The 72,089-nt window shown below is 43.8% G+C and overlaps 1 long non-coding RNA gene across 1 annotated transcript; it reads left to right on the top strand.

The window, feature by feature from the left end:
- Positions 1-15,356: 15,356 nt before the first annotated feature.
- On the top strand, positions 15,357-67,681 carry LOC138246441 (uncharacterized). The gene is made up of 3 exons (XR_011194288.1): positions 15,357-15,417; positions 61,488-61,553; positions 67,592-67,681. It is a non-coding gene; the product is annotated as an uncharacterized lncRNA (long non-coding RNA).
- Positions 67,682-72,089: the final 4,408 nt, after the last annotated feature.

The raw sequence follows: 72,089 nt of genomic DNA, 5'->3' as shown, positions 1-72,089 counted from the left end.
CACTGCACGCATAGACAGAACAGGAAAAGAATGGCCAAGATCATCCCAATGACTATCAGAGTCTTCCATCCCCAGACGGATATTAGCTCCCAGAACCACCCCATCAATGACCAATCTCCTTTATCCACGTGAATAGATTCAGAGATCGTATGCAGTTTGGAAATGGCCTGGTAGACTGTCGGAGCGTTATCTGGGATGAAAACACAGCAACTCGATTGGATCAATGTACATACTCCACCCCGGTCTGCAAGTATGACATCTAATGCGACCCTGTTCTGAAGGGTCATAAGACGATCCGACTGGAGCTCAGCAGTCAAATTACTAAGGGCACCGGCGGTTTCAACTACTGTGGATTCAACCACCCTTGTCAATTGCCTTATGTTCCTGCTGTTAACCATAGGACCCCAAAACGGCAGAAAACCCTTTACGAAATCTCCAAATTCTTGTCCTGTAGTGTCTTCTTTACTTATGACACCTCTAACTATCCTTGTCTTGTGGTAATCTGCCGCTGCTGTGTAGGTAGGGGGCAACAGGAACGAAACGAAGCATGTGCCCGAAAAGTCAGGGGGCAACCATGTAAAGGCTCTATCATGGCAGATGAAATAGGTACCCTTAGCTGCCAAGAGCGGAGGGGAGGTCTGAGATGCGAAGACATATGTCTCAGTGCAGACGCTTTCCCCTAGCTGAGCTCTGGGATTCTTGCCAGTACCTTGCAGACACAGGTGACCCTGATGGGGTACAACCCAAATCGGGGAAGATATCTTAGCTTGCTGTTTCTCACTCATTGTGGCTTCATATCCGGTCATGTTCCATCCTATATATGCTATTGTCTCATCTCTGGGGATAGTCTCGTAGAAGATATTGTCCTTCATCATGTCTATGATACCTTTAACTAAAGCATTTTTCTTAGGGTTGTCTTCCGCAAAACGTAGGGGGTAGTGTGCATAGATGAATATCGTTCTGAATGCCCACACTGAACCATTGTGGCTGAAAGGCAGGATCAGATAAGGGATACCTTTATCTGCTGTGTGAGGCATAAGGCCACACACCCAACAGTTAGTTGTATTTACCACTAGTTGGTGTTGGTGCAAAAGCTGGATGAAGGAGTTATTAATGAACTCTAGTCTCCTAGCTGATTCATGTTTAGGGAGGAGTTGAAAAGAATGTGGGGAAACAGTGGAAGGAGGAGGTGTAGACGAGGTAGTGGGTGCCAATATCACGTTAAAACAGAATAAAACATATCCTATAAAAAACACAAGTATACTAAATAACATAAAAATGCACAGCAGCAAAAAACGTTTCCTGGTTATCGTTTCACATATTCTCTTCTTGAAACTCAGTCTTTCAACATGTTCTCCATTTTGGAAAGATTCCATCCTCTAACCGTTGCCGTTCGTGGCGGTTGGTTTACTTCACTTAGGAGTGTTCTGAATGTTCCAGGCCGCCCTAGAACAAACCAGACCTGTAGACCTTGTGTCCACAGGCTACCCCCCTAAGTCTTTTCAGCCACGATCCTACAGCTGAACCCGGATGGAGGTTCGAAAAACACAAAAAACAAAAACTCATTCAAAAATAATTTTCCATATTGGAGAACTTTGCTAAAGGGAAGACAAGTAAACTGTTTTATTTGTCCTTTATTCTTGGTCGTAGATTATAACGGTTAGTCCCAGGTATTGTGTGGTCCTGAAAAAGGAGTTCAGGTTCTGTAGTGTCCAATCGAACTGACGGTGATACTGCTGATTGCAAAATGTCATCACTTTCTTTCTCAGTGAGTGTTCCTTTTATTCGTGCATCGCTGAAAGGCAGAAAACGTGGCACGGTTTCAGTCTCTGAGTCGGCGACACCTTCCTGGACCCACCGGTCATATGGCAGAGGTAGGGGTACCCTTTTGCAATGGGTCCTATGGATCCAGTGTTTCTTCCCTTCCACTCGAACAGCTGATCTTGTGGAGAGAAGAACGAGGTGCGGTCCGGTCCACCTGGGTTGCTTGTTTTTGGTTCGCTGAAAGTTCTTTATTAAAACCCAGGATCCAGGCTCAATGGGATGACCTGGAGATTCAGAGACCGGAGGCAGGGTGTCGTGGACCCTTGGTATGTAAAACACGCAATTTAGCCATCAATTCATACAGATAGTCAAGCAAAACAGGATGCTCTATCTCGCTAAACTTCTTGGGCCTGGGCACTCCCCATATATTGGCCGGGCGGCCAAAGACTATTTCATAAGGACTAAGTTTCACTCGTGAATGCACAGTCATTCTGGTTGATAGGAGTGCTAAGGGTAGAGCGTCAGGCCATTTAAGACCAGAGCTCGCTTGTATCTTGGCCAATTTTAGCTTTAGAGTGCCATTATAGCACTCCAATAATCCAGCTGATTGGGGGTGATTTGCAGCGTGAAACTTTTGGTTTATGCCTAGCCCTTTGCATACTTTCTTCATCACTTGACCCACAAATTCACTTCCATTGTCACTCCAGATCATTCTCGGCATTCCGAATCTAGGGAAGAACTCTTTCACAAGGGCTTTGGCTGTGGATAGCGCAGTATTGTCTTTTAGGGGATAGGCTTCCACCCATCTTGAAAAGGCACAAACAACAACGAGTACGTATTTTAAGTTGTTGCACCTCTCCATGTGGATGAAATCTAGCTGCAAAACCTCAAACGGATACGTAGGAGGTGCAAAATGACCAGCTGGAGTTGGGGTTCCTCTACCAGGGTTGTGTTTCAGGCATACCATGCAATTTTTAACCACATTTTCTGCGCACTTGGGAATTCCTGCATTTTGCCATACTGGGGCCAACAACTTACAAATCCCTTTCACACTGATGTGAGCCATTCCATGAGCCATTGTAACCACTGCAAGCACATACGCATCGGGTAGCAACCATCTCTGATGTTCTGACAACTCGACCCAACAACCATTCGCATCCAATTTACCCGTACTTTCTCTCCACACACTCAATTCTCTCTCGGTGGCTTCAGCTTGAATCGATTTCACGCTTTCTATCGTGTCTTCACACATTCCAACATCACCAATCCATTTTGCAGGGCCCGCAACATACATTCGGCTCATCACATTCCTTGCCGTCTCTTTTGCAACCTCGTCAGCAAATGCATTCCCACGACCAACATCATCAGTCACCTTTTTATGTGCGCTACACTTCACAATCGCAACTTGCAACGGTAAAGTAAGTGAATCAAGGAGCTCATTTACCAACTGACCATGCTGTATTTTAGTTCCATGCGAGGTCAGGAACCCACGTTCCTTCCACAAACGCCCAAAACTATGGGCCACACCAAACGCATATTGGCTATCGGTATAGATAGTCACTTTCATTCCTTTTGATACTGTACATGCTCTTGTTAGGGCTATTAACTCAGCTGCTTGGGCTGAATTGTGTGGGATACGTGCAGCTTCAACAATCGTACACAAAGTTGTCACAGCATACGCCGCAGTCGTGTCACCATTCTGGAGCTTAAAGCATGAACCATCCACCCACAAAGTACCATCACTCTTTGCAAGGGGAGTGTCCAGAAGGTCTATTCTCCCTTTCGTTTCTTCTTCTGTTCTATGGAGACAATCATGTTGTTCAGAAGTATCTAACTCCGTCCAATTGGCAATAACGTAGCTGGGTTAAGTGTAGTGCATCTTTTTATATGTACATAGCTTGCTAACAATGTCAACTCGTAACCTGACAATCGAGCACTAGTTAAATGCTTTGTCTTGGTTCTGTTTAACAACGTGTCCACTGCATGTGGAACCATTACGATTAATGTGTTATTCATCACTAAACCAGCAGACTGTCGGATAGAAACAGCAGCTGCCGCTGCCGCTCTTAAGCCGCTCGGTAGTGCCTTAGCTACTGGGTCTAAGGTTGAAGAGAAATAGGCGCATGGACGCTCCCTGTCTCCAAACTGTTGTGTCAAAACTGCTAACGGACAACCTTCTTTCTCATGGACATACAATGTAAAAGGCTTGCTGTAGTTGGGGGTACCCAACACAGGAGCTGAACATAATGCATCACGTAATTCGACAAAACTTTTCTGACAATCTTCAGACCATGGGACGGGATTTGGTGTATCTTTACAAGTTAATGCCACCAAGGGTTTGGCTTTTAACGAAAAATTAGGTATCAATTGTCTGCAATATGCTGTAATACCCAAGAAAGCACGCACTTCTCTCTGTGTTCTTGGCACACTCATTGCTGCAACAGCCCTGATTCTTTCTGGGGTCAGTTGCCTTCCCTCCTTCGAAAAGAGATGACCTAAATAGGTCACTTCTTTTTGACAATACTGTAACTTTGAAAGGGACACTTTGTGGTGTAAATCAGACAAATGACGCAATAATGACAATGTTGCTTCTTTGCAGATCTCCTTAGTATCTGCAGCAACTAGCAAATCATCGACATATTGAATGAGAGTGGCGTCATCAGGTAACATAAGAGTGTCAAGCTGTGCTTTTAAAGCCTGACTATAGATAGATGGACTTTCACACTAGCCTTGAGGAGCTCTCTTAAATCTGAAGCTTCGTCCTCCCAAATTGAAGCCAAAAATGTCCCTGCTCTCTTTGGCAATAGGGATGCTGAAGAAAGCATTTTTCAGGTCTATCACTGAAAACCAAGTGGCTGAAGCTGGAATCATTGTCAACAATGCAGTGATATCGGGGACAACTGGAAACTGTGGCACAACTATATTGTTCACCTCTCTAAGATCAATTACAAACCTATAAACAGGTGGCTGAGTAGGGTCAGTATGCTTCAAGACAGGCAAAACAGGACTATTGCAAACGTTGCCTCTTGTCTCTTCAATTACATCCTTCTCAATCAGATCACAAATAATTGCGAACAACGCTTTTTCCCCTTCACTAGAGATCTTGTATTGGGGAATACGTGGCATTTTAACATTGGCTTTTAATGTTATCACATATGGCTGAATTTCCAAAAGACCTACATCATTAGGTCCAGTAGCCCAAAGAGTATTAAGAAGAGATGAAAATTCTGGTGGAAATCTGTCCTTTGACAAATACATTGGTGAAACCACTTTCTTACCCAATGTGAGTTGCACTCCAGAAGGAGAGCAATACAATGTCGCATACAATCTCTTTAACAGATCTAATCCTAACAAGTTCTCGCCACAACCTGTCGTCAAAATAAGGGGTGTTTCAAATTTACAAGGTCCAACAGAAAGAGATATAGGGTTAGAAATCGGATTTCTAACTGGGGCGCCGGAAAAACCTACTGATACATTTGTTTCGCCAGACAAAGGTGCGCCAGGGAGTTTTGAGTGCATAATAGAACTCTTGGTAGCACCAGTATCCAACAGAAAAGGTTCTGACACACCTGATGCAATCACCTTAACATAAGGCCCACTCTGATCTACTGGAACTGAAACAACTCCCTCTCTTTGTCTATGGCTGTCCTAGCAATCATTACTGTCCAAATGCTCATCCTCTGTATAGTAATCATCAGTATAGTACTGAGCCGTCCTACCAGATGCATTAACCTGCTCATCAAATCTGTTCATTGAGTTTTGAGGGGGGAATGGGCGCGCGCTCTGGGGCACATATCCACGTCCTCTTCCTCTAGGTGCTTGTGGAACACCTCGACCTCTTAAACCAGAAGTACCGTTTGCGCGCTGTAGCAAAGCAGGGCAACTATACTTGAAATGACCCTCTTCCTTGCAGTATGAACACTGATTGGGACCTACTGGGATACGTGGTTGAGCATACTCGGCTCTTTGCGAGTTTCTCTGAAACGGTTGGGGCTGATAGTTATTCTGATAGTTGTTCTGATAGTTACTCTGTGCACCACTATTTTGACCACCACGTGGCGGGTACGCTTGTTGTAACAGAACCTTCGTTTTCAATTCTTTAGTTTTCTTCTCTACTCTATCTCTCTCATCTTTATCTCTATTTTCGTAGTATTGTGCAGTAGCCAATATCTGCGCTGAAGAGGAAACTGCCCAAGAACTTTCTGAATCTTTTAACTTTTTACACAACTCAGGAAGCAGATTATGCACAAATTTATCGACGAACAAACGTTGACCACCTTCCGTGCTCATATCTTGACCACTGTGGTCCACAAACGTTTCTTCAAACCTGGTGAAGAAATCTTATACCGTCTCTTCTTTCTTTTGCTTACATGCAGACAATTTATCCCAGTTTACACGCATCGCAGGCATTATAGTTTTCATGTAATCAATAATCCTACCAGGAAGCTCTGTCACTAAAGGCTCAGGTTTAGCACCACCAATTTGTCGGGCATCTGCAGCAGCAATATTAGCCCATGTGTCACCTAACTCTTGAGCATGGTCTGTATGGCGAATCTTTCCCCATAAAGGCTGTGGAACAACATTCCCAAACAACATTTCTATGTCAGCTAAATTCATAATGCAAGACCCCGCAGTCTGTGACAATTCCTTGTAATACCCTGTAGGATTCTTACGGGGATCAGGCAATGTCTGTTTAAGGGCTAAAACTTCAGCTCGCTTCCATGGAACGTGTACCCATACACGCTGGAAATGAGGCAGGACAGGTGGATTAGCATTTGGGTCCCCTTCCCTCCATTGTGGGGGAACTTCTCTCATGGGGTACTGTTTCCCTTTTTTTTTAGCAGAAGAATCATATTTAAACAATAACCTGGAAACACCTTCAGTCCTAAACGACAATAACATCGCAACTGCTTTCTCGACATCTGAACCCACAATCAAACCTGTCGCAAAATCGAACCGTACACGACACAACTTAGGCGGATTGGGCTCCAAACCATTTTCATCTAAATCCTCAGAAAGAAAAGTACACATTTTCTCAAAAACGTATCTCTGTTTCGGTTCTTCCCACTGATGGAAGACATCCATAACAGACTCTAGTTCATATCTCGCTGGTTCAGTAACCCATTTATGCGCCAAATAATTCAGTGTCTCTTTCTCCCTACCATCAGGCAATTGGCTACGCAATTGTTTACGCTCTGAAACTGGGGTCGTAGCTAATGACCCAAAGAGAGGGGATAAAAGACTAGTCACAGTGTTTGTCATTCTCTGACGGACAGAGGGAGAGGTTGACAAATGAACAGGAGGAAAAACAGAATGAGACAAGGCAGAGACAGAAGCAGTGTCAGAAACAATACCAGGAGTGGTAGTCGCTATAGTAGTCAAAGTTGTAGGAAGTAAAGGCAGAGCAGATGTCAAAGCCGGTGGCCCTTGAGGAGGCTGCACCGGAGGAATAGGAACCAACTGAAGAATAGCTGGTGGGTGCTGTGGAGGAGCAGGAGGCAATGCACCCACTGGTTGTGCAACTAGAGGTTGCGGAGGTGCCGTGGCATTCTGCGCATAGGGTGGTGGCGAACTTAGCAAATGCGACATTAGGGGATCTTTTTCAGAGTCTTTTGCTGCATCTTGATGAAGAGGCGGCAAAACTGGATAGCATTTATCTACTGTCATTTTATGTCGCCTATGCAACTGCTCATTCAACTGTTCTACTTCGTTATCTTTAAACTGTATAGCAGCTTGCATAATCGAAATACCTTTTTCTCTCTTATTTTTCTTAGCTAATTTAATTTCCTTTTGCTTGGCTTCCTTACGCCATAAGCGGAAAGAATCAAACATTGCCGGCCGGGCTTTCTTTTTAAAAAGTCTAACTTCGAGGTTATCTAAGATTTCTGTGTCAAAACTACCATTTTGGGGCCATTTTAAAACACCATCTTTTCTGGTGTAACGGATCCATACTTCATTATATGTGATGGGGCCTACTCCGTGCTTCACATATAGTTCATAGGTTGGAGTTCCAATCGGAGGAACCGGACATGAGTCCTCCAACCGGGAGTCCCTTTTACAACCAAGACAAAACAAATTTCCAAGTCTGCTAAGACCAGGCATCTTTGCTCACTAGTCTAGCTTCAAACTTCAAAGGATTATCATTTACGATAGTCTCGTGAATACACGAGTCCTTCGGCTTTGGTACTTGCAAGTTCCAAATCAAAGTGATCCCGAAGGGATACCAAACCAAATGTCCAACTAAGGACCAAACCAAGTGTCCAACTAAGGACTGGGAGACGCTCCACTTATACTTAACTGAAAATATCGATGACGTCACCAGAAGACTCGTCTTATCGTTTCGCTCTACCAAACATCAAGGGTCCAAATCAGGGCGATAGCCAGGGCAGCAGTCCTTCGTAGCCGTCGGGAAGCGGGGAACCTCGCAGCAAAGACTTTCGGACCACGTCGACATGCAGGGGTCGATGAAGTGGCGGCCTTCCTCCAGAATTTTCACACGAAGCTCCTCACAGACCTCAGGCTTGGACCGGTACCGCTGGTATCGCCCCACGTTGGGCGCCAACTGAGGTACTGGGTTTTTCAGAACCGGTACTGATCCGGTAACCCAGCGGTGCCAGGGTACACCCAAAGACCTCGGGTACTTTCCTGATTCGGACCACAGAAACTCAGAGTCTTCTAGGTGAAGTCAAAGATCGAATTTATTGGCTGCAACCAAGTAACAAGCGTCCTAGAAGTACAACAGCACGGTTTGTATGTTCTCAGGAGACTGTTTCCCAATGCAAAGTCAGGTTTCCTTATATACAGTTTTTTAAGCTTCAGGCAAACATTCTTGACATTTTGGTTGGTCATTCACATGTTTTCACTACAAAGGAAAAAACAGTGTCATGATGAAACCTCATATTTCATGTCATCCAACCCATAATAAATTACCCGGCAAGGCCTAGTATTTTACATCAGATAAGTGTGGACCCCCAATAAAAACGGGCACCTCCCCCTCGTAAAGTAAGAAGAAGAAAAGAGCAGGTGCAGGTGTGAGCAAGATTAGGCAGGGTGTGTGAGCGATAATAAGGGTTTTATGGCATGGTGTGCCTTGATGCTATCTGATTCGGCCACTGGGAGAGGGACTGACCAAACAGGTTTGGCCTGAGGCAATGGTTCCAGCTTGCCCAGGTCAGAGAAAAGTCAATCAAGGTGTACATGTCCTTGGAATCAAATCTGACTGTATTATCAGCCTATGTGAGGGCAACTTTTAAAAATGGCTGCCGTGTATAAAATGGGAGCCACGAGTGCAGGACGAAAATGGCGATTTCGAGGTGAAAACGCTGCTGGAATTGAGCGAAAATGCTCATGCTTAGTGTACCGGTCATTATCGGTCTTTTGATACTAAAATCGTACTGCTGTGGCAAAGTAAATTACATGGGTCCAGATTTTTTAGAACCACACCAGCAGGAATACCACAATACTCCTGTGGTAAAACAAATAAAATAAATACAGAAATTATTTCTTGTCGGCAGCTTGGTTGGTCCCAGAGGACTGAGGAATGTTGTTGGGTGGCTGCAACATCAACAGAAATGATGCATCCTCCTACACAGGGCACGGAGACTCGGTCCTCATGTCCTAAAGTTTATAAAAAAAACATAACAGGGATGGATTGGGGTACATTGACTGATCCTTGTTGGGAGCGGGGGGCAGGGTCCCAATGGTCCAAATTTTAAACAAATGGTTTTCATGCAATATTCCTGTGGGATCACAAGCCCCCAGAGGGACTCTTACAGGAACCAGTGTGACTCTCCTGTGAGGCCACAAGGGAGAGTTGTGAAAGAAATGAGGTGAAGATGTCCGTGCGGGATGGCATGATGGTGGATGGAGGGGACGTACAGCAATGGGTCATTCGCTGCTTTTTGGAGTCGGCTACCCATGGGGAGTTGGGCACACTGCCTTGTACTCTCTACTTTGCACAAATGTTATGCATTTGGGTGGATATGATCACAAATCCCCACTTGATTCACGAAAAAAAACAAAGATTGCAAAAAGTAAATATGGTAAAAGGACCTAACTATACATTAAAAACCTTAGCAATTCACTGGATCGAAGTGCCATTATAGTTAGGTATGGAAAATATATGGAAGTTTATGAAAAAAAAAAGATTGAGGCAAGCCTTTCTAAAATGTACCATCAAAGCACACTTGAGAATAGACAGCACTGAGAATCAAATGGTCCACTTTTCCAAATGTGTGTCAGTGCTGTCAAGGGGTTGTATAATGTTACTGATGAGGTGATGCACTGGAGTATTCATACATATGATCTTTGACTTTTTTTTTGATACACTTGTTCAGGACGGGGACATGGATGGTATTATAATATTAATTCATGCTGTCCAGTTGTATCTTAACTTTCTTTAGAGGTAAGGGAATTTGCTTCATCTTGAGAGGGTCAGACCAGTGAAGAATGAAAGGGTCGATGAAGTGGCGGACTGAACATCTCATTGGTAATGATCAGCATGCTGATTGTGAAAAAAACATTGTGTGTAAAATATACATACACAATGTTTCTAATCCTGGGTTCAAATGTAGGGACTTCTAGTTTATTGGCTTGTTTTCACTATAAATGTAACTGCAATGTCTCATTAGTGCTATTGTTTTTACAGAGCAATAATCTGGGATGGCTATTTGCTCTCTATTGTGATTTTGACAAATTTGTAATATCATATCAAGTCTCAGCTATCCTGGAGAGTCGTCAAGGTTTTGGAGGTCCACTTTTCCAATCAAGCTCCCATTGTGTGATGAATCAAAGAATTGCACCTTTGATATTGCTACGGATTCTCCTCAATTTTAGAATCAAATATAAATTATGATTATTGTCCACTCCCTGTGTGCTAGCCTTTTATAATAATTCTCATCAGCCAGTAAAAGTTACGCTTCTGCCCCTAGATTGTCAACAGTTCCTTCTTCTTGACTGTCCACTTTAGGACAGTGTCAAAACTATTTTGCACATTGATTGCCCTGTCTTCATTGGCACAGTCAATCGAAATAATGTGGAAAGGAATAATTATTTTGGAAATGTTCAGATTGGTTTAAGGGCTTCTAGCCATCATTCCTTTATTGTTCGATAGGCTGCAAGTAGCTCGAAATGTTTTCATTGCGATTAGTGGCTGGTATGGAAACTTAGGACAAGATTTACTAAGGGCTTGCGGCGGCGTTGCGTGACTTTTTTTGTACATGTGCCCTTTTGTCCCTCTAGCCAACAAGCCTTTCATGTGCCACCAGAGTCTTAGAAAACCATTTCACATTTGCTTGCCTCACCTCTATAATACTTTCAGGCTAAGAGCTGCCATGATTTACCCCAAAGAAAGTTTAAGCGGTTTTGCAATAAAGAAGCCACCATTAGATCAATTAAGTTATCCACTGTTCATTGACATAACTAAACTTGAAGTGCCACCCCCACTAGCAAATTACCTGTGGGGGACCCCCTTCCACCTGGAACCATTCAAGGGTCTGCGGCCTGTGCACATTGTACTGTGGTGAGGAGGGGCCCCTAGAAGTCGCCCCTTCCCGCTACGTGGGCGCTGCAGGGGCATTTGTTACACCCCTGCCACTGTTTACAATCCTAATTGTTCCTTCATTTGGGCTGTGCAAAACAGAGGAGACATTTCCATGTGAAATCAACTTCCTCTTTACGAAAGAGAAAAACCTTTACCTGATTTCACAAAGAGCTAAACACACATCCTCTTTCAGTGACAACGATTGCTTCATTGTAATCGTTGCCGGTTTAAATATGTTTTTCCTTCCTCCCCTTTTCCACTTTATTCAGTGTTCCAAGAAATAATCAACTTGTGCCAAACTTAAATTAACCAAAGTGCTACTTGGGACCAAGTTATGACACCTTTTCTTGCAACAACAAAAAAGAAAAGTTGCAAAACTCCAAATGATACTGCAATACAAAAAGAACACATTGTCAAAGGCACTACACCTGTGCTAAGAGAGTCATTCTCAACCAATTTAACATGTTCCATCATGCACAAATGTGTTTTATCACATTAAAGCCTGCTGTGATAACTTTGTAAAAGCAGGGTAAAAGTATGAAAAGAGTTGTTTCTGTACAGAATGCATAAAGGCAGGAAAGAACTTCACCGTTTGATGATTGAGTGTTGAGTGTAGTTCTGAAATATAAAAAAGTTCTGTGCATTCTAAAGGAAGCACTTTGTAGGAGTCGGAATTATAGAACAAATAATTTAAAGTGTGAGGTGGAGAGTAAATCTACTTTGGGTGGGGTCAAAGCTCACTCTATGTATATGTTGTATATGTTCGACCTTTCCCTTTCTTCAGGGTCATCCCCAAATGTTTTGTCCCCCTCCCTCTCTTTTTTGACCTCATTTTTGTTGGCTTTAGGACTCTAGGCACTTTACCATTGCTGACCAGTGCAAATGTGCAAGTGTTCTCTGCTTAAAACATGCTAACATTGGCTTATCCACAATTGGCATATGTAATTTACTTTTAAATCTCTAGTTCACCATGTGTGCCCAAGGCCGTTAAATTAGATACTACTAGTGGGTCTCCAGCGCTAATTGTGCCACCCAGTTAATTAGCACTTCAACATGTCTCAGGCCTGCCATCGCAGAGCATTTGTGTGCAATTTTCAACTGCAATGTTGACCTGGCCTCTTGCCATGCCCACACCTTCCTTTTTAATACATAGAATTCACCGCTAAGATAAGCCCTACACAGGGTGCAGTGTATGGAAAACAAACAGGACAAGTACTTTTAAGTTTTACATGTGCTAACAGTGAAAACCTCTTTTCAATTCATTTTCACTACTGCAGGGCCTATCTCTCCCATAGGATAACATTGAGAATTCCTTACTACATTTCACAAATGCAATTTCTAATTAGGAGACGATGGGAAGGCCAAGTTTCGTGGTTCTGGAATTACAGTTTAAAATCAAAATTTATGGTGAAGTCAGAATTTAAGTTGTAATTCTGAAAATGTCACTTTTAGAAATTTGGCATTTTCTTTAACCATCTGGTGGGTTCTTGGGCATTCCCTCCAGACAGCCACACACAAAGGGAACTTAGGTGTGACTGAAGGGTCATCCTCAGCCTTATTGGAAATCTTGGGCAGGATGAAGGGAGGATACACTTGAATGGGCTGTGTCCTGATCCCACGTAAAGGGCTACATAACCCACTGTAGTGTGTATGGAGCCAGGGCAGGACAGACAGGGTCTCTGTGTACTTAAAAGGCTTCTCTTGGAAGTCTTCCCCACTTCAAAGACACAAGTGGGTATATGTTCTAGACCCCAGACACCATCAAGTCAGTATTCATCTGGGCTTTGGATACTCTGCCAGTAAGAAGGACTGCTGTGCTACTGAAAGGACTGTCACTCTGCTGGACTCCCGCTCCGCTGTCCTGCCCTGCTGCCTGCTGCCATTCTTGCTTGGTAGTGAAAAGGACTGGATCTGAATCTCTCTAACCCAGAACTAAAGTGACTCCAAGGGTTTGCTGGCTTGCCAACTGTTTTGTCAAGTCTCAGGAATGAAAAAGACTTCCAACTCACCTGCTACAGCTCCTAGGCCTGTCTTCAACCAGCTCCTGACCCCCAAGAGGCACCTTTCGTGACCTAGGCCCTTGGAAGTGGTGTTTGGCTCCTGAAATCAAGACACATTCGCACTGGTACCACACCGCTCACCAGAAGAATCAGCGTGGGCAGAGCAAATTTGTCTCTTCGCACAGCAAGCATTGACAGTCATCAATGTGAGGCTCCAGTCCCCCCATCTGCAACACCTATCTGACACATCGTGCCCACAGACCACCACCAGCGATGCTCTCCTTGCTCCCAGCAAACTTCTTCCCCACACACAGAATGTTAGACTAATTCTTGAGAAGGTAAAATCTAAGCATGACTTGTCTAGGACTTTGTCAAACCCATGCTTTATCGCTGTCAGCCTGAACTTTTGGATTTAACCTGGTCTAGCGCAACGAGATAACTCAGTTTGACACTTTATGGTTTTACGTGCTACATTTCAGTTTATTTTTTAAAAATTAATATATCTACTTCTACTGACTACACTTTTGTTGTTTTGGTCCTGTTTTGTTCATTAAACAAATTCTAATTTTCTAACCAGGTGTGGTGACGTTTTTGTGTGGTGTTTTCACAGTTTTACTGTTTGAAGTGTTGCACAAATACTTTATACATTACCTCTTAAGCCTGACTGCTCTGTGCCAAGCTATCAGAGGATGAGCACAGGCTAACCTAGGGTGTGTTTGTGATTTACCCCAACTTGGATTGTGGGTCCTTCTTGGAAAGGGTGCATACCTCTGCCAACCAGAAACTCAGTTTCTTACAATATATGTGAATGATGTGCGAAGAATACATCTTGCAGACATATGTACTGTCAAACCACACCTAAAACATTGAAAGCTGAGATGCAAGTTGTGTAACTTAGTGATGAAGAGTCTCAAATCGGGTACTGGAAGCGGGCGTTGGCTCAATTAATGCAATCATCAGAAATGACTAGAAAACAGCATTTGGTGCCCCAGGGAATATTTTGGACTGTGACCGCTCGCACTGAGATAATCTGCTCATTCCCAGCCGACCTGTGGTGGAAGAACTTCGGAAGTGCTAAGGTCGACAACATGTTTCAGTTCGCACTGCTTTCGAGCTCTTAAATTAATGTCCATGAGTTGGGTTTCATTAACATGTTTTCATATTCGCTGTTTTCAGCAATGTTTGCGACCAAAATGTTTAATTTCAGTATGTGATTAAACTATGGCAATATATTCAACGAGTGAGAATTCCCCGTGAAAATTGGTGGTTATTTGCCATTTCTCTTTTCCTTCTTAAACACCATTCCAATAATGATATTTAATTGTCCTCCGTTTAATTAAATTGTTTTAGTATGTTTACATTTTTCGACTACTGCCTAATAGCAAAGCAGGCAAAGATTACAAACTAAGAACCTTTTTAGAGAAAGAGTACACGAAAGAGCGAAATAGAGTGATAAAATCAGGGCGAGAGGAAATAATTGACCACCACAATCCGAACTCTGGACTGCAAGAACAGAGAAAGTCACTGACTAATGCTGACAAGTGACAGAGAAAAAGAAGACATATGCAAAAGTCAGAGCGAGAATTAGGGACTAAAAAACACTTTGGCTTAGATTTATACTTTTTTTGTGCCACATCTGCTTCATTTTGTTTTACACAAAAACAGCGCAAACATACAAAATTCAATTACATTTAGTAAGCTTGTGCTGCTTTTGCATCAAGATGTGGAGCAAATGTGGTGCTAAAAAAGTATAAATCTGGGCCTTAGGGCCTCGTTTACGAGGCCCATGGTGCAGGGCGGTGGAGCAAGTGCCCATCACACATTTCACCCTTACAGCTAGGTATATAGGGAAGAGAAATATGCATCAACACCTACAAAATACAATTAGATAACATTTTTGCAAGCAGCAGAAAAGAAAGATAATTAGACCGTGAAGGTGCTTTGCAAGCACCATTACATATCTCACCTTTCCCCTCAGTCATTAACGAACCCCTGCCTTATAAAAACAAATCCACATTGCCTTCTCATGGTTACTTAACTTCTTTTCTTTGCAGGACAGCTTGAACCTCAGAATGTTGAAGACAACTTATTATCTTCTTGGACTGGCAGCAGGTGAGTTGAAACCAAACTTAGAGGAGAGAGCCTGGAAGATCAACTAGAGGAGTAGATTATAATTTAAGACCACATTCCCTCTTGTTCTCAGCCCCTGCAACTTCAAAGGCCGGGGGTTGTGAGGCTAATAGCCCTATTACTGGGAGGGACTTGAATTGTGTTCTCCATTTTTTAACAAGTCATAGAACAAGCCCAAATTGTGTATTGTGTCATCACTTCATATTCTATTGATTTTGCGCAATAACCTCTAGATATTGACTGCTCGCTTGTCCAAGAGTTAGTCCTTGACCTCTGGAACAGCACCGCCATCATCTCTTTACTTACTAGGATTCTCTTTATGGCCCTTTCAGAACTTGCTTGCAAAATATAGGGATCTGTGAAATCGACCCACACATCTAAAGGACATCATATACACTTTCATGCAGAAAAAACAGCAAGAATTACATGAAAACATCTCCAAAGCGCCATTGGCTGATTCCAAGACCAGGAGCGTAGCTTGCTCACTAAGACTGAGGAATGTGGGAGTGGTAGGATTGTGCGGAATGAGCTTCAAGTTTCCCAAATATCATGCTGGAATTTCATGTTAACAAACATTATATGAGAAGCACAACATGATGGGGGTGTAAAGGGGCAGTGGAAAGAGAGAGGAGCTCGGATTGCTAGGCGCACTTAAAACACAACATGTTTTAAACAAATCAACATTTTAATGCCTTCAAAACAAAGGCAGAGAGAGTGTGAGAATATGTGTTTATGGAAAGTATGATGGAACAATGCATGCGTATATCACGATTGCCTCAACAATGAGGTCTCAAAAACGACCACATCTTTACAACGCATGCCTTTACCACGCATACCTTTACAATGAATTTCATTGTAAAAGCATGTTTGGTAAAGGAACACGTGTGATAAATTCTCTCCTGCTCTGTCCCCTAACATCTGATACCATACTCCACAGTGCCTAAGCCCTTACAGCTGCCCCTTCCACCACCTGCCCTGACCCCTCAACCCCACCATGACCCTTAAAAGTAACCCTGCCCTGTCCTAAAAACTGCCCTAAATAGCCCACCCCTGCTGTGAACCCTAAAATCTATCCTGCCCTGTCCTAAAATCTACAGACCCTCTTCTCCTGCCCTGTACCATAAAACCTTCCCCACCCCTAACCTCAACGCCTCCACTCTGAACCCTAATACCTACCCCACCATGTCCTTAAAATATTTGACGCTAGTGTAGCAAAGCACCACAATAGCATCAAAATGTTGATGCTATTGTCCTAACGACTGCCATGATGTGCTGTATTGTAAATATGGCACAACCATGGTGTCGCTGGGTAGATATGTAGGCAGAGGAAACACAAGAAAACTTGCCCATAAGGACAGGTGCAGCACTTTCTTGTCAACATTCCCCTATATTCCAGCAAAATACATATTACAGAAGGGCCACTTCATAATACAGAATTGCTCTGGGAGATGCAAAAAGTGGGCATACACGTCGTTGCACCACAGGGGCAATTTCTGTCTTTCCTATGTGTACTCGTGACTTAACAATTGGTTGAAGTAAATAATGTCTGTTTTTTATCACTTGACCTATGACCTGATAGATTTGATCCAAAATCTCATTTGACCCCTTATATAATTGGATGAAACCTACATGGTTTAGTATGACATTTTTCATAGTAAATATTTGGTGGAGAGTCTTTTTGAGCAGTACTTTGTATGGTGTCCAATGAGAAGTCAATTGCTTTCCATTTTACTTTTTTTCACATTTTATTTACTGTCTACTGCCGCAAACTAAACGGCGTATTGATCCTCAGCATAATTCTAGCATGGTGATCCTAATTTGTATGTTTATCGATAACGAAATTTGCAAAAAGATAAGTTACAATATGGTGCTTCCATTTTTGTTTATATTTCAGTGCTAATTGCAATGCTTGGAACTATAAAATGTGATGATGATGATGGCAATGATTACAATGGTAAGTAAACATCACACATGTATCATTCTGGGCGCAGGGATCCATTACTCTTCATGCCTCATTTCGTATCATAGTATATTATCTTTTCACAATTAAATTGATCGAATTAATCTGCTTTGTGATGTCACTATGAAAGTTTTGTTTACATGGAGGCAATGCCAAGGCTATCGCAAAGAAGAGGGTAAGGGATAGGAGCAGTGGCAGTCGTAGGGTTGAAGAAAATGGCAATACAGTAATTGTCAGAGGTTGATCTTTGCGTTCAGTCTAATGATATTTTCCAAACAACAGTGAGGTTTCTTCCTTTTGTTATTATTCTATTTCTTGTTACTCTTCCTCTCATTCCATACTCTCCCTTTTGTCTTTCTTTTCTGCTGTGCTCACTTTCTCCCTCTCTCTCTTAGAGCAGAGCTGTCTGTCTGGGCAGAATCTGATCCTTTGCAGCTCAGCGACTGCATCTCCCAAAAACCCACCTCTGAGCTGCTTTTCCTTAATACTTTGGAAATCTCACTTCGAGTGAGTCTCATGCAGGAGATGGTGACAGGAGGAGGTGAGATGCCCGGGTCATGGCAGATGGTTTGGCCACACTCCAGTAACAACTATTGCAATGTGGTGTGGCATTCACACTCACTAAGAAGAGGTCAGCAGAGATATTAATCACAAAACATTGATGTTTCCCCTTGCTATAGGGGTGGACGCCTTCAAGCGCTAACATTAGGGGCTACTTTCATTGTGCATCATTCACACCTTCACAAAAAAATGGTTATGTTAGACTTTTCATCCTTGACGTGGTCCCCCTTAACTTTTTGCCTCCTTTACAAAATGTGTATGTAATTGGTTATCCATGACTGAAATATTTGATTTACTAGTAAGTCCCTAGTAAAATGCAGTAGAGGTGCCCAGGGCCTGTAAACTAAATGCTACTAGTTGGTCTGCAGCACTGGTTGTGCCACCCACATAAGTAGCTCTGTAATCATGTCTTAGGCCTGCCACTGCAGTGTCTGTATGTGCAGTTTTAACAGTAAATTAGATTTGGCAAGTGTACCCACTTACCAGGCCTAAACCTTCCCTTTTCTTACAAGTAAAGCACCCCTAAGCTAGGCCCTTGGTAGCCCAAAGGGCAGGGTGCAGTGTGTGGTTATGGTAGGACATATAGGAATGTGTTTTATATGTCTTAACAGTGAAATATTGCTAAATTCGTTTTTCACTGTTGCAAGGCCTGTCCCTGTCATAGGTTAACATGGGGGCTACCTTTAAATATGATTAAGGTGTAGATTCCCTTTGGGAGCGGATGGACATGTGGAGTTTGGGGTCTCTGAGCTCACAATTGGAAATACATCTTCTAGTAAAGTTGATTTTAAGATTGTGTGTTTGAAAATGCCACTTTTAGAAAGTGAGCATTGTCTTGCTTATACCATTTCTGTGACTCTCCCTGTTTGTGGATTCCCTGTCTGGGTCAGTTTGACAGTTGGGCTGGTTGTACCTCACACTAGACAGTGACACAAACGGAGCTGGAGTGTAGTCTGCTGTGCTATGGATGAGCTATCTGTGCTAGGAGGGAGGGAAGGAGTGGCCCCTCACATCTGAAAGGGCTGTGCCTGCCCTCACACAATGCAGTCTCCAACCCCATGGTGAGTGTCTGGGGCCTGGCCTGGGCAAGGAAGGATTTCACAAACAAGAAATACTTTACAATGCAGTCTTCAACCCCATGGTGAGTGTCTGGGGCTTGGCCTGGGCAAGGCAGGATTTCACAAACAAGAAAGACTTTGCTTTGAAGTAGGCCTACTTCAAAGGAGAAATTGGGTATAAGAAGGGCACCCAAAACCACAGACTTTAGAATACTTCAGGAAACCAAGAGGAACCTCTGCCTGGAGAAGAGCTGAAGAGCTGAGGAAGAAGAGCTGCCCTGCCTGTGACTGTGCTTTGTGGAGCTATCCTGCAGTTGCTGCTTCTGCCTGTGCTAGAGGACAAAGACTGGACTTTGTGTTGCCTTCCTTCTTGTGAAGGTATCCAAGGGCTTGATTTAGAGCTTGACTCCTGTTGTTTGAAGTCTCAGAGACAGCAAAGACTTCTTTCTGCCAGCACCTGGAGTCTCTGGAGAGACTCCTGCTCTGACAAGTGGTACCCTATCCAGTCCCTGTGCCCTTGAAAGGAAAACTGGTGGAAATCCAAGAAAATCGACTTCGGACGACTTCGGACTGCCGACGCTGCTGAAACCGGTGACGCCACCTGCAACCGACTACGTGAACTTCGCTGGAACGTGACGACCTTTGCAGGCCTGACGCCTCTGCAGACCCTACTTCTCTCTGCCAGCACCTGGAGCCACTGGAGAGACTTCTACTCTGCCAAGTGGTGCCTATCCAGTTCCTGGGACCCTGAGAAGAGAAGCTGGCAGACCAAGAGTGAGAGATCCACGCACCGACCGCCATGTGGGGAAAAGATCTGGAAGATCGACGCCCACGGCTGGAGAAATTATGTGCAGCATCGATGACAGAGCCTGGTGAGATAAACTGCGTTGCGTGGTTTTTTGATCATCGTGCGGCTGGATTTCTGATGCAAACACTGCTGGGCATGTAAAAACAACACACGGCCTGCCCGGACCTGAGAGTGCTGACCGGATTGATGCATCGCTCTCCTTCGGAGAGAAGAAACAACACCCATCCTGACCCAACAAAAGGAGAAACGACGCAAGGTTTCGCTCTTGAGTGAAATTGATGCATTGCAAGCCCTTTTTGACACACACTTGCACGAGCAGGGTTATTTTGATGTACCCAAGGTACATTTTCACGCTAACAGTGTTAGTGTGTGTTTAAAATCACATAAAGTCTCTTTTCGCATTTTCAGTGATAACTTGACTTGTGTATTGTGGATTTTTGTCATTTTGGTCTTGTTTTGTTTAGATAAATATTTCCTATTTTTCTAAACATGTGTTGTGCCATTTTGTAGTGTTTTCATTAAGTTACTGTGTGTGTTGGTACATATATTTTAAACCTAGCACTCTGAAGTTAAGCCTACTGCTCGTGCCAAGCTACCAAGGGAGTAAGCAGGGGTTAGCTGAGAGTAATTCTCTTTTACCCTGACTAGAGTGAGGGTCCTTGCGTGGACAGGGGGGTAACCTGACAGCCTACCAAAGACCCCATTTCTAACAGGCTACAGCTAGGAAATTGATCTGTTCTACCAGTATACGTAACACCTTTTAAATGTATAAATTGTACATTCCAGTCATTTTATTTGCAATCTATTTATGTCAAATATGGTACAAATAACTTTAAGTATCTACTGCATATTGCTATATGCATTTGTCTGCAGCTCTTGTGACATTACTAGCATCTCCATCCTTGCTTACCAGCTTATTTTTGGTGTTTTTTGTTGGCAATCTAGCATCCTCTTGTGGATAGTTGTGGAACCATCTTACAAATAGGTAGTACTTATGCACATCTCACCAACAAGGCTCTGGTCTCAGCACTGACTTCATGGATATTTCGTTATATAAGTTATAATGTACATAATGTCGACTTGTTCCCTCCTCTACTAAGTGCTGTGCCATTTTCTTCTTATGTAGCCAATACTTTGTCTCTGGGTAGGTTTAACCTTTAGAAGCAACAAAACACACATGCAGTTAACTGAACTGATAACCAGTGGAAAGACAAACCTTAGTCTTGAAATAAGTTGACTTTTTCCCCAAAATGTTTAACATTATTGTGCTTAGGTAGTAAAAGGCAACTGGAACAGTGCATATATGGGGTCTGATTTAAGAAACGTGGTGCTGCATGCATTGCAGCACCACTTTTCTTTTGCCCCATAGTGCCCCCCCCAAAGCCAAGATGTGGGCTTCATATTCAAGATACAGTGCACTATGGCAGTAGTTACGGAACTAGCGTCAAAATCTTTGTTGCTAGTTTGGCGCTTTAGAGGATTAAAGTAAAAATGTGGACTCTAATCCTACAAAGCACATTGAGGCCCAAGCATTAAAACCTTTTAGATTTCTTTGCACCATTGTGTAAGCACCCCTAAAGGAGGAATGCCCCCCTTGCATACATTATGCCAAGTGCACACATAATGTGGCACAAGGGGTTATAAAGTGGTGCAATACTTGCATTGCGCCACTTTGTAAATATGGGTCAGTAATTTTGTACTCGTATGGCCACATTACCATAAAATAAATAACGCTAATGTGGTGCAAGGAGGCGCTAAGCCCTCTCAAATCTGGGCTACATTCTTTTGCAGCACCAAAGCACCACCAAGGTCAATAGATAAAAACAAATGCAATTTCCACTAAAGAATCTAATTTATTGATTTCAGTTGCACAAAATGATGCAGATCTGATGTAGGAATCAGGCAATATTTTTAAAAAATCAATGTTATTTGTTTTCAAACAACTTCTGATGTAACAATTCCGCTACAGAAGTGGACACTGGGGAACGCTGTGCACTGAAACAATACAAATCCTACAGGTATTTTTGAGCAGTTCAGTTTTTGAAGAAATAATGTCTTCCAAAAACACAGCCCAAGTCTCTTGCAGGAAGTGATTGGAAATTCATGTCACAATCTTCAGAACTTGTGGTGAACAGTCTGTGCTTCAAGGGTCCCAAGCCTCCAGGAACTCTTCACACTCTTCTTGAGGTGAAACACCGTGGATTTCCATGAGAGAGAGACTTTTTAGCACTCTTAGAAGGACCACGACCTGGTATTCAGTTACTAATGTTTTTCATATGGCATTTTAGTACACCCCTGGGTATATTTACTAAGAATTCCTGCAATGAGGCGTAGCATTGTGTGGTCAGGAAAAAGATGAACAGCTCCATATTTATAAAGATATAGCACTATTCCACTCCTTCAATGCGTTGACAAATGGGTGTCTGCCTAGTGGTAATGCAGGTACTTTGTGCATGGTTCAAGATACATTCCTACACAAAGACAATCTCTAGTGGCATATTTCTCTTTCTATGTGTGCTGTATAAAACAGCACACATGGAAAGAGGAAGTCAGAAGGAAAACAGATGATATTACTCTCCTTGTTACGCCTCTGTCAGGTAGGTGCACCATTTTTGTTTGTAAATCTGGGTGCGTGTCAAAATCCATGCTTGGCTGCACTGGCACACCCATGTAATGCCTACCCAATGCAAAGTAACTCAGGTTCAGTCTAAAGTCAAAGGCTCCCTCTCGTCAATGACACTCTAATACATATATGGTACAACCTTCTTGGGAACCCAAATTCAGCAAATCTACAAAAAACATTTGTCTATTCAATCATTTTACAATTGGTTAAGTTCCTTTCTGCTAGAAAAACAGGTGGTGATTCAATGTATATTGTTGCAGAGCCCCCACCTTCTGCCCCATCCTTGCTTCTCATACAGCATGAGGCTCAGGCCAGAGCCTTGAGATCTCTGTGAGTCGAATACATGCTATGCTTGAAAGCTGTTGTATTGTACTAAATCTGATAAATATTAATACTAGAAGCTGTTCTTAAAAATGCATTGATATATGATTATAAACTACAGTGCACTAGGACATTTAATAAATGATCTATATTAATACTATCATTTCCCTTTCAGAAAAGTGTGATGAGAACATGGAATTCTCACCCTGTGGTAGATCCTGTCAAAGAACCTGTCAGAATATTTCCAATATGGGGCCAACTAAGAGCTGCACAGAGGAATGCCAGCCAGGATGCTCATGTGTGTTTGGGAATGTCCTACAGAATGGGAAATGCATACCTGAAAAGAACTGTCCCCGTCCGGAGAACGCAGAACATACGGAGTGTGGTGGGGTCTGCCGATTTACTTGTGAAGATGTGGCCAACATGGGGGCTCCGAAGATTTGCCCAATGATCTGCACTGGAGGATTTGCCTGCAAGGATGGTTATGCCTTACAATCCGCTAAATGCGTCCCACAGAAAGAGTGTCCCTGCAAGGAAAATGTGCAATACAATGACTGTGGCACTTGTCGGAGAACCTGCGAGGATGTGGCTAATAACGTCACTGCAAAACCTTGCACCAAGGACTGCAAGGACGGATGCTTCTGTAATAAGGGATATGTCTTAAACTCCACTGAATGTGTCCTTGAGAAGGAATGTCCCTACAATAACCATGCACACTATGAGACCTGTGGCACTGCATGACCAATCACATGTGATAATCACCTCAATCCACCAAAATCTTGCACAGAGCCATGTGTGCTAGGGTGCTTCTGTGACAAGGGCTATGTGAAGTCTGGTAACACGTGTGTACGTCCAGAGCAGTGCCCCAGAACAATCACCTCATAAAGCGGTGGGGCAATGTCTTCATGGCTCTCTGAACTCTATCTAGGATGTAAACATACCTGATTCACAATGGTAAACTTATAAATGTACAATCAAGGGGATTTTTCTGCAAAGCAAAACAGATAAAATAAATGTACTCCACTGAAATAACGTTTTACATCAGGGACTTCCAAGTTAAAAAAAATAGAAGTGTGATTAAGAATATCATAGAGAACGGTAGCAGAGTTAAGGTTTCGACAAAAACTACACATTCAAGGCATGCTAGTGTACGTTTTTTGCAAATAAACTCATGGTGAGTTTCTTTCTTATCTGTGCCCTCTCCCCTACACACAAATATCCACTTCGCCTGTACATATCTCATTGCACAAGTGGCACAGGCAAAACAAAACACCATATCCCCAACCCTGCAATGATAATGTCCAAGCCTTAGGTCTGCAGTGTCTGGGATTTGTAAACACTGACGTGCTCTGATACCAGTTATTCTCTGGGGGAGCATTAACTAGAAAACAAACAATACAAAGTTACTAAAAGTCACACTTTCGTGGTCTATCATTCACAATGCATATACCAGCGAAAATATTCCATATCGTGTGATTGCAACGCTCTGTGTGTTGGGAGCCTTTAAGAGTAAAAGATAAACTATAGTTTCTAATAAGCATTATAATGGCGGTTAAAAGCTTGAGCTGGCTGACTTCGGTCTGATTCATTCGACATTAATATGTTCATCTAACTTGAACATTCTTTCGAAGTGGGATGAATTAAATATTTAGATCTCTGCTGTAGAGATGTATTTGTAGTGTCTATGCCAAAAGTTAAAATCTCATTAAGGTAGCTTAGTAGGTAAGGTGCTAGGTTTGCGAGTACATTCAGGTTTTCCCCCTCATGAAAGGCTCAGTAAGTTATGTATGTGCCTGTAGGAGAGCACCAAATGTAACACGAAAAAAGGAAACAGCATTCAACAAAATGTGGGCCTCATTTACAAAGTTTTGGCGCAGGGCAGTGTCGCAAGCCTTTTTGCTTCTCTGCCCTGCGTCAAAACAAAACGGTAGGAATGCGCCGTATCTGCAAGATACCGTGCATTCCTGTACTTGTACCTGCACTGCCTCACAAGTTGCTGAAATGCGCCAATTCAAGCACCCTTGCACCATGCTGCAAGGATGCCTCCGTTGCAGGGATGAATTTGTTTTATGCAGGAAGGCACACCTTCCTGCACAAAAAGTGTAGGAGGGGACACCTTCCTACACAAAAACAATCACAAGAGGAATGTTCCTCCTTCTATGCGTGCTGGGCAGCACACATGGGAAGAGGAAAAACCAGGGAAATATAATGTTATTTCTCCCCATTATGCCACCCTTACGCCACCCTGGGGGTGGCTTCGGAAACTGACGCATTCCCAGGTTTACAAAAACTTGTAAATCTGGAAATGTGTCAGATTCCATGGGTGTTGCCTGGGGCCACCCACAACAACACCCATGGAATGGCCCTTTCAAGCATGCATGAAAGGGGGGGCCATATCAACAAGGACATGTAAAGCCACACAAAGTGGCTTTGAGCGGCCTTGTAGATATGGCCTTGCAGCCTGTCCCACCTGTGCACTGGCGGCACAGGCCGTTTGTAAATGTATTCTGCATGTAAAGTATCATTAAAATCCTTTCCAAGACTCTTGAAAAAGTGGTCTTTCCCCCATCCAGTCTAATGAGTTTTCAAATCCACTCTGTCATAATACATTGCTTATGGAGGAAACACCACTTAAAGAGATCTTCAAAATGTACCATTTATGGTGCTGGCGGAATGTACTTGGGGCCATATTTATACTTTTTGACACACAACTGCGGCAACCCAGTTGTGCGTTAACGCCGGCTAACGCAATTCCAAAGCACCATGCGGGCGCCGTATTTATTGAATGACGTTAGCCGCCGTTAGCCGGCGCTGCGGAGTGGTGTGCATCAAAAAATATGACTCACACCAGGCAGCGCCGGCGTAGGGGAAAATGGAGCTTGGGCGTCAAAAAATGGGGCAAGGCAGGCTGAGGCAAAATTATTGCCTCAACCCGATTTGCGTCATTTTTTTTGACGCCCAGACGCCATTGACATGACTCCTGTCTTAGCAAAGACAGGAGTCATGCCCCCTAGCCCAATGGCCATGCCCAGGGGACTTATGTCCCCTGGGCATTGTCATTGGGCATAGTGGCATGTAGGGGGCACAAATCAGGCCCCCCTATGCCACAAAAAAATTACGGAAAAATATACTTACCTGCACTTACCTTAATGTCCCTGGGGTGGGTCCCTCCATCCTTGGGCGTCCTCCTGGGGTGGGCAAGGGTGGCAGGGGGTGTCCCTGGGGGCTTGGGAGGGCACCTCTGGCCTCCTTCCGAGCCCACAGGTCCCTTAATGCCTGCCCTGAGCAGGCGTTAAAAAATGACGCAAACGCGGCTGGATGTAATTTTTTTAAGAGCCGCCCACTGCTGTGCGTCATTTTTGCATGGGAGTTTAAATATGCCGCACAGGCCTGGGAGTCATTTTTTAGAAGGGAACGCCTACCTTGCATATCATTAACGCAAGGCTGGTTCCCCCTTCTAAAAAATGGCGCACATGGTGGAACTTTGACGCCCGCTGCGTCGGACGTCAAAATATAAATATGGGGCAGTGTTTGCGCTGAATGTGCGTCAAAACAAACGACGCAAATCTGGCGCAAACAGAGTATAAATATGCCCCTTGGTGTGTTTCTCACTCTATGTTCAAATGTCTCCTAAAACATCTTGCTTTGGCCTAGTTTGCTGAACTAATGCACTATTTATCACTGCTTGCATTCACATATCCTGAAGGTATGTCCTACACAGAAATAAATAATTGTGCTGGTCTCATTTGGTCATATATGTACATTTTATTCCTCCAACTACTTCAGCTACATCACTACATGGCATGAGATGCCCAGCTGTATTCATTCCCAACTTTATTAATCCCAGGCTCCATTAACACTTGTTATCCAGATACATAGGTTGCTTAGAGGCCCATTTTATTTTATATTCCTCCATTAACAACACATTTCCGTCAGACCAATATTTGGTGTGTTTTTTCGTCCAGATGCTGCTCAATAAATGAAAATAAATTCTTATAAACATTGACATTCCTTGCAGTGTGACGTTTTTGTCTCTAGTATTGGGCCCTGGCAGAATTTATCATCTCAAGTTCCCCTGGTGCTGCGTGCTCTGAACCCCATCACACCTCATGCCCGATTATGGGTGGTCCCTTAACTTTGATGAGCCGGGGCTCACAGGAGTTACTGGTCCCACTGAATTAAAACTTTTGCGTTTCACCCAGGCAAACTGGTGATAACGGCAACCAAAATCATGTGGTGAAGCTCTGGGGAGAACCTGGATATGGACGCAGAAAGACCTATTCACACATTTTATTACATTAAAAAAGTAGAATTCCTCTGTTTCCTTGCCCAGAATATACCCGGGTCCTCGGTAATGACAATTAAAAGTCACAGATAATGGGACTCACAAAGGTTCACTCAACACGATACACTGTGAAATATTGGGGACTAGTGCTCCTGCTAGGTGTCTGTGAAGTCCCATAATTGCAACCAGGGTGAGACTGGAGAATCAAAAGCAGCCCTGGCACAAAAGCTCGAACTAGGTGTGCTCTCTTCTTCTCCTCACCCTTTCTCTTTCCATCCATCCTCTCTCCTTCACTCTCTGCTCCATATCTGTGAGCGCTCTCTGACCATCTTTCTCTTGATGCCCGCTGTGCCTGCTGCAGTTAATTTCAAGTAGCTGTGAAAAGTGGCAGATGCACCAGGGGCGGCCCAGGCTTTCAAACTGGCAGCCAATGATTCCAGCCGTGCAGCGGCATGCCCAGTGGAATAAAAGGCCGACCAGCCCTGTTTGTAAGCACCTGTAATTATTGTAAAAAACTGTTTTCGCCACAAGAAATACCCGAACATGCTTCTACAAGAAAACTGTGACTTAGCCTGAGCAAAAGCTAAACATGGCACACAGTCCTAGGCATCAGAAATACTGCGAGTTACCAGAAGGACACATTTTCAGAGTACTGCTGATAATCTGATGTCAGTGCATTTTTCAATACTTAGACATAGTAGTGTCATTTTTAACATAGTATTCCCATGGCTCACCTCTGGCCTACAAATAGTAGTGGGTCAATTTCGAAACTTCATATCCTCTCCACTCAAACCCGCAGTGGAACTAGAAAGTACAGTGGAATATGCACAGAATATATGTGTGCCAGTATGTAAGCGGTATTTCTACAGCACCAGCCTAGCCATGAGGCACCTAACCACTTAATATGGTCAAAGTGATGCTTAAAGTTGGCGAGTAATAGGAGAGGAAGCTGAGTTGTAATTGATTAATGCATTTTGATGTTATATTCGTTAGAGGTGAGTCTTTAAATCTTTTCTAAATTGGAGCATGGTGTGGCAGTCCTGATGAATAAGGGGATGTTGTTCCAGATGATGTGTGCATAGAAAGAAAAAGCCTGTTGTTTAGTTTTTACTTATTGCACTTATTAGTCTGCAGTATGAAGATATCCTGACTGAGGCTGTGGACAGAACAACCAGAGTCTGGTCAGCTTGTCGGTAATCTAAGCGTGGTTGCTTGAGTAGCCTTTGCAAATGAAGCAGGTAGTTTGGATGATGTTGCATGCTGGCCAATGGAAAATCCATCAGGCTTGTGGTGATGTGATAATTGTTGATGAGATGGGCTGTGATATGTATAATGCCCTTAACAGGTGCCTGTGTGGAGTCTGGTAAGCCGAGGAGTAGGGCATTATCAGCATTCAGATGCAAGAGTATAAGGGCATAAACAGAAGTTCGGAAGTCACTTTCTGGAAGAATTGTTTGATTTTCTTTAGAGGAGAGAGCTGGTAACAGGCTGGCTTTGACTTTTAGTCAAAGTTTTCCTTGAGGGAGATGTTGGTGTCCCGGGTGAATTCAAGTGATTTTGCATTTGGTGAGAGTTGTAGTTCAAAACTGCCAGGGTTTATGCCATTGAGCCAGGTTGGTTCTGTATCTTGTTTGTTGTTCTGAATAAATAATAGATATTCTGTCTTGATTGGGTAGAGCTTCAGGTAGGCGCTAGGCATCCATGTCTGGATGATGTGCAAGGAATCTTTGAGGCAGAAATAAATTTTTCTTTCAAACATCTAATGCCCTGCAGGAGGAACAGCCCTGAATTTGCTTTTTCATTAAAAAGCCTGCAGGAGGATGAAGAACCCAGCTGGAAAGTGAAGCCTTCTACGAAATATGTATTTTTTTCCAGTTAACGTCAAATTCCAAGACTACAATGCCCATGACTGTGAGTCAGATAAAACACCTGGTGTAGCAATTTCACCTTCAGAAGTAACAATAATCTGTGATCCTGGGCGCAAAATATCCAGGGGACCTTAAGAAAGCCCCTATGAAATGGGATATTACAGCAATGTTTTGTCATCAATTTCCTTGAGAAATTCTCTAATTCTGGTCCATTTTTCTGGAATAAATTCTGCCAGGATTTACTTCCCAAAAAGCTTTCTTGTAAAAACACTTCTACTATTGCCACAGTGTTAGCAATACTATATTAGGCAGACACTCCACTTTCTTCCCATATCTAAAACGCAAGATACCAGGAATCAGGGCTCCTAGATAATGCTATTGTCGCGTGGGCTCTCATTATCCTAAATGAGACTACTGGATTTCTAGGCAGCAGGATCGATAACGGTGTGGGGGACTGAGTCTGACCCACGTGTAAGGAACTCTGTCACCCTAAATCCGGTTATTGCTCCGGCTAACTAGCAGTGCCTCATTTCTCCCACGGGGAAGAAATGATTGGGCAGCCGAGCGCATGACATCTTTGGAACTTCTCAGGGAAGTCGTGGTCACTCAGATCCAAACCAACTCTCTCATTCACAATATGGTCTCATATACAAATGACAAAGACAGTATAAGTTTTATATAATGTTTTAATAAAACGACTGTATTTTAGATATTAAGGCGTGAGCCGCAATAACCAGAACAATACAACATAGTAGGATTGATATAGTAACCAGGAGAGTAAAACATAGAAATAAAGCTATCATAATTCCTAACCGTTTCTACTCTCCCTCTGCTTGTTCTATTTAGAGCACAGCATGTTAAGCTTTCAGCTTGCCTTTCTGTATCACTAGGGAGACGGACACACTCATACCTGAGCAAAGGCCTGTGATCTGGTTCAGCATCTGCAACGAGGCAGTCAGCGTCTAGTTGTGGTTCCCTGGTCGGAATCTCCCTCTTGCATGTATTGGGACAAGGAAGTGATTTTATAACTAACATGTCATCGTGATCACAAAATGTTCCTACGCAGAAATGGCAAGTCTAGACTCCTACCACGTCTATCGGCAATGTACCAGACTGTATCCTTGACTAAAGCACAGAGTGAATATGTTATGAAGAACTCCAGTGCTGAAGTAGGCAAAACAGTGTGATATGAATAAAAAACAACACCGTAGAACTGGCTATTCTGTAAAATAACAGTACGAAGCCTAATAGAAAGCATTTAGAGCAAAGTGCACAGAGGCTCTAAGCTGTTAGCAAATGAATAAAATATATTTAGGGCAAAGTGCACAGAGGCCTAAGGCCTGAAGCTAATGCGCAAAATATACGTAAAACTGACCATACTACACTATAACCACATGTGTCATTTTAGAACATTACTCAACACTGTAAATTGCAACTGTCTGTACTTTTTACTAAAATTCACAGTAAACAGGTTAGTGAAACTACAGTTATTTGCAAAACATTCCACTTTGTATCAGGTGTGCCCGACCATAAAAAATACATCATTCAATTTCCACACCCATTCCTAAAGCTATAAAGATCAAACATTATGCTGAAGACATTGCTTTATTTTTTTAAACCTAAGCTCACTACTATGCTATCTGCTCGGATGTGAGAAAGTGACTCTTTTTTATGGTCTGTTGGCTGATGCTGGTGTGGTTTTGACTATATAAACTTGGACACAGCTAATCAGGCCCCAGTGCATGTGTTCTTACACTTAAAACATATTGAAATTGGGTCCTAAATGTCATATACACCCATAGCATGGAATGGTAAATGTCATCTATGGAATCCAGCACTACTGTGCCATCTGCACAACTGTAGAACAGCTTACCACCCTCATTAAGAGGATGTCAGAACCTGACATTATTTAAAAAAACAGTGAAGACTTAGATCTTCCCTGTTTAGTGGTCTTAGGTTCTGTGTGGACTGCCAAGGACACAGTTCCATCACTAAGACTGAGACTCACCCCTTCACCCGAGCTGATGACCTCATCAACGGACTAGGCACTGCTAAGTTCCTCAGTCCCCTTGATCTTATATCAGGGTATCTGCAAACTGCTCTGACTAAGGGGGGCAAACTGAGGCCAGCATTCTAGACCCCAGAGCACCACTTACGCTTTTAGGTGATGCCCCTTTGTTTAAAGAATGCACCTGACAGCTTCCAGAATCTGGAGAACAAGTTGCTGGCCGGAATGGAGGCCTTTAGTGCTGCTTACTTCGATGACATAGCTGTCAAAACAAGCAGCTGGGAGGACATCATCTTCCACCTCAGGGAGATACATCAGGCTCTGCAACAGGCAGGCCTGATTATCAAGTCCTGCAAGTGCCTGATAGGTCAGAGCTCTATGGTGTACTTGGGACACCTTGTAGGCGGGGGCAAGATGCATCTCCTCCAGGTCAAAATAGAGACTATCTTGTCTGGGAACCTACTAAAATCCAAACAGAAATGAGGACCTTCCTGGGCCTCACTGGATAATATAGAAGTTTGTCAAGGGGTATGGCACCATTGACTGAGCTGATTTACAAGAAGCAGCCCAAGAAGGTGATCTGGACGGAGCCTTTGACACCCACAAAGCGGCCATATATACAGCACCTATTCTCAACTCCCCTGATATCTCCTAGGAATTTATAGTGCAGACAGATGTTTCACAGCACGGCAAAGGGACTGCACTGTCACAGTTAAGTGAGGAGGGCCTTGACCAACCTATAGCCTTCAACAGTAGAAGGTTGTTTCCCAGGGAACAGAGGTGGAAAGGTCTAGAGAGAGTCTTTTGTTTTAGTGTGGGCACTCAAGAAGCTAAGAGCAGACCTGTTTGGGGACTCATTTCTGAGTTCAGACAGATCACAGACCCCTCAGACGGCTCATGCTAATGAGGGGTGAGAATCCCTATCTGTTGAGGTGGTCATTCCCCCTGCAGGGAATGGATTTATGATGGAACACAACCCTGGTTCAGACCACTTCAATGCTAATGATCTGTCTGAATTATTCTGTTGTAGTAATGAAAACACCCAGTAGGTTGGGTCGTTCTCCCCACTTTCAGACGGGAGTGACACATATTAGACCTGTCAGCCTTAGAGCAGTCTTCCCTCAAATGTTTTACCTTCGCCCCTCCTGTTTTGCAGAATTTGTTTTTTTTTTGCTGTAGGACTGCCAACCTGTGCTAAAGTGCTCATTCCCTAAACCATGCTAAAACTGGCTTACTCCTGATTGGCATATTTAATTTACTTAATAAGTCCATAGTAAAGTGGTATAACATATACTGAGGCCCCGTGCTACTAGTGGGCCTGCAGCAGATATTGTGCAGCCCACTTCATTAGCACCTTAAACTAAAACAAATTCCTTGCCAGGCCTAAAACTCCCTAACTAGCCCATAGAAAGGGTGCATTGTTCTAAAAAGTGGCACATGCACTTTTATGTTTCACATGTATTACATGTGGGAGAAGTCTGGGAGAGGATTGGGCTGCGTACATTTGGGTTACCTCTAGTAGCGTCTTCCACTTCAATGCTGTCACGAGGACCAAAAATGGGATCCTCAGACCCACCCTTTAGTTTACTTCTGTACCCATGGAAGGGCTCTCAGAGAACTGCCCTATTGCCTGCTGTGTTCTAGGACCGCCCTGCTGCACCAAGATGACTGTCCTGCTGCCAGAAGCCTTCCTTGTGCCCTCAGAAGACTTTCCTGTTGCTTGACCCCTGCTTTTGTGCTTGAATTGGGGACTTCCAGAGTGACTGCAATGGCTAGTTGGCAGGTCTCCTAGTCAGAGCCACAGAGACAGGAAAGATTCCAAATATCTTGAACGCTCACCGGGATCCAGCCTGAGTGATTCCTGACCCTCCAAGTGGTGTCTTGAAAGTGGTGTTAGCAGTGCCTAGATAGCCCAAATCCAAAACTTTGAACATTTTCAACCAAAAAGTGCTCTGAGGGCCTGCCTGCTTCCGATTCCACCTGAGGGGTATTGCTGGCTGACCTGATTTTTCAGTGGATCCTACTATGTTCTTCTCAACATCAGCAAATTTTCTTCAGTGACTGCTCACTGTAGTTTTCCAGCCTTGTGGAATTATAGTTCCATAAAAGAGACATTGAGACATATTTATATTTGCTGCAAGGATGGCACCTCTATTGTGTCTGCCCTAGTACCAGCCCTATGACGTTTATGCTGTGCCGGTCGGTGAGTCATCCAAGGCGGAGACCCAGTCAGTTGTCCAAACTGCGATTCCTGGAATTTCTGGTCTACCCATTCTCTGGCCACCGCTGGTGTGTCAAGAAAAAAAGATTGCCACTCATGTATGATTTTTAGTTTGGCTGGGAATATCAGTGCATACACAAGCCCAAGGGTTCTCGGATGACGTTTCACTTCCTGAAAGGAGGCCCTCTGTCGTTTCACCGCCACTATGTAATCCTTATATATACACACTCTTGTTCCGTCAATGGTGAGCTGCGCATGTTCTCAGACTGCACGGAGTGGCATGTCTCTGTCTCTAAAGTTCAAAATGTTTGCTACTATCGATCTCGGGGGCACCTGGAACTGGTTTCCCGGTAGGTACTCAGTGTGCCTGCTCCACTGTGAAAATGGCAGACAGTCTCTTTGGAGCTACCTGTGATTGCATCCATATCTTGATAAACTGAGTTTGCTGGGTGCTTCGGCTCCCTCTGGCATGCCCACTATGCAGATGTTATTCCTGCGAACCCTGCCCTCCGCATCTTCAGAACGCTCTTGAAGTTGTTCCACTTCTTTATGTAACTGGACCACCATCGATCCATGTTCCACATTTTCTGGAGTTAACGTGGCTAATGTCTGTTCTGTCGATTTGACCCTGTCTGCAAGTTTATGGTGATCATCCTTAAGTTGCTGTTCAGTTGCCACCCTGGAATCACGTATTTCCTGCAATATAATGTCCAGTTTATCTACTGGAGGTTGGAGGTGTCACCATTGTGGGGGGAATGCAGTCTGCAGGAGTCGAGGTCACGTGGTCCTTCGGAGTTCCTTTGAGGGTGGGAAACGCACCTGCAGGCAGTCTTGAGGGCTTGGTGCGCTCCATAATGAAAGCTAATGCAATAATCTTAAGCAGCAATCAACATACAGCAAGTGTTGGCTTCGAGGAGGGTCTTCCACCTCAGCCACCCTTTCAGCAGTGTCTCAATGTTGGCCATCGAGTATCTTTATATTGTGCCCGATCACTGGATCCCGGGTAGCGCCGTCACAAGAAATCAAGCCAATAAGAAGGGTCATCCCCCTGTAGCGATCCGTCTTCAGTAGATCCCAATTACAGTGTCACGGGTGAACCAGTTGCCAGCACTTGCTGCAGACAAGGGTCGTTCAGCAGAGGACTAGTTAAAGGTGGGTGGCTCTGATCTGCTCCAGCCCTGTTCACAGAGGCTGTACACACCTCTGTGTGGGCCCCCGCCTGTCCCCAGCCAGCCCTCACAGGTGTCCAGTTGTGACATTTAAAAGGCTCACATGGACAGCCCCGCGGCGCCATGAGCCCCTCCCACCACACTGGGCTGCCACTCCTCACTGGAACAGGTCGGTGCCCCCTTCCCGGGCTGACACCGGCAGCCTAGCACCTCTGGTGCCCCCCAGGTTTCTCTGTATATCAGTGGGCCGCACAGGGTTAAGGTGTATGAACAGACTCCAGCCGCTGATGAGTATGACCCCACACGGGTCCCCCGCAGGTAGGCTGCCGCTCCCATCCGCATCTTCGGATCCCACCCAGGCCCACTTTGTATTCCTCCCCTCAGGTGGGCCCCCCCGAGGCCTTCACCACACCACTGGGGGGCCAGATAAGGTAGGAGAGCAATCGAGGCCTCACCTCTCCTTCGGGCTGACTGTGGATTAACAGGCCTCTCAGGGGCTGGGCACATTACCACCTCCCACACCAGTGTAAAAAAAAGCACGTCCCAGCTCAGCACCGCCGCAGCTAGGTTGCCGCCTTGTCCGCTCCTCCGAATCCCGGCCCTCTCCTCACCTCAGCCGAGCCACTCAAGGGGCACCCAGTCCTTCGCCGGGGACTGAGCCATTCTATTGGGGCAGCCAAGACAGCCCACCGGCGGGAGTCAGCCTTCACCTGGTGTGGCATTGCCCAGCCCAGTCCCAGCCCTGCCACAGTCACAGAGGGGCCCCCACGCATCGACTTCCCTGTCTCTGGTGCAATCTGCTTTCCGCACAGCGTGGGCTTCCCTGGGGCAGTGTATTTTGCCGATTGCAGCTAATAGTAATAATAAATTATGGGTCCGGAGCCGCATAGTTAGGCGTCTGCCATCTTTGGCCCCTGGCCATGCCCCGCAACTAAAGTTAGTTAACAGCGCCTTATTGACAAAATATCTCGCTGTTCGATAGTCAATGGTTTGACGATTAACAAGAAGAAAACTAAGATCATGATAGTGAGAAACTGATTTAAGAAAAAGCATAGATGGTAACTATAAGGCTAACAATTGGCATAAGTTATAACATACAGATACCTGGGAGTACTATTTGATGAATGAGACTCCTTCCAACAACATAAGGATGACATGGGGAGGAAGGGAAATACATTACTCCTGGCATTTCATACAGACAAACAGAGATCAGTAGGTGGTCCAAGCTATACACCACTACCAAAAGTGATATCTGCAAAATTATTACCAAGCATCACCTATGGAAACAAGTCACTGCTGAGTAGGGATGCTTTAAGCTTGACTATAATTCTTTCCAAAACATAGGTCGCTTTTTCGCCTTCCCCACAATGTCTCAGCAGCTCGCCGGCTCAGATAAGGCTGGAGTTTGGCCTATTACATCAAACTATTGCAAAGAAAGACGCATATGTTAAAATTTGGAAAAGAATAAAGCCATATGAATCAAATCAACTATGTCAAGCTCTTTGATAAGACTTACAAATAAATATAAATTCCCCATCAAGGCAGTACTTACAAGCAGCGATTGATGATTTGATGGTTCGCCCATTATGGGAAATGCCTTTGTCACGGGTAACGGTCCCAGGGTATTTAGATGTGTGACAAATGCATTTTAGTGTGGTTAGGTGGACATCAGTACTTAAATGTGTCTCTCTAACCCCTTAAGCTTGGTACTTGGCAGTGTTGGTTCTACATGTAAGTAAATTATTTCTGCGTTTTGCTTCATTCCTCCTGCAATTACATATTGGACGTGTAAAGCTCATTGTTGATTTTGAAAATTTTTAGGCATATTGTTTAGGCCCTAGAATTACAACATAAAAGGATAAACGTTGACTCTAAATGTTAGAACTGTCTGGGCTTATTGTAAAAGTGTGCTAATTTTCCATTCAGATGTAGGATGTCAAGGGTTGTAAGCTATGACTAATCCACAGGGATTCAGGTGAGCTTAACTTCTGAGGTGAACAATTTTGCTACTTCATCTTTCTGCAGTTTCTCAGAGCAGGCAAGGTTTCCACCATGATTATGCGAACCCAGAATTTGTCATTAAGCTGTCCCATGTCATTAGACAAGCCAGCAGGACCTGTGGAAGATGATTACCCTAGATAGTTACTCTCACCAGGAGTGAAACAGTACTTCTCAGGCTGTCACTAGACGAGATGAAATTAATCACCTATTTAACTAGGATAAATTGAGAAGGGGTCTCTAAACTGGCAAGGCCCTACATTTTGTGTGGGGTTCAACAAGAAAGGACTCTGGATGGTGAGAGTAGAAATGGCAGCTAGTTCTTAGAGGCTCCTATTGGCATTTTTGCAGGGGTCTGCAGTTCAAAAAATAGCTAAACTTTCCTTTTCCAGTTCTTAGGTACCAGTCTTCTCATTGTGTTTGCTTCTGGTCACACAACCACAGAAGTCATACTGCTGTGATATGCTCTTCTGCAACCACTGACTGCTACTTGCTACCTTTTAAGGCTCTAATACTATTAAGTCTCTGCAAAGCTATCAGGGCACCAATGACAACATCCAGGGCTCAATCAGTAGAAAACCATCCATAACTATATCGGTAAAGGTTAATGCCAGGGTACGTCAGAGTTCGAGTTGTGATTTTTAAAAAAAAGCAGTTTCTAACTTTTGTCAAATGTAGAAAGGTAATTTTTCAAACTGCACACCAACAGGCGAAATGGCAAGCATTTTTTGCAGTACAGCATTTTGCAGTATTAATCAGTTTGCTCACAAAATCGACATTCACCGTAGGTCACAAAAACTCCTGTCCCACTCATATTATGAGGCAGGGGACATTTTATAGACTGAGGTAAGTGTGTGTGTAAATACAAAGAGAAAGGCCTGCTAGGGACAGTAGAATTCCAGTCAAACTCCATCCATGTGATCTCATTGCTCAAATGTGTTATTTTTTGGCTTCCCATTTTCCTGAAAGGGTCATGCTTAAAAATGTGTACATTAAAGGAAAGTGAATGTGGTGTGCATAGAGGGGTTTTCTTGACCTCTCTTTTCTCCCTTCGAGAAGGAAAGAAGGGGAAGCTGCCCTATGATGCAATTTTCCCTTTCCAAATCAGTAGCAATTCCACATGAGGTATCAGTAACTAATCAACAGTTTGCAACAACAATTGCAATCTCAAACCTTTGATATATTTCATATTGACTCACAAATGCAGGTGTGTGTGCACCTTTAAATAGTCCTCCAATTTACAAACCACAATGGGTCACAAACGCTGTTCTGTGAGTTCTTTATACTCTTATGAATCATAAAATGTTTTATCTGCATTGCAACCAGTGAATTTTTGGTTGCAAAGCAAAGGATTTTGTGAATTGCAGGCATTTCAAGGTTATATGATGAAACATTGGCTACAGACACATAGACACTAATTACGAGTCTGGCGGACCTGGGCCTGCAAAACTTGTGGAAGCGGTCTGACCACCGCCACAGCGGTGGTCGGACTGCCACATTTTGACCGTGGCGGTTTGGCCACGGTCGGACCGCCAGAACCGCCACTTTCAGTCACCCGACGGCCTGGTAGTCTCAATCTGCCAGGGTTGCGCTGCCCTGGGGATTAGCATTTACCTGGCAGTTTCGCCACCATGTAAAGTCTGGCAGAGACTGGGGCACCCCTGGCCAGACTCGTCGCGCAATTCACTATCTGCTTTGCTTTGAAGACAGTGATTTGCGGGACGGGTGCTAGTGCACCCAATGCACAACAGCATTGCCGCCGGCAGTATTACGAGCCGGAGTCAATGTTGTTGTGCGTTTCCCGCTGACCCAGCGGGCAACTCATAAAAGTGCTAGTGGGAAGGTGACTGCACTGGCATTTTCCTGAACACTGGAGTTTGGTGGGTGGACTTTTCTCCCGCCAAACTCTTAATGAGGCCCTTTGTGCCAAAATATCATGCCCAAAATATTGAGGACCAAAATATCTTAGAAGTAAGTTCATGTAGGTAATTATCAATTTACTATTCTTAACTCCATATTTATGTACCTTAAAGATATAAATATATTATCAAAAGACATATGTGTAGAGTTAAATTCAAAAGCAATTAAAATGATTGCCAATAACATTCAGCCATGATTGTTAGAAATTCATTTTTATTCATGGATACCTTGCATTTCTGACCAAGATAGGTGCTAGGTGAACCTACGTGTCATTGCGGCATGCCAACTCTTTCTGCCCATCCCTAAACATGGACAATATTTTTACAATTAATTTGTCAAGTTTCATGTTTTAGTTGGTTAGCTGTAATGTACGCACAAGTGATACAGGCTGCTCCAAAGTCAAGGGCCACATTTATCAACCTTCCAAACAATACGGTAAGGCACTGTCAGATGCTTGCGTAGCGGGAAATGGCCTTCCACAAGGGAGTTGGTTGCAGGGGCTGGCTGAAGGTGTTTCAGCATAGCTCTTATAATCAAAATTAACATGAAAATGTTTATGAACTAATGCATAATAATGCCACATAGAAAATGTATTAATGTGTTTTTTTAAACGTGAGTCCGAAATGTGCCCACGGGGAGTGGCTGTCAATATATTAGGGGACTAATACAATTGACTAATAATGAGTTGTTGATGCAATAATGTATGATTTTGTATTAGTATTAAGAGCTATACTTTAAGGTTTTCCTAATTAATTCAGTAGGCCTTAGTTAGCACGAGTCGGGGCCTAGCTGCCCGGTTTCATATTAAATGTATTTTTCTAACGTGCAGTGTGCTGACTTGCTGAAGGACATGTAATCGTATTTTTTCAGAAGCTAGAAGATGAATGTAAATATAGTAGATCCGTTCTCATGAAACTCAAATGCTCAAGGAAACATTCTTGCTGAATGCAACAGTGTAGACTCGCTACAGGTCCAAGGTCGCTTAAACCGGTATAGACAATGGAACCACTGACTGGGGATGCGAGAGGACCACGAGAGTATGAAATCATACCGGACATTCTACCCGTTGGAGACGTCAATCACAAGAACCAATAAACTACGTGAGAACAGTTATGAGGTGACAATTGTGATGGTACGACTGGAAACCCATTGGATGGAGATAGTGGGGTGCTAAACCTGCCGAATTAGAAATTAGGGGACTGAACAACAGAAAAGGGATAAAAACCTTTGACACGGGGGCCACTAGGAGATGCCATTGCGAACTATTCTTGCTATTACCCAGACACTTTGTCACTCTGCCTGAAACTTTGCTGTTTCACTCTTCAAACCATACTCACCCTTCCCTTGCCCGTTCTATACTTCTCCTCCTTATGAGGGAAGTTTCCCTACTTACCCCGTCTTGCTGAACTTTGCTGTGTTTCCTGGCTGATGGCGAATCAACTGATGTCCTGAGGACAAAGACTGACTCTGTATGCTGACCCATTACGGAGGGTAACTATATGATGATGAAATTGTAATTGTCTGTTTGCCTTTCCTTTCTAGGTACCAACTGCTTCTTTTGACAGAGACCACAGTTAGATGTTTTCTAAATTTGTGTTAAGGAGTTCACTAAACATACGCAAAAAGACAAATTACTGAATCAATGCTTTGTTGAATAATGCGCTAATGATACTCTGCTACGGTTAACCTATGTTGACGTCGTGTTCTGTTCTAATGTTCATGATCTTTGCTTTGATGAAATCTTATTTGAGTTGCCATATTATGACAATGCTGTTGTGTTTCATGGTTTTGAGACTAATAAACTTACTAGTAGAATTAGAATTGTAATCAATAGGGAATAAACATCATAAAATCGTACTAAACTGGTGTGGTTATTCATGACTGAAAGGTCATGGAGGTTTCCGAGTCTTATTAATTTTATTGATCAATCTAAATGATTTGTTATGGTGACTATTGATGACGTTATTGACTTATTGATTGACATGTTGATTAGTTATCTTGTCTTAAGGTGTCTTCAATCAGGTTCAAAAGATTCATCGGCCTAAAATGAGTCCCAGAGTGAATAAATTAACTAGATAGGGACGCGTTAGCCGTTCTGGTAGCAGAGGATGGTTTAGGCCCTTTGTAGCCCCAGGACGAGGGACCATTGTTTAAAAGTGTTTTTGAAATAATGCAAATTGGAGGCATGATGTGTCTCTAAGTCCCAAATGGTTTTCCCGGAATATCGGAGCTTGCCTAAGTGAGTTGGGTATGTTCTCGGCGTCCTAGCATGTGTTAAATAGAATTTGAATTGCTCAGCTTATTCATATCGCAGGTGATTTGTGAAGTTTGTGTGAATTTAGGCCCAGTAATGTTTTAGTAGGAGTGGGCGTACTCCACAGTATGAGAATAGGGAAGTTGGCGAACTTCATGTGAGTGTGGCGCTTTGTGCTAAAAAATTGTCCACGTGGTTGTTGATGATGTACGGACCCATTGTGGTCTGAGACTCCGGAGTATATTGAGAAGTGTATGAGACACTTGGTTTATGTTGTAATTTGTGTGGTTTAATAGGTCAATCAGGCATGGTTGACAAGTAGGGTTTGAGTGAAATGTGTGAGTGCAACCTTCAATGGAGATTTGGCAAGTTCTAAAGTGCACTAGAACGAACCATTGGCAAGTCGAGCGTAGGATTTGCGGGTCGAATTCTGCTTGCGAGTGGGGGAGCTGAGAAGGAGAGAGTAGCGGCCGAGGCTTCAAGTGAAATCTCTGTAAAGTTCTGAAGCAATTGTGTTACCCTTCCTGTAGTAAACCGGCAAATTTGAGATTATTGTTGAAGTGCTCGCAATATGTTGCATTCGTTTCTGTGTGAGGAAGACAAGCCGCAGTGTGTATGAGTGTGACATCATTGGAGCCACGCTGGGATAGGTCAGTTGCCGAGAGGGGTCGCGCACGGATTGGCAGCCGTGCGTGAGAGGAAATTGGTTGAGAAGGTAGGCGAAGAGTGTTCTGGGAATTAAAGTCACTTCCTGATTAGATTCCAAACAAAATAAAAGACACAAAAATGAAGTTTTTCAAGGCTCTAAAGAGTGCTTTGAGGGGAGATACATACATTACAGGGAGTGCGGGGGAGCCTACACCGCCAGAGGATACTCCAGCTTATACCGTAATGGAGGAGAAGAGAGTCAAACCATGTCTTTGGCTAAAGCAGTGGTGCAAAATGACAGAAAAGGAGGGATGTTTGGCATTTCCGGAGTACAGAACGTTTAATATAAGGATTCTGGAAAATTTGCGGAGGGTGTTAAGTGACCAAAAAACACCCCCAAGACCAGCTTAGTTTGAGGCATTAGCGATTTGAGATTTAATGGCCATACAACAGAGGCAGCAGAAATTTGTGAGGAGAATGAGAAAGGCAGAAAAGACTCTAGCGGAGGCTAGATGGGATAGGGAAACCAAAAAGGTGGAGAAGGGGAATAATTGACGGAGTTAGGATGTTTCTGGCAATAACACAAGAAGCCGAGACACAGGGAAAGAAGCACACGTGTAAGACAGACAAGGGCTCTAGTAAGCAAAAGGAGACTCAGAAGTCTTGGGCAGATGCAGATGATTCAGATGAAGAGGAGTTTCTTAATCAGTTGTTACATGACCGTCCACCACCATATGCTATGAATGATAATGGGCAAGTACTAGTGCGGGTCCTGAAGATCCAACACAAAATAAGGGAATCACAAATACAGTATAGAAAAGCGATACAGTTCCAATACAGAAAGGTGTTAGTGTATCCACTGCACCAGACATGCAGATACAGTTGCACCCACCGCCAATAAAGAGGCTCTATCCTGATGTCCCAGTATTAGAGACTACTACAAGTTTGTTGGTGCCGCCTGATCCGGTATACACAAGATCAAAGTTAGTGCAGATTGAGCCAACTCCACAATTGCTGCCCCAGCCGCAGCAACAGGTTGTTCCGAGTTACACTTCTATCACGGGACCGCAGTCAGTAGCTACAGCACCCATGATGAATCAATCTATGGGAGTTAATGCTCCACAGGGTTTGGGAATTGGACAGACACCAGCTGCTATATCATTGCCAATCACGGTGTATGTGACCAGGAAGTAATGACCCAAGAGGCGATAAGAGGAGGGTTCACAAGAAACTTGCAGTGAATGACACAGGGGGGAACAGAGAGCCGAAAGGTCTAGATCCTTGTTGGATTTCAGTCCGATTGGGGTTCCTTTAGAGACAATGAGGCAAGCAGGGTTGGGTACCCTGACCCCACAGGTGATGAGTGCAAATACGTCACAGACACCAATGATGCAGTCTGGAAATGTTTTGTTGCAAGGCTTAACAGCGAAACAGTTGAACAAGTGGTTAGATAAACTCAACACTCCGCAGACTACTCCAGTGACCGAAGAGAGATCGGAAAGAGAGGAATACCTGAATTTTGTGATGTTGGGTGTGGAAGCCACAGAATTAGTAGAAGGAACAATGGGGGTGAACAGACTGGAGTCATACACGGAAGCAGAATTGAGGTTTCTGTGCCCCAAAATAACCAAAGAAGTGAGCAGGGTGCATCAAAGGTTGGCAAACCTAGCAGACAAATACGGTATAGACTTAGACAATACTAAGCATTTGAAGAGGAGTTATTGGTTAGACTTTGAACCTAAAGATTTCGATCACATGAGATCCACCGGAATGAAGGCACATCTTAACGAGATATTGCAGAGTTCTCAAATTTGGGGAGCATTAGAGAAGTGGGAAGGCAGATGGGCAAAGAAGAGAGATAAAGAGAAAGGTGACTGCCCGGAACCAAAGCAGATGAAAGCTGCACCAGACACAGGGACAATAAAAATGTTACCAATGAGAGAAACAGCTGGAGGGGTTCTAGTCCATGTACCATGGTCTAGGGGTGACATCCTGTCATTCACAAATGACTATCCCACGTTGAGGGAAAAGCCAATAGAGTGCTATCAGCAGACGGTCAGGTTTGTTAAGCTTGCGAAATGTCTTTGGGAAGCCTTGAATACATGGTTTGAGATCATAGTCCCAGCTGATTTATGGCTTGAGTGCAAAAGGGGTGAGGATTGGCCAACAGAGGAACCACTAAGGGACAAGATTACTGGAGCAGCGTCTTCTGAAATGATGAGGTATTTCCATAAGGTGATTGAGTTTTTTTTAAACAGAAGGTGTCGCCGAATGTGACTGATTGGCAGAAGATAGATTGAACATCACAGGAAGGCAAAGAGTCAATACATGCTTACTATGACAGGTTGTTGAAGGCATTTAAACACTACAGTGGCACTGAGGTCAAAGATCCAAAAGACATGAAGCACCTTGTGTTCTGGTTTGTTGAAGGGTTGAGACCAGAGATTAGCCAGATGATTAAGAATCATTTGATCTGTTGGCAAGCAAAGCCGATTGATGAAGTGTTGCAGTATGCGAAATACTGTAGCGATGAGATTGAATTGAAACAGAGAAAGCTGAATGCAAATTAAGGCAGCTCAGGCAGGGATGCAGGGAGATGGAGAACAGCAGATGGTACAGCAGCAGCCTCAAGGGAACGGGATGTTCCAACCGCAAACAAGAGGCAGAGGTCGGGGAGGTTTTGTGAACCGTGGTCCAGATTTGAATACTGTTGTGGTTCAAAATGATGTGCAAGGGATGAAAAAGGTGTTACCATGTCACCCGTGCGGGGGCGTCGGACACTGGAAGCGGGAGTGCCCAATGATGGATGGTGTTGTTCAACAAAGCAATGATGCCAGTACATTTCAAAATGTGAGGGGTCCAAGAGTGAGGGGTCAAAATCCGAACTTCCAGAATAACATGGTGCAAATGCAGGGTCTCCAGCCTATGCAACAAATGCAAATGCCACGTGTTCAACCAGAAAAGATGCAGCAGGTACAACAGCAGATTCCCACGGTACCTAGACAGCAAATGTAGTTACTATTAGCTCCAATGGGACAGCAACAGGTGATGCTTCCTCAACAGGTCACAGGTCAAACAATGAGTCAAAATTATACAGTACAACAGTTCCCATTGTGTGGTGAGGATGGAATAAACGATGAATGGTCGGATGATTGTTCAGATAGTGAGGAGTGCAGGCTTGCAGCGCCCCTAGAAGTAGATCACAGGGGAACTTATGTTCAAGGAAAGGTGATGGGTTATAAGGTTTCGTTCCTAGTTGATACAGGAGCTACATGCTCTCCAGTCAGAAATGCAGAAGTTCTGAAATTGCCACTTTCGGGCGTACCATAAGGGTGGTAGGAGTAGCAAATCAGCTCCTGACAAATCAGGTTACAGATCCGGTCCAAGTTGAGATTGGTACCTTCCAGGGATTGCATAGGTTTGTAGTCTGTGATTCAAGTCCCGTATCCCTACTGGGAAGAGACCTGGGGGGTTATTACAACTTTGGAGGAGGTGTTAATCCGTCCCAAAAGTGACGGTAAAGTGACGGATATACAACCAGCCGTATTACGAGTTCCATAGGATATAATGGACTCGTAATACGGCTGGTGGTATGTCCGTCACTTTACCGTCACTTTTGTAAAACGAGGTGTTCAATTACCTGTTCAAATGAAGGGATTGTGGTGCAGACAAACAGTGATGATGAAGGGGACGATGGTCAGTTCTTAAAGTCGGAGGCAGAGACCGCAAATGAGGAGTACCCTTTGATAAACTTCTTCCCAGTGTTCACAGTGACTGATTTGCCAGCCGAATTACAGGGAACAGTGACAGAGAAAGTGTGGGACTTGACAGGAAAGGAAGTGGGATTAATAAGAGGAGTAGAGCCAGTCAAAGTAGAAGTGAAGCCAAATGCAGTGTTTCCCCAGGTACTGCAGTACCATGGCACAAGATGTTCTTATACAGGCGAGGCAGATAATTGCAGACTTTGTAAAGCAAGGGGTTCTAAAAGAAGTGATGAGCAGCCCGTGTAATTCATCAATAATGGGTCTGAAAAAGCCTTGTGGGAAAGTTCGAATTGTTCAAGACCTGAGAAAAATTAATGAGATTGTGGTAAAATGTTGCCCCATAGTGCAAAATCCAGCCGTGATTATGTTTCAGGTTCCATGTGATGCAGAATGGTTCACAGTTGTGGACCTCTCTCAAGCATTCTTTACGGTGCCTCTTCATGAGGACAGACAATTTCTCTTCAGTTTTAAATTCCTGGACAAGGTTTACAGTTGGTGTCGAATTCCTCAAGGGTTTTCTGAATCACCTTCCATCTTCAATCAGATATTGAAGAAGGACTTGGAATCATTAGAAATGCCTTTTAGTTCGACTCGAGTACAGTAAATTGATGATTTGTTAATTGCGTCCAAAACGAGAGATGACTGCAGGTACGATACTGTTGCCTTACTGAATCATTTGGGAAAGAACGGACATAAAGGGGGTTATTACAGCTTTGGAGGAGGTGTTAATACGTCCCAAAAGTGACGGTAAAGTGACGGATATACCACCAGCCGTATTACGAGTACATTATCTCCTATGGAACTCGTAATACAGCTGGTGGTATATCCGTCACTTTACCGTCACTTTTGGGACGGATTAACAACTCCTCCAAAGTTATAATAACCCCCAAAGTGTCCCCAAAGAATCTACAGTACTGTCAAAAAGAGGTGAAGTACTTAGGTCACCTGATTGAAAAAGGGTCGAGGAAGGTATCCAAAGAAAGGGTGACAGCCATATTGCAGAAGAATCCCCCGACAACCAAGAGGGACGTTAGGATGTTTTTGGGCTACTGTCGTCAGTGGATTCCCAACTTCTCGATTATTTCTAAACCTTTGGTGAGGTTGACTGTCAAAGAAATTCAAGACGGCCCAGGTGCCATAACCATGTCCGAGAAAGAGATGAGGGCATTCATTAAACTGAAGGAAAGCATGCGCAGGGCACCAGCTTCAGGTATGCCTGATTATACTAAGCCCTTTGTATTGTTTTGTCTTGAACGTGATGCTTGTTCTTTGTCCGTCCTGACACAGGTCCATGGAGGTGCAAACCACCCAGTAGCATATTTTTCAGCTACTTTGGACCCAGTCGCAGCAGCCTTACCGGGTGGTTTGTGTGCAGTTGGTCAAAGCCTCACTCAGTGTGAAGGTATAGTGATGGGACATCCCTTAACAGTAATGGTCCCACATGCAGTTGAAATTCTGTTGATCCGAACAAAGACTCAACATATGAAGAATGCTCGCCTGACTAAGTATGAAACAATTATACTGGGGTCACCTAATGTATCTTTAAAGAGATGTACTGTGTTGAACCCGGCAACTTTGCTTCCTAATGAAAATGCAGACATTGATGATGTTGAAGAGGTAGAACATGATTGTCTTGAGGTAACGGATTTGTGCACCAAACCGAGAACCGACATCAAAGATACCTAATTGGAAGAAAATGATTAAATTATCTTTGTTGATGGTTCATGCCTGAGAGACTCAGTAGGAGTACTGAGAGCTGAATATGCCGTGTGTACAATCTCTGGTATCCTAGAAGCATCCTGGCTTGAAAGAGTATACTCTGCTCAAGTGGCTGAATTCATTGCTCTTACTAGGGCATGCCACGCTGCTGAGAACCTGAAAGTCACTATTTATACTGATAGCAGATACGGATTTGGAATTGCCCAGGACTTTGGCCAGTTGTGGTCACAGAGGGGTTTCCTGACTTCTTCTGGTTCCCCAGTGAAAAATTGTGAAAGAATTAAGGTATTGTTGCAAGCGATTCAATTACCTCTTGAAATTGCTGTGGTGAAATGCAATGCTCATGTTAAATCACAAGACTTTGGGTGTCATTCTGACCCTAGCGGTCTTGGACCGCCAGGGTCACGAATGACGGAAGCACCACCAACAGACTGGCGGTGCTTCCCATGCCATTCTGACCGCGGCGGTAAAGCCGCGGTCGCTCCGCCGTTTTTGCCCCGGCTGGGTGAATCCGCCAGGGCAGCGCTGCAAGCAGTGCTGCCCTGGGGATTCTGACCCCCGTACCGCCAGCCTGTTTCTGGCGGTTTTCACCACCAGGAAGAGGCTGGCAGTAAGGGGTGTCCTGGGGCCCCTGGGGGCCCCTGCACTGCCCATGACACTGGCATGGGCAGTGCAGGGGTCCCCTAACAGGGCCCCAGCCAGCTTTTCACTGTCTGCCTAGCACCCGTCGCACGGCCGCAACACCACCGGCTCCATTCGGAGCCGGCTCCTGTGTTGCAGGCCTCATTCCCGCTGGGCCGGCTGGCACTAACATGGTTAGCGCCCGCCGGCCCAGCGGGAATGTTGGAATGGGGGCATGCGGCCAAATGGCGGTTCCCGCCTGGTGGGCGGCTACCGCCGCAAGCCAGAGTTGGAATCACCCCCTTTGTGTCAATGGGAAATGGATATGCAGATCAAGTCGCAAGGTTTTGTGCATTGAAGTGTATATCGTTTCAAGACCAATGGGAATTGTTACCTGAAACTGAAAATGAAACATGCTCAGGGTATGCATTAAGGGTGGTTGACACACTGGATGAGTTGAGATCGTTGCAGGGACATGCCAGCAATGAGGAGAAACGCTCTTGGCTCAAAATGCAATGCGTGCAGAGATCTGATGATTTATGGGTTGTAGAGGAGGGGAAAATGGTTTTGTCAAACAGCCTTTTGTCACAGTTTGCGAGGTTCTACCATGGTCAAGCACATGTTGGGAGAGACGCAATGATCAGGTTGTTCAACGTCGATTGGTTCAATCCAAAATTCAGACAAGCTGCAGAGGTTATCTGTCACAGGTGCATTATCTGTCAACAGATGAATGCGGGGAAAGGGACGTGGTGAATTTGAGCCACATTGGGAGATCAGGAGGTCCATTTAACAGAATGCAGATGGATTTTATTGAGATGCCTGTATGTGGAGGTCTGAGGTACGTGTTGGTGATTGTGTGCATTTTCAGTCACTGGAGCAGATGAATGGTAGCTTGAAGTCGAGAATGGCAAAGATGTGTGCAGCCACAAATTTGAAATGGCCAGATGCATTGCCCTTAGTGCTGATGTCAATGAGAAACACACTCGACAAGAAAACAGGACTGTCTCCTCATGTAATTCTTATGGGCCGAGCTATGAGATTGCCCGCAGTGCCTGCAAATGCTCTTGTGAATATCACAGATGATATGGTGTTGGACTACTGCAAGGGTCTGGCTGATGTGGTCCTCTCTTTCTCTCACCAGGTGGAAGCTACCACATTGCCTCCGATAACTGATCCAGGTCACACCCTGAAAGCCGGTGACTGGGTGGTTGTCAAGAAACACGTGAGGAAGTCGTGTTTGGAGCCACGTTGGAAGGGGCTGTATCAAGTAATACTGACAACTACTACTGCTGTGAAATGTGCAGGACTTCCAAATTGTATCCATGCCAGTCACAAAAAGAAGGTGACGTGTCAAAAACAACATCTGCAGAGAAGGAAGTCTCAGGGCCGGAGAGTAATCAAAGGGGAACTGAGACTGAAGGAGAGCCCGGTGAGGACGGCTTGGTCACTCAAACAGCAAACGAAATCCAGAGGGGTGACGGTGAGCCTATCTCAACTGAGGCGCCAGGAGGAGCGACCCAAAGAGAGGTTCTCCCAGAAGCAGACGGATGCGGATTCAAAGTTGAGCCCTTGACAGACCATGAAGGCGAAGGAGGTGAGGAAGAAGGAGGTCAAAGTGTTCCGACTCCTCCTAAGCCGCTTACAGATCCATCAAGAGAAAACACCATAGCACAAGAGGAGGGTACTGTTCAACATCCTGTAAGGTTGAGCAGTAGGAAACCACTTAAAGGAGATGATTGGCCGGAACCACAAGCTGCAAAGGAGAAAGTGGTCCTTAATGAAACAGTAGAAGAAGAAATTGATACAACAAGGAAAGAAGATTTCAGTGAAGGAGAGTTGCAGGGTGATCGCAAACTGAAAAGAAAGAGAGTTGCAAACAGCAGGTACGCGGGTCCTGAATGGGCTTATGCGACATCAGCTGAGTGGCAACAAGAATTCTTGGCATTCTGTTTTGATCGAGAAATTCCAGGTCAATACTCCGGCACCTGAATTCAACCATAGAAAGAGACTGTGGTAAATTGAAATTAAATAGAGAGAAACCTGAGAAAAGAGACTGATAAATTACTGGATGAGACACTGTTAACCTGAATTGACTCTGAGAAACCGATTATGACAAGCTGCTAACCTGATTTGACAAACAGTCATGGGAGTAAGTGAAACGCTGTAAATACTTGCCAAGAGAGAGTCTTTGCACGAGAAGAAAAGAAAAAAAAAGGAAAAAAAAGAGCTTTAAATCTTCCTCAAGTTGATTGTTTGCTTTATATTATTCTGCTCTCTGATTCTTTACAGATCATGAGTAACACTAGAAATAATGATAATAGGAGTAGGATTCGTAGATGGTTGAGTGTTATTTTGGGTGTTGCATGTGCAATAGTAATTATAGGTGTGATTGTGGGAATGCCATTGGTGGATAAGAGTGCGATTAACAATGCTCCAACTCCTGAGACTGCTACACTAACACCATGGGAGAGGTTTGAGCAGGATACAAAGTATTTGCATGAAGGAACTAATACGAAAAAGGAACTATCTACTAATGTCTTCTATCGCTTATTGAATGAGTATGTTGAAACAATGGATGCGAAGAATTGCTATGTGTGCATGAAGATTCCTTTGTCAGTAAAAGAAGGGGTTACTTATCATAGTTTGCTGCTTACCTACGGTATAAGCTGTAGTTTGCAATTAACAAGATTCTATGATCAAGAACATATTCAATACTTCTATTCTAATCTAGATGTGGTGTTTTCTTTTGTGCCTATAATTGAGTTTTTAGGTAAGATAGCTAAGGAACATAACATAAAAATAGTTAGGGGTTTCTTTGAGCCGACACTGATATTTGGGACAGCTTATGCGCACCACAATAATCTAAACTTGCTTACTAACACCTGTAGAGATGAGCTTCTTAGATCACATTGATGATAGAAGAAAAGCGTTAAAGGAAAAGCTAGAAAAGGGATTAGGAAAATGAACGTTTGCAAATGATTATGCTTATAGTGCAATAAAGACGCAAGGCAAGCCAGCTGTAGATGCATTAAACGTAGGAAAGCTTTGGATATATAGGCCAAAATCTGATCATGACACTTTATTAGTGGGAAAGATTGAGTGCAGGCATGTGTTTTTGTTTCAGAGTAAGTGGACATTCATGTTAAATGGACAGGATCCAGCGATCCCTGGAATCTATTACATATGTGGACTCAATGCTTATTACCGTCTTCCAAAGGGATGGTATGGGACATGTTATTTGGGAATAGTTTTCCCAAAGATCTACCAATTTGACGACTTAAAGAAAGTTCCTAAAATGTCTGAATTACCTCATACTAGACAAGAGAGAGATACAGCAGCTGCTGTCGTAGGTGATATATTTGGAGCCATAATTCCTTCAGTGGGGGTTATCTTAAACTCCATAAAGATTCGAAAGTCTACTATTGTGCATAACATGCTGACAAACTTCACAGGGGCTATACTCCTGATGGATACTGAACTTGCTGCGGAGAGGTCTATGACTCTTCAAAACCGGCTTGCTTTAGACATTCTTTTAGCAAAGAGTGGTGGAGTCTGTAAGGTGCTTAATGAGCGCCACTGTTGTGCTTTCATACCTGATAATAGTAATAGGGTTAGTATGCTTACTAACCTAACAAGACATATTCCAGCTTTGAAGGAGCTGAACGAACCTGGAGTTTGGGAAAAGGTTGGAAACGGAATTGCTAAAGTAGGGAATTGGTTTAGTAGTATTTGGAATGGCATACTTGCAAAAATAATAGGGGGTATATTGATTGTTCTGGCTTGTTTATTTGGACTATAGTTATCATGCAAAATTAGTAAAAGAATTAGAGAAAAATTGTCAAAACACAATAAAAGGAAAGAGGAAAAGAAAAAGGAGAAAATATTCAAAGAAACTTATGCAAAATTAATGAAGGGAGAAGAAATTGAAATGCGCAATTTAAGAAAGTGAAAGGTTGTGAAGGGAAAGGTTTTTGTGTGATGACAAGTGTCAATAGAGGAGGGATTGTTGGAGCGTAGCTCTTATAACCAAAATTAACATGAAAATGTTTATGAACTAATGCATAATAATTCCGCATAGAAAATGTATTCATGTGTTTTATTAAACATAATTCCGAAATGTGCCCACGGGGAGTGGCCGCCCATATATGCGAGGACTAATAAAATGACTAATAATGAGTTGTTGATGCAATAATGTATGATTTTGTATAAGTATTAAGAGCTATTCATTAAGGTTTTGCTAATTAATTCACTAGGCCTTAGTTAGGATCAGTTGGGGCCTAGCTGCCCGGTTTCGTATTAAATGTATTTTTCTAACATGCAGTGTGCTGACTTGCTGAAGGACATGCTATCGTATTTCTCCAGAAGCTAGAAGATGAGTGTAACTGTAGTAGTTCCATTCTCATGAAACTCGACTTGCTGAAGGAAACATTCTTGCTGAATGCAACAGTGTAGACTCGCTACAGGCACAAGGTCGCCTAAACCGGTATAGACAATGCAACCACTGACTGGGGATGCGAGAGGACCACAAGAGTATGAAATCATACCGGACATTCTACCTGTTGGAGTCGTCATTCACAAGAACCAATAAACTACGTGAGAACTGTTATGAGGTGACAATTTTGATGGTACGACTGGAAAACCATTGGATGAAGATAGTGGGGTGCTAAACCTGCCCAATTAGAAATTAGGGGACTAAACAACAGAAAAGGGATAAAAACCTTTGACACGGGGAGTCATTAGGAGATGCCACTGCGAACTTTGCCTAAAACTTTGCTGTTTGACTCTTCAAACCATCCTCACCCTTACCTTGCCTGTTCTATACTTCTCCTCCTTATGAGGGAAGTGTCTCTACTTAGCCCGTCTTGCTGAACTTTGCTGTGTTTCCTGGCTGATGGCGAATAAACTGATGCCCTGAGGACGAAGACTGACTCTGTATGCTGAACCATTACAGAGGGTAACTATATGATGATGAAATTGTAATTGTCTGTTTGCCTTTCCTTTCTAGGTACCAACTGCTTCTTTTGACAGAGACCATAGTTAGATGTTTTCTAAATTTGTGTTGCTAAATTGTTTTGCATGAAGCCCAACATGCCAAAGCTAATTCGAGGGTAGTTAAGGAGTTCACTAAACGGACGCAAATAGACAAATGACTGAATCAATGCTTTGTTGAATAATGGGCTTATGATACTCTGCTAAGGTTAACCTATGGTGACGTTGTGTTATGTTCTAATGTTCGTGATCTTTGCTTTGAAGAAATCTTATTCGAGTTGCCATATTATGACAATGCTGTTGTGTTTCATGGTTTTGAGACTAATAAACTTACTAGTAGAATTGTAATCAATAGGGAATAAGCATCATAAAATCGTACTAAACTGGTGTGCTTATTCATGACTGAAAGGTCATGGTGGTTTCCGAGTCCGATTAATTTTATTGATTAATCTAAATGATTCGTTATGGTGACTATTGATGACATTTTTAACTTATTGATTGACATGTTGATTAGTTATCTCGTCTTAAGGTGTCTTCAATCAGGGTCAAAAGATTCATCGGCCTAAAATGAGTCCCAGAGTGAATAAATGAACTAGATAGGGACGCGTTAGCAAAGGCTGTGTACAACAGGGGTTGGCCATCTGCAAGAGATTAGGTGAAGGGCCTGGCTATAGCTCAGTCCTTCAATCAAAACTCTACTGAGCATGTTAAAAGGCCGAAGGCTGTGCACAGATGGGTGTTAGCTGAATATAATGAGAAAAACTCAGAAAAGTAAAGTTAGGAATGGGACTAAGATCTTCAATTACATCATGGCATGGGCATAAGTTATAGTTAGCCTAGTATATTATAGCTGGTAAGTTGTATTGATTTTTGGTTGTTGGCTAAACATCAGACTTTACTTTTGAGCACCTAACTGTACCGCCACTCTTTTGTCACTAAATGTCTTGATTATTTTAACTGAAAGGTAGATATTATTACCACATGTAAGTTTAAATTTAGTTTTTTTAACTGAATTTCCAAGTTTTATTCTAACATACTTTGCAGGGTCACCACTAAGCAGTCACAAGGAAAAAAGGGAGGGGTTTCCAAAAATACATTTTCCCCATATAATTTCCCACAGGACCTTTATGAAGGATTTTAGAAAAATGAGAGAACAGAATTACACTAAATTTAGCAAAAAGCTACTTCTACTCAGGAAGTGGGCTTTTTATTATAAATCTGTTCAGCCACTTTTGAGAAATTAAGATTCAATCATTAGTCATATCTCAATGGTTGGTCCAGCAGGAATACCACAATACTCCTGTGGTAAAGCAAATAAAATAAATACAGAAATTATTTCTTGTCGGCAGCTTGGTTGGTCCCACAAGACTGAGGAATGTTGTTGGGTGGTTGCATCCTCCTACACAGGGCACGGAGACTCGGTCCTCATGTCCTAAACTTTATAAAAAAGCCATAACAGGGAAGGATGGGGGTACATTCACTGATCCTTGTTGGGAGCGGGGGGCAGGGTCCCAATGGTCCAAATTGTAAACAAATGGTTTTCATGCAAGGGCATGAAAGGTCATGCAAGGTTCTCCTGTAAGGGCACAAGGGAGAGTTGTGAAAGAAAGAGGTGAAGATGTCCGTGCAGGATGGCATGATGGTGGATGGGGGGGACGTACAGCAATGGGCCATTCGCTGATTTTTGGAGTTGGCTACCCATGGGGAGTTGGGCACACTGCCTTGTACTCTCTACTTTGCACAAATGTTATGCATTTGGGTGGATATGATCACAAATCCCCACCTAATTCACGACAAAAACAAAGGTTGCAACAAGTAGTTACGGTAAAAGGACCTAACTATACATTAAAAACCTTAGCAATTCACTGGATCGAAGAGATATTATAGTTAGGTATGGTAAATATCTGGAAGTTTATGAAAAAAAAGATTGAGGCAAGCCTTTCTAAAATGTACCATCAAAGCACACTTGAGAAGAGACAGCACTGAGAATCAAATGGTCCACTTCTCCAAATGTGTGTCAGTGCTGTCAAGGGGTTGTATAATGTTACTGAAGAGGTGATGCACTGGAGTATTCATACTTATGATCTTTGACTTTTTTTTTTATATACTTGTTCAGGACGGGGACATGGATGGTATTATAATATTAATTCATGCTGTCCAGTTGAGTCTTAACTTTCTTTAGAGGTAAGGGAATTTGCTTCATCTTGAGAGGGTCAGACCAGTGAAGAATGAGAGGGTCGATGAAGTGGCGGACTGAACATCTCATTGGTAATGATCAGCATGCTGATTGTGAATAGAATATTGTGGGTAAAATATACATACACAATGTTTCTAATCCTGGGTTCAAATGTAGGGACTTCTAGTTTATTGGCTTGTTTTCACTATAAATGTAACTGCAATGTCTCATTAGTGCTATTGTTTTTACAGAGCAATAATCGGGGATGGCTATTTGATCTCAATCGTTATTTTGACAAATTTGTAATATTATATCAAGTCTCATCTACCCTGGAGAGTCGTCGAGGTTTTGGACGTCCACTTTTCCAATCAAGCTCCCAATGTGTGATGAATCAAAGAATTGCACCTTTGATATTGCTACGGATTCTCCTCAATTTTAGAATCAAATATAAATTATGATTATTGTCCACTCCCTGTGTGCAAGCCTTTTATAATAATTCTCATCAGCCAGTAAAAGTTAAATTTCTGCCCCTAGATTGTCAACAGTCCTTCTTCTTGACTGTCCACTTTAGGACAGTGTCAAAACGATTTTGCACATTGATCGCCCTGTCTTCAGTGGCACAGTCCATCGAAAGAATGTGGAAAGGAATCATTATTTTGGAAATGCTCAGATTGGTTTAAGGGCTTCTAGCCATCATTCCTTTATTGTTCGATTGGCTGCAAGTAGCTCGAAATGTTTTCATTGCGATTAGTGGCTGGTATGGAAACTTAGGACCAGATTTACTAAGGGCTTGCGCCGGCGTTGCGTGACTTTTTTTGTAAATGTGCCCTTTTGTCCCTCTAGCCAACAAGCCTTTCATGTGCCACCAGAGTCTTAGAAAACCATTTCACCTTTGCTTGCCTCACCTCTATAATACTTTCAGGCTAAGAGCTGCCATGATTTACCCCGAAGAAAGTTTAAGAGGTTTTGCAAGAAAGAAGCCACCGTTAGATCAATTAAGTTATCTACTGTTCATTGACATAACTAAACTTGAAGTGCCACCCCCAGTAGCAAATTACCTGTGGGGGACCACCTTCCTCCTGGAACCAGTCAAGGGCCTTCAACCTGCGCACATTGTACTGTAGTGAGGAGGGGACCCTAGAAGTCGCCCCCTCCCGCTACATGGGGGCTGCGGGGGCATTTGTTACGCCCCTGCCACTGTTTGCAATCCTAATTGTTCCTTCATTTGGGCTGTGCAAAACAGAGGAGACATTTCCATGTGAAATCAACTTCCTCTTTACGAAAGAGAAAAACCTTTACCTGATTTCACAAGGAGCTAAACACACATTCTCTTTCAGTGACAACGATTGCTTCATTCTAATCGTTGCCGGTTTAAATATGTTTTTCATTCCTCCCCTTGTCCACTTTATTCAGTGTTCCAAGAAATAATCAACTTGTGCCAAAATTAAATTAACCAAAGTGCTACTTGGGAACAAGTTCTAACACCTTTTCTTGCAACAACAAAAAGGAAAAGTTGTAAAACTCAAAATGATACTGCAATACGAAAAGAACACATTGTCAAAGGCACTACGCCTGTGCTAAGAGAGTCATTCTCAACCAATTTAACATGTTCCATCATGCACAAATGCGTTTTATCACATTAAAGCCTGCTGTGATAGCTTTGTAAAAGCAGGGTAAAAGTATGAAAAGAGTTGTTTCTGTACAGAATTCATAAAGGCAGGAAAGAACTTCACCATTTGATGATTGAGTGTTGAATGTAGTTCTGAAATTCTGAAATATAAAATAGTTCTGTGCATTCTAAAGGAAGCACTTTGTAGGAGTCGGAATTATAGAACAAATAATTTAAAGTGTGAGGTGGAGAGTAATACTACTTTGGGTGGGGTCAAAGCTCACTCTATGTATATGTTGTATATGTTCGACCTTTCCCTTTCTTCAGGGTCATCCCCAAATGTTTTGTCCCCCTCCCTCTCTTTTTTGACCTCATTTTTGTTGGCTTTAGGACTCTAGGCACTTTACCATTGCTGACCAGTGCTAATGTGCAAATGTTCTCTGCTTAAAACATGCTTTCATTGGCTTATCCACAATTGGCATATGTAATTTACTTTTAAATCTCTAGTTCACCATGTGTGCCCAAGGCCCTTAAATTAGATACTACTAGTGGGTCTCCAGCGCTAATTGTGCCACCCAGTTAATTAGCACTTCAACATGTCTCAGGCCTGCCATCGCAGAGCATTTGCAGAGCATTTGTGTGCAATTTTCAACTGCAATGTTGACCTTGCCTCTTGCCAGGCCCACACCTTCCTTTTTAATACATAGAATTCACCGCTAAGATAAGCCCTATACAGGGTGCAGTGTATGGAAAACAAACAGGACAAGTACTTTTAAGTTTTACATGTGCTAATAGTGAAAAACTCTTTTCAATTCATTTTCACTACTGCAGGGCCTATCTCTCCCATAGGATAACATTGAGAATGCCTTACTACATTTCACAAATGCAATTTCTAATTAGGAGACGATGGGACGCCCAAGTTTCGTGGTTCTGGAATCACAGTTTAAAATCAAAAGTTATGGTGAAGTCAAAATTTAAGTTGTAATTCTGAAAATGTCACTTTTAGAAAGTTGGCATTTTCTTTAACCATCTGGTGGGTTCTTGGGCATTCCCTCCAGACAGCCACACACAAAGGGAACTTAGGTGTGACTGAAGGGTCATCCTCAGCCTTATTGGAAATCTTGGGCAGGATGAAGGGAGGATACACCTGAATGGGCTGTTTCCTGATCCCACGCAAAGGGCTACATAACCCACTGTAGTGAGTATGGAGCCAGGGCAGGACAGACAGGGTCTCTGTGTACTTAAAAGGCCTCTCTTGGAAGTCTTCCCCACTTCAAAGACACAACTGGGTGTATGTACTAGACCCCAGACACCATCAACTCAGTATTCATCTGGGCTTTGGATACTCTGTCAGTAAGAAGGACTGCTGTGCTACTGAAAGGACTGTCACTCTACTGGACTCCCGCTCTGCTGTGCTGCCCTGCTGCCTGCTGCCATTCTTGCTTGGTAGTGAAAAGGACTGGATCTGAATCTCTCTAACCCAGAACTAAAGTGACTCCAAGGGTTTTGCTGGCTTGCCTCCTGTTTTGTGAAGTCTCAGGAATGAAAAAGACTTCCAACTCACCTGCTACAGCTCCTAGGCCTGTCTCCAACCAGCTCCTGACCCCCAAGTGGCACCTTTCGTGACCTAGGCCCTTGGAAGTGGTTTTTGGCTCCTGAAATCAAGACACACTCGCACTGATACCACACCGCTCACCAGAAGAATCAGCGAGGGCACAGCAAATTTGTCTCTTCGCACAGCAAGCATTGACAGTCATCAATGTGAGGCTCCAGTCCCCCCATCTGCAACACCTAGCTGACACATCGTGCCCACAGACCACCACCAGCGACGCTCTCCTTGCTCCCAGCAAACTTCTTCCCCACAAACAGACTGTTAGACTAATTCTTGAGAAGGTAAAATCTAAGCATGACTTGTCTAGGACTTTGTCAAACCCATGCTTTATCGCTGTCAGCCTGAACTTTTGGATTTAACCTGGTCTAGCGCAACGAGATAGCTCAGTTTGACACTTTATGGTTTTACGTGCTACATTTCAGTTTATTTAAAAAAATATATATATATCTACTTCTACTGACTACACTTTTGTTGTTTTGTTCATTAAATAAAGCTCTATTTTTCAAACCAGGTGTAGTGACGTTTTTGTGTGGTGTTTTCACAGTTTTACTGTTTGAAGTGTTGCACAAATACTTTATACATTACCTCTTAAGCCTGACTGCTCTGTGCCAAGCTATCAGAGGATGAGCACAGGCTAACCTAGGGTGTGTTTGTGATTTACCCCAACTTGGATTGTGGGTCCTGCTTGGAAAGGGTGCATACCTCTGCCAACCAGAAACTCAGTTTCTTACAATATATGTGAATGATGTGCTAAGAATACATCTTGCAGACATATGTACTGTCAAACCACACCTAAAACATTGAAAGCTGCGATGCAAGTTGTGTAACTTAGTGACGAACAGTCTCAAATCAGGTACTGGAAGCGGGCGTTGGCTCAAATAATGCAATCATCAGAAATGACTAAAAAACAGCATTTGGTGCCCCAGGGAATATTTTGGACTATGTGAACGCTCGCACTGAGATAATCTGCTCATTCCCAGCCGACCTGTGTTGGAAGAACTTCGGAAGTGCTAAGGTTGACAACAGGCATGTTTCAGTTCGCACTGCTTTCGAGCTCTTAAATTAATGTCCATGAGTTGGGTTTCATTAACATGTTTTCATATTCGCTGTTTTCAGCAATGTTTGCGACCAAAATGTTTAATTTCAGTATGTGATTAAACTATGGCAATATATTCAACGAGTGAGAATTCCCAGTGAAAATTGGTGGTTATTTGCCATTTCTCTTTTCCTTCTTAAACACCATTCCAATAATGATATTTAATTGTCCTCCGTTTAATTAAATTGTTTTAGTATGTTTACATTTTTCAACTACTGCCTCATAGCAAAGCAGGCAAAGAATACAAACTAAGAACCTTTTTAGAGAAAGAGTACACAAAAGCGCGAAATAGAGTGATAAAATCAGGGTGAGAGGAAATAATTGACCGCCACAATCCGAACTCTGGACTGCAAGAACAGAGAAAGTCACAGACTAATGCTGACAAGTGACAGAGAAAAAGAAGACATATGCAAAAGTCAGATCGAGAATTAGGGACTAAAAAACACTTTGGCCTAGATTTATACTTTTTTTGTGCCACATTTGCTTCATTTTTTTTATACAAAAACAGCGCACACATACAACATTCAATTACATTTAGTAGGTTTGCGCTGCTTTTGCGTCAAGAAATGGAGCAAATGTGGTGCTAAAAAAGCATAAATCTGGGCCTTAGGGCCTCGTTTACGAGGCCCATGGCGCAGGGCGGTGCAGTAAGTGCCCATCACACATTTCAACCTTACAGCTAGGTATATAGGGAAGAGAAATATGCATCAACACCTACAAAAGACAATTAGATAACATTTTTGCAAGCAGCAGAAAAGAAAGATAATTAGACCGTGAAGGTGCTTTGCAAGCACCATAACATATCTCACCTTTCCCCTCAGTCATTAACGAACCCCTGCCTTATAAAAACAAATCCACATTGCCTTCTCATGGTTACTTAACTTCTTTTCTTTGCAGGACAGCTTGACCCTTAGAATGGTGAAGACAACTTATTATCTTCTTGGGCTGGCAGCAGGTGAGTGGAAACAAAGCTTAAGGGAGAGAGCCTGGAAGATCAAATAGAAGAGTAGATTATAATTTAAGACCACACGCCCTCTTGTGCTCAGCCCCTTCAAAGGCCAGGGGTTGTGAGGCTAATAGCCCTAATAATGGGAGGGACTTGAATTGTGTTCTCCATGTTTTAACAAGTCATAGAACAAGCCCAAATTGTGTATTGTGTCATCACTTCATATTCTATTGAGTTGTCGCAATAACTTCTAGATATTGACTGCTCGTTTGTCCAACAGTTAGTCCTTGACCTCTGGAACAGCACCGCCATCATCTCTTTACTTACTAGGATTCTCTTTATGGCCCTTTCAGTACTTGCTTGCAAAACTATAGGGAACGGTGAAATCGACCCACACATCTAAAGCACATCCTATACACTTTCATGCAGAAAAAACAGCAAGAATTACATTAAAACATCTCCAAAGCGCCATTGGCTGATTCCAAGACCAGGAGCATAGCTTGCTCACTAAGACTGAGGAATGTGGGAGTGGTAGGATTGTGCAGAATGAGCTTCAAATTTCCCAAATATCATGCTGGAATTTCATGTTAACAAACATTATATGAGAAGCACAACATGATGGGGTTGTAAAGGGGCAGTGGAAAGAGAGAGGAGCTATGGAAAGTATGATGGAGCAATGCATGCGTATATCACGATTGCCTCAACAATGAGGTCTCAAAAACAACCACATCTGTACAACGCATGCCTTTACCACGCATACCTTTACAATTAATTTCATTGTAAAAGCATGTTTGGTAAAGGAACACATGTGATAAGTTCTCTCCTGCCCTGTCCCCTAACATCTGATACCATACTCCACAGTGCCAAAGCCCTTACAACTGCCCCTTCCACCATCTGCCCTGACCCCTCAACCCCACCCTGACCCTTAAAAGTAACCCTGCCCTGTCCTAAAAAGTGCCCTAAATAGCCCACCTCTGCTGTGAACCCTAAAATCTATCCTGTCCTGTCCTAAAATCTACAGACACCCTTCGCCTGCCCTGTACCATAAAACCTTCCCCACCCCCAACCTCACCGCCTCCACCCTGTACCCTAATACATACCTCGCCCTGTCCTTAAAATCTTTGAAGCTAGTGTAGCAAAGCGCCACAATAGCATCAAAAATGTCGATGCTATTGTCCTAACGACTGCCCTGATGTGCCGTATTGTAAATATGGCACAACCATGGTGTCGTTGGGTAGATATTTAGGCAGAGGAAACACAAGAAAAGTTGCCCATTAGGACTGGTGCACCACTTTCTTGTCAACATTCCCCTATATTCCAGCAAAATACATATTACAGAAGGGCCATTTCATAATACTGAATTGCTCTGGGGAATGCAAAAAGGGGCATACCCTTCGTTGCACCACAGGGGCAATTTCTGTCTTTCCTATGTGTGCTCGTGACTAAACAATTGGTTGAAGTAAATAATGTCTGTTTTTTATCACTTTACCTATGACCTGAAAGATTTGATCCAAAATCTCATTTGACCCCTTATATAATTGGATGAAACCTACATGGTTTAGTATGACATTTTTCATAGTAAATATTTGGTGGAGAGTCTTTTTGAGCAGTACTTTGTATGGTGTCCAATGAGAAGTCAATTGCTTTCCATCTTACTTTATTTCACATTTTATTTACTTTCTGCTGCCGAAAACTAAACGGCATATTGATCCTCAGCATAATTCTAGCATGGTGATCCCAATTTCTATGTTTATCGATGAAAAAATTTGCAAAAAGATAAGTTACAATATGGTGCTTCCATTTTTGTTTATATTCCAGTGCTGATTGCGATGCTTGGAACTATAAAATGTGATGATGATGATGATGATGGCGATGATGACGATAGTAAGTAAACATCACACATGTATCATTCTGGGCGCAGTGATCCATTACTCTTCATGCCTCATTTTGTGTCATAGTATATTATCTTTTCACAATTAAATTGGTTGAATGAATCTGCTTTGTGATGTCACTATAAAAGTGTTGTTTACATGAAGGCAATGCCAGGGCTAACACAAAGAAGAGGGTAAGGGATACGAGTAGTGGTAGCCGTAGGTTTGAAGAAAATGCCAATATAGTAATTGTCAGAGGTTGATCCTTGCGTTCAGACTAATTATATTTTCCAAATCAACAGTGAGGTGTCTTCCTGTTGCTTTTGTTATTATTCTATTTCTTGTTACTCTTCATCTCATTCCATACTCTCCCTTTTGTCTTTCTTTTCGGGTGTGCTCACTTTCTCCCTCTCTCTCTTAGAGCAGAGCTGTCTGTCTCGGCAGAATCTGATCCTATGCAGCTCAGCGACTGTATCTCCCAAAAACTCACCTATGAGCTGCTTTTCCTTAATACTTTGGCAATCTCACTTTGAGTGAGTCTCATGCAGGAGATGGTGACAGGAGGAGGTGAGATGCCTGGGTCATGGCATATGGTTAAGCCACACTCCGGTAACAACTATTGCAATGTGATGTGGCAATCACACTCCCTAAGAAGAGGTCAGCAGAGATATTAATCACAAACCATCAATGCTTCCCCTTGCAAGAGGGGTGGACGCCTTCAAGAGCTAACATTAGGGGCTACTTTCATTGTGCATCATTCACACCTTCACAAAAAAATGGTTATGTTAGACTTTTCATCCTTGACGTGGTCTCCCTTAACTTTTTGCCTCTGTTTCCAAAGTTGTTGATGTGCGCTGGACTCTGTTTTTGCTGTTTTTGTTACTCTGGGCACTTTACCACTGCTAACCAGTGCTAAAGTGCAAGTGCTCCTTTACAAAATATGTATGTAATTGGTTATCCATAAGTGAAATATTTGATTTACTAGTAAGTCCAGAAGCACTGGTTGTGCCACCCACATAAGTAGCTCTGTAATCATGTCTCAGACCTGCCACTGTAGTGTCTGCGTGTGCAGTTTTAACTGTAAATGCGACTTGGCAAGTGTACCCACTTACCAGGCCTAAACCTTCTCTTTTCTTACAAGTAAGGCACCCCTAAGGTAGGCCCTTGGTAGCCCAAAGGGCAGGGTGCAGTGTATGGTTATGGTAGGGCATATAGTAAGGTGTTTTAAATGTACCAACAGTGAAATACTGCTAAATTCGTTTTTCACTGTTGCAAGGCCTGTCCCTGTCATAGGTTAACATGGGGGCTACCTTTAAATATTATGAAAGTGTAGATTCCCTTTGGGAGCAGATGGACATGTGGAGTTTGGGGTCTCTGAGCTCACAATTGGAAAATACATCTTCTAGTAAAGTTGATTTTAAGATTGTGTGTTTGAAAATGCCACTTTTAGAAAGTGAGCATTTTCTTGCTTATACCATTTCCGTGACTCGGCCTGTTTGTGGATTCCCTGTCTGGGTCAGTTTGACAGTTCGGCTGGTTGCACCTCACACTAGACAGTGACACAAACGGAGCTGGGGTGTAGTCTGCATTTCCTGATGAGCCATCTGTGCTAGGAGGGAGGGGAGGAGTGCTCCTTCACACTTGAAAGGGCTGTGCCTGCCCTCACACAATGCAGTCTCCAACCCCATGGTGAGTGTCTGGGGCCTGGCCTGGGCAAGGCAGGATTTCACAAACAAGAAAGACTTTGCTTTGAAGTAGGCCTACTTCAAAGGAGAAATTGGGTATAAGAAGGGCACCCAAAACCACAGACTTTAGAACACTTCGGGAAACCAAGAGGAGCCTCTGCCTGGAGAAGAGCTGAAGAGCTGAGGAAGAAGAGCTGCCCTGTCTGTGACTGTGCTTTGTGGAGCTATCCTGCAGTTGCTTCTTCTGCCTGTGCTAGAGGGCAAAGACTGGACTTTGTGTTGCCTTCCTTCTTGTGAAGATCTACAAGGGCTTGATTTAGAGCTTGCCTCCTGTTGTTTGAAGTCTCAGGGACAGCAAACACTTCTCTCTGCCAGAGCCACTGGAGAGACATCTACTCTGCCAAGTGGTGCCTATCCAGTTCCTGGGACCCTTAGAAGAGAAGCTGGCAGCCCAAGAGTGAGAGATCCACACACAGACCGCCATGCGGGCAAAAGATCTGGAAGATCGATGCCCGCAGCTGGAGAAATGATGCGCAGCATCGCTAACAGAGGCTGGTGAGATTGCAACCCACGTTGCGTGGTTTTTGGATCATCGTGCGGCTGGATTTCTGATGCAAACACCGCTGGGCGTATAAAAACAACGCACGGCCTGCCCGGACCTGAGAGTGATGACGCATCGCTCTCCTGCGGAGATTAGAAACAACACCCCCCCAACCCGACGAAAGGAGAAATGACTCAAGGTCTCGCTCGTGAGCGAAATCGACACATTGCAAGCCCTTTTTGACACACACATGCCCGAGCGGGTCTATTTTTGACGCGCCCAAGGTACATTTTTACACTAACAATGTTAGTGTGTGTTTAAAATGACATGAAGTCTCTTTTTGCATTTTCAGTGATAACTTGTCTTGTGTATTGTGGATTTTTGTCATTTTGGTCTTTTGTTTAGATAAATATTTCCTATTTTTCTAAACCTGTGTTGTGTCATTTTGTAGTGTTTTCATTAAGTTACTGTGGGGGTCATTCCGACCCTGGCGGTCCATGACCGCCAGGGCCGGGGACCGCGGAAGCACCGCCAACAGGCTGGTCACCGCTGCGGTCAGAAAAGGGCAACCGGCGGTTTCCCGCCAGTTTACCCCTGGCCCAAGGAATCCGCCATGGCGGTGCTGCGCGCAGCACCGCCATGGGGATTCCGACCCCCTTCCCGCCATCCTGGTCCTGGCGGTAAAAACCTCCAAAAACAGGATGGCGGGAACGGGTGGCGTGGGGCCCCTGGGGGCCCCTGCACTGCCCATGCCACTGGCATGGGCAGTGCAGGGGCCCCCTCACAGGGCCCCACCTTGATTTTCAGTGTCTGCCTAGCAGACACAGAAAATCGCGACGGGTGCCACTGCACCTGTCGCACTCCAGCAACTCCGCCGGCTCCATTCGGAGCCGGCTTCATCGTTGCTGGGTCTTTCCCGCTGGGCCGGCGGGCGGCCTTTTTGCGGTCGCCCGCCGGCCCAGCGGGAAAGCCAGAATGGCCGCTGCGGTGTTTTGACCGCGGTGCGGTCATTCGGCGGTGACCGCCCGCCGCGGTCAGAATGACCGCCTGTGTGTGTCGGTACATATACTTTAAACCTAGCACTCTGAAGTTAAGCCTACTGCTCGTGCCAAGCTACCAAGGGGGTAAGCAAGGGTTAGCTGAGAGTGATTCTCTTTTACCCTGACTAGAGTGAGGGTCCTTGCGTAGACAGGGGGTAACCTGACAGCCAACCAAAGACCCCATTTCTAACAGGCTACAACTCGGAAATTGATGTTTTCTACCAGTATTTGTAACACCTTTTACATGTATAAATTGTATATTCCAGTCATGTTATTTGCAATCTATTTATGTCAAATATGATACAAATAAGTTTAAGTATCTACTGTATATTGCTATATGCATTTGTCTGCAGCTCTTTTGACGTTACTAGCATCTCCATCCTTGCTTACCAGCTTATTTTTGGTGATTTTTGTTGGCAATCTAGCATCCTCTTGTGGATAGTTGTGGAACCATCTTACAAGTAGGTAGTACTTATGTACATCTCACCAACAAGGCTCTGGTCTCAGCACTGACTTCATGGATATTTCCTTATTGCTCCAAGTTACAATATGCATAATGTCGACTTGTTCCCTCCTCTACTAATTGTTGTGTCATTTTCTTCTTATGTAACCAATACTTTGTCTCTGGGTAGGTTTAACCTTTAGAAGCAACAAAACACACATCCAGCTAACTGGACTGATAACCAGTGGAAAGACAAACCTTAGTCTTGAAATAAGTTGACTTTTTCCCCAAAATGTTAAACATTATTGTGCTTAGGTAGTAAAAGGAACTGGAAAAGTGCATATACGGGGTCTGATTTAAGGAAAGTGGTGCTGCATGTATTGCAGCACCACCTTTCTTATGCCCCATAGTGCCCCCCCAAAGCCAAGATGTGGGCGTCATATTCAAGATACAGAGCACCATGGCAGTAGTTACGGAACTAGCGTCAAAATCTTTGTTGCTAGTTTGGCGCTTTGGAGGATTAACGTAAAAAATGTGGACTCTAATCCTACAAAGCACATTGAGGCCCAAGCATTAAAATCTTTTAGATTTATTTGCACCATTTTTTCAGTACCCCTAAAGGAGGAATGCCCCCCTTGCATATATTATGCCAAGTGCACGTATAATGTGGCGCAAGGGGTTATAAAGTGGTGCAATGCATGCATTGCGCCACTTTGTAAATATGAGTCAGTGATTTTGGACTCGTATGGCCACATTACCGTAAAATAAATGACGCTAATGTGGTGCAAGGAGGCGCTAGGCCATCTCAAATCTGAGCTATAGGTGGTCATTCTGACCCTGGCGGTCTTTGACCGCCAGGGCGGAGGACCGCGGGAGCACCGCCGACAGGCCGGCGGTGCTCCAATGGGGATTCCGACCGCGGCGGTAAAGCCGCGGTCGGACCGGCACCACTGGCGGGGTCCCGCCAGTGTACCGCGGCCCCATTGAATCCTCCGCGGCGGCGCAGCTTGCTGCACCGCCGCGGGGATTCCGACCCCCCCTACCGCCATCCAGATCCCGGCGGTCGGACCGCCGAGATCCGGATGGTGGTAGGGGGGGTCGCGGGGCCCCTGGGGGCCCCTGCAGTGCCCATGCCACTGGCATGGGCCCCCGTAAGAGGGCCCCTACATGTATTTCACTGTCTGCTGCGCAGACAGTGAAATACGCGACGGGTGCAACTGCACCCGTCGCACAGCTTCCACTCCGCCGGCTCGATTCCGAGCCGGCTTCATCGTGGAAGCCTCTTTCCCGCTGGGCTGGCTGGCGGTCTGAAGGCGACCGCCCGCCAGCCCAGCGGGAAAGTCAGAATTACCGCCGCGGTCTTTCGACCGCGGAACGGTAACCTGACGGCGGGACTTTGGCGGGCGGCCTCCGCCGCCCGCCAAGGTCAGAATGAGGGCCTTAGTCTCTTGCAGGAAGTGATTGGAAATTCATGTCACAATCTTCAGAACTTGTGGTGAGCAGTCTGTGCTTCAAGGGTCCCAAGCCTCCAGGAACTCTTCACACTCTTCTTGAGGTGAAACACCGTGGATTTCCATGAGAGAGAGACTTTGTTAGCACTCTCAGAAGGACCACGACCTGGGATTCAGGTACTAATGTTTTTCATATGGCATTTTAGTACACCACTTGGTATATTTACTAATGATTCCTGCAATGAGGCGTGGCATTGTGTGGTCAGGAAAAAGATGAACAGCTCCATATTTATAAAGATATAGCACTATTCAGCGCCTTCTATGCGCTGACACATGGGTGGGTGTCTAGTGGTAATGCAGGTACTTTGTGCATGGTTCAAGATACCTTCCTACACAAAGACAATCTCTAGTGGCATATTTCTCTTTCTATGTGTGCTGTATAAAACAGCACACATGGAAAGAGGAAGTCAGAAGGAGAAAATAAGATATTACTCTCCTTGTTACGCCTCTGTCAGGTAGGTGCACCATTTTTGTCTGTAAATCTGGGTGCGTGTCAAAATCCATGCTTGGCTGCACTGGCACACCCATATAGGGGGTGATTATGACCTTGGCGGACGGCGGAAAAACAGGTGGTGATTCAGTGCCTATTGTTGCAGAGCCCCTACCTTCTGTCCCATCCTTGCATCTCATACAGCACGAGGCTCAGGTCAGAGCCTTGAGATCTCTGTGAGTCGAAAACATGCTATGTTTGGATGCTGCCATATTGTACTAAATCTAATAAATATTAATACCAGAAGCTGTTTTTAAAAATGCATTGATATATGATTATAAACTCCAGTGCACTAGGACATTTGATAAATGATTTATATTAATACTATCATTTCCCTTGTAGAAAAGTGTGATGAGAACATGGAATTCTCACCCTGTGGTAGATCCTGTCAAAGAACCTGTCAGAATATTTCCAATATGGGGCCAACTAAGAGCTACACAGAGGAATGCAAGCCAGGATGCTCATGTGTGTTTGGGTATGTCCTACAGAATGGGAAATGCATACCTGAAAAGAACTGGAGGATGTGCCTGCAAGGATGGATATGCTTTCAAATCTGGTAAATGCGTCCCACAGAAAGAGTGTCCATGCAAGGAAAATGCGCAATACAATGACTGTGGCACTTGTCGGAGAACCTGCGAGGATGTGGCCAATAACGTCATTGCAAAACCTTGCACAAAGGACTGCAAGGACGGATGCTTCTGTAATAAGGGATATGTCTTAAACTCCACTGAATGTGTCCTTGAGAAGCAATGTCGCTGCAATAACCATGCACACTATGAGACCTGTGGCACTGCATGCCCAATCACATGTGATAATCACCTCAATCCACCAAAATCTTGCATAGAGCCATGTGTGCCAGGGTGCTTCTGTGACAAGGGATATGTGAAGTCTGGTAATACATGTGTACGTCCAGAGCAGTGCCCCAGAACAATCACCTCCTAAAGCGGTGGGGCAATGTCTTCATGGCTCTCTGAACTCTATCTAGGATGTAAACATACCTAATTCACAATGGTAAACTTATAAATGTACAATCAAGGGGATTTTTCTGCAAGGCAAAATAGATAAAATAAATGTACTCCACTGAAATAACGTTGTACATCAGGGACTTCCAAGTTAAAAAAATAGAAGTGCGATTAAGAATATCATAGAGAACGGTAGCAGAGTTAAGGTTTCGACAAAAACTACACATTCAAGGCATGCTAGTGTACGTTTTTTGCGAATAAATTCATGGTGAATTCCTTTCTTATTCGTGCCCTCTCCCCTACACACAAATCTCCACTTCGCCTGTAAATATGTCATTGCACAAGTGGCACAGGCAAAACAAAACACCATATCCCCAACCCTGCAATGATAATGTCCAAGCCTTAGGTCTGCAGTGTCTGGGATTTGTAAACACTGTCGTGCTATGATACCAGTTATTCTCTGGGGGAGCATTAACTAGTAAACAAACAATACAAAGCTACTAAAAGTCACACTTTCGTGGTCTATCATTCACAATGCACATACCAGCGAAAATACTCCATATCGTGTGATTGCAACGCTCTCTGTGTTGGGAGTTGGGAGACTTTAAGAGTAAAATATAAACTATAGTTTCTAATAAGCATTATAATGACGGTTAAAAGCTTGAGCTGGCTGACTTCGGTCTGATTCATTCGACATTAATATGTTCATCTAACTTGAACATTCTTTCGAAGTGGAATGAATGAAATATTTAGATCTCTGCTGTAGAGATGTATTTGTAGTGTCTATGCCAAAAGTTACAATCTCATTAAGGTAGCTCAGTAGGTAAGGTGCTAGGTTTGCGAGCACATACAGGTTTTCCCCCTCATGAAAGGCTCAGTGAGTTATGTATGTGCCTGTAGGAGAGCACCAAATGCAACACGAAAAAAGGAAACAGCATTCAACAAAATGTGGGTCTCATTTACAAAGTTTTGGCGCAGGGAAGTGTTGCAAGCCTTTTTGCTTCTCTGCCCTGCGTCAAAACAAAACGGTAGGAATGCACCATATCTGCAAGATACTGTGCATTCCTGTACTTGTACCCTGCACTGCCTCACAAGTTGCTGCAATGCGCCAATGCAAGCACCCTTGCACCATGCTGCAAGGATGCCTCCGTTGCAGGGATGATTTTTTTTATGCAGGAAGGCACAACTTCCTGCACGACACCTTCCTCCACAAAAACAATCACAAGAGGAATTTTCCTCCTTCTATGTGTGCTGGGCAGCACACATGGGAAGAGGAAAAAACAGGGAAATATAATGTTATTTCTCCCCATTATGCCACTCTTACGCCACCCTGGGGGCGGCGTAGGAAACTGACGCATTCCCAGGTTTACAAAAACTTGTAAATCTGGAAATGCGTCAGATTCCATGGTTGTTGCCTGGGGCCACCCACAACAACACCCATGGAATGGCCCTTTCAAGCATGCATGAAAGGGGGGGCCATAACAACAACTACATGTAAAGCCACACAAAGTGGCTTTGAGCGGCCTTGTAGATATGGCCTTGCAGCCTGTCCCGCCTGTGCACTGGCGACACAGGCCGTTGGTAAATGTGTTCTGCATGTAAAGTATCATTAAAATCCTTTCCAAGACTCTTGAAAAAGTGGTCTTTCCCCCATCCAGTCTAATGAGTTTTCAAATCCACTCTGACATAATACATTGCTTATGTAGGAAACACCACTTAAAGAGATTTTCAAATGTACCATTTATGGTGCTGGCAGAATGTACTTGGTGTGTTTCTCACTCTATGTTCAAATGTCTCCTAAAACATCTTGCTTTGGCCTAGTTTGCTGAACTAATGCACTATTTATCACTGCTTGCATTCACATATCCTGAAGGTATGTCCTACACAGAAATAAATAATCGTGTTGGTCTCATTTGGTCATATATGTACATTTTATTCCTCTAACTACTTCAGCTACACCTCTACATGGCATGACATGCCCAGCTGTATTCATTCCCAGCTGTATTAATCCCAGGCTCCATTAACACTTGTTATCCAGATACATAGGTTGCTTAGAGGCCCATTTTATTTTATATTCCTCCATTAACAACACTTTTCCGTCAGACCAATCTTTGGTGTTTTTTTTTGTCCAGATGCTGCTCAATAAATGAAAATAAATTCTTATAAACATTGACATTCCTTGCTGTGTGACGTTTTTGTCTCTAGTATTTGGCCCTGGTAGAATTTTATCATCTCAAGTATCCCTTGCGCTGCGTGCTCTGAACCCCACCACAACTCATGCACGATTATGGGTGGTCCATTAACTTTGATGAGCCGGGGCTCACAGGAGTTACTGGTCCCACTGAATTAAAACATGTGCGTTTCACCCAGGCAAACAGGTTATAACGGCAACTAAAATCCTGTGGTGAAGCTCTGGGGAGAACCTGGATATGGACGCAGAAAGGCCTATTCACACATGTTATTACATTAAAAAAGTATAATTCCTCTGTTTCCTTGCCCAGAATTTACCAGGGTCCTTGGTAATGACAATTAAAAGGCACAGATAATTGGGATCATAGAGTCACTCAATATGTCACACTGTGAAATATTTGGGACTAGTGCTCCTGCCAGGGGTCTGTGAAGTCCCATAATTGCAACCAGGGTGAGACTGGAGAATCAAAAGCAGCCCTGGCACAAAAGCTCCAACCAGGTGCGCTCTCTTCTTCTCCTCGCCCTCTCTCTTTCCATCCATCCTCTCTCCTTCACTCTCTTCTCCATATCTGCGATCTCTGCCCCTCTTTCTCTTGATGCCCGCTGTGCCTGCTGCAATTAATATCAAGCAGCTGTGAAGAGTGGCAGAGGCACCAAGGGCGGCCCAGGCTTTCAAACTGGCAGCCAATGGTTCCAGCCATGCAGCGTCATGCCCAGTGGAATAAACGGCAGAGCAGCCCTGTTTGTAAGCACCTATAATTATTGTAAAAACGATGTTCGCCGCAAGAAATACCCAAACATGCTTCCACAAGAAAACTGTGACTTAGCCTGAGGAAAAGCTGAACATGGCACACAGTCCTAGGCATCAGAAATACTGCGAGTTACCAGAAGGACACATTTTCAAAGTACTGCTGATAATCTGATGTCAGTGCATTTTTCAATACATAGACTTAGTAGTGTGATTTTTAACATAGTATTCCCATGGCTCACCTCTGGCCTACAAATCGTAGTGGGTCAATTTCGAAATTTCATATCCTCTCCACTCAAACCCGCAGTGGAACTAGAAAGTACAGTGGAATATGCACAGAATATATGTGTGCCTGTATGTAAGCGGTATTTCTACAGCACCAGTCTAGCAGTGAGGCAGTTAAACACTTAATATGGTCAAAGTGATGCTTAAAGATGGCGAGTAATAGGAGAGGAAGCTGAGTTGTAATTGATTAATGCATTTTGATGTTATATTCGTTAGAGGTGAGTCTTTAAATCTTTTCTAAATTGGAGCATGGTGTGGCAGTCCTGATGAATAAGGGGATGTTGTTCCAGATGATTTGCGCATAGAAAGAAAAAGCCTGTTGTTTAGTTTTTACTTCTTGCACTTATTAGTCTGCAGTATGAAGATATCCTGACTGAGACTGTGGAGAGAACAACCAGAGTCTGGTCAGCTTGTCTGCAATCTAAGCATGGATGCATGTGTAGACTTTGCAAATGAAGCAGGTAGTTTGGATGATGTTGCATGCTGGCCAATGGAGTATCCATCAGGATTGTGGTGATGTGATAATTGTTGATGAGATGGGCTGTGATATGTATAATGCCCTTAACGGGTGCCTGTGTGGGGTCTGGGAAGCCGAGGAGTAGGGCATTATCAGCATTCAAATGCAAGAGTATACGGGCATAAACAGAAGTTCGGA

The sequence above is a fragment of the Pleurodeles waltl genome, chromosome 7, assembly GCF_031143425.1.
Source record: "Pleurodeles waltl isolate 20211129_DDA chromosome 7, aPleWal1.hap1.20221129, whole genome shotgun sequence".
Taxonomy (NCBI): Eukaryota; Metazoa; Chordata; class Amphibia; order Caudata; family Salamandridae; genus Pleurodeles; species Pleurodeles waltl.
Note: the sequence above shows the minus strand (reverse complement) of the source record. Positions and strands in the feature narration are given on the sequence as shown.